This window comes from Panicum virgatum, chromosome 3K (genome assembly GCF_016808335.1).
Source record: "Panicum virgatum strain AP13 chromosome 3K, P.virgatum_v5, whole genome shotgun sequence".
Lineage (NCBI taxonomy): Eukaryota > Viridiplantae > Streptophyta > Magnoliopsida > Poales > Poaceae > Panicum > Panicum virgatum.
In genome coordinates, this window is record NC_053138.1 from 59,211,533 (window position 1) to 59,283,621 (window position 72,089).

Sequence of the window (72,089 nt, forward strand, 5' to 3'; positions counted from 1 at the left end):
TCATGATTTGCAACAGGGATGCTACAGTAACCATCCGCTAATTATGGATTAATTAGCATCATTAGATTGGTCTCGCGATTTACAACTCATCTATGCAAAAAGTTTTGTAAATAGACTTAATTTAGTACTTCAAATTAACAAGATTCCATCGTAAATTTTTTTTGCGTTGGAACTAAACACGGATTATTTTATTTACTTTTGTACAACCTTACGTTCAATTACTGCTTCGACTTTGCCTTTTATTGCAAGACAAGACGCCGTACGTTATCGTTTAAAACTAGAGTATCTTTTCGCAAAAAAAAAAGACAAACTAGGCATGTACAATCATGTAGACATAGCCATACGGCTCTTGTCTACCATATCATATAGTACTTGTCTACCATATCATATGGGTCTAGTATTTGGTGTCTAGTACTAACACAGACACCTTATACTTGAGCTGGTGTCTAGTATTTGGTTGGTTGTGTGCAAACTGTCTAATGTATTCATGATCAAGTATATATAAATAAGAAAGTTGTATGTTATTTTGTTACAGACTCAAAGAAATATATATGGCAAGTTGGCAACACATAACATCAACTCATGGGTCGGATCAACTCATAATAATTTGATAAACACTCAGTTTCACACATGACCTGCTGTAACTAAAAATGATCAACTCAATTTTACATAAATATGTAGATGATGATCTGTATCCTATCATTGTCACGGTCTGAACAAGCAAACCCAAATGGCCTTTTCTCAACGTATAGCAGTTGGAAAATACTAGCCGGTTGGCTTTGCTTAAAGAGTACGAGTATGAGCTAGGTAGCAGCTTTTTTTAACAAAAGAAAAATTATTCTAGCTAGCAGCGTTTTGCTTCTTCTATGATTTTTCACCAGTGAGCTAGATAGGCAAGGTCACCCAGTTTGTGGACCACAGTACAGCGGTTCTTAAAAAAAACATGAGTCACTAGAATTTAGTCAAACGTATATATGGTACCATCATTACTGTTTTGGTTGGCACTAGAATTTACCTACCACATTGATAAAGAATTACTTTGGGTCTAGAGTAATTGGATTTTTTTTTACCAAGCCACCTAAGATAGACTCCGTTGTTCACCTACTACATTCCATTGCATGATGCAATCTCATCTTCGGTCGATCCATCAATAAAAAGCATGTCAGCAGCAATAGATCACTCTTTATTTTTTTCTTCAAAAAATATAAATAAATTATAGCTTATTCCCTTAACTAACAAACCGTCTTGCAAAGGTGCAAACACACGCTCACACGCCCGAAAGAAAGAGAAAAACCATCGAAGAGAAAACACCTTAAGAGCTCAAGCAAAAAGGTTAGCGCAAGTAAAACAAGTAGCAAGAAAAACCAGAAAAACATCTAACTAGCCCTAACACAAATTAACCAATTTTTATTTTGTTTTTCCTTTTTACTTAGGCCTAACAAGAGCTAATTAACACAAAGAGCTAAAAAGCAAAACTAACTATCTCTACTACTAAAAAGAAGTTAAAGGTGACGTTTTTTCGTCTACATCTTCCTTTGGTTAAGCCTCCGACGTCACAGATCGCTCGCCGTGCGATCTGAGCGGTCCAGACCCTCCCCCGACTCGCCTCCCACCCAGGGTTCACCAAACTGGTGGGAACCGATCCGGTTTGACTGGTTACCGGTTGTCGGGTACCACGATTAGGGACACCCTAATCGGGGTACTAAGATCGCTCCAAAAAACGCAAACACATGTTAAGCGACTGAGCCCACGAAGGCCCACGGCCTGCTTCCCATCCGGAAGAAAGTAAAGGACTCAAAGAAGCCCAGCGTGCGGCCCATTCGCATCCCCCTCGAACCCGCGGGACGATCTCCGCCTCGCTCGAGGGTCCCCGTCGAGACCCCTCGACTGCGCCCGCATCTCCGCCTCGCTCGAGGGTAGCAAACCTACCCTCGAGGGAGTAATTCATCTCCGCCTCGCTCGAGGCCATCTCTCGGCATAAGGGACAAGCGGCCTTGCCGCTCACCGGCCCGTCGTACGAAGGCATTAAAGGCCAGCCACTCCGCCACGGCACCCAGGACAAGCGGCGTCGGGCCGCCATTCCTACAGTGGATGTGACCGGGGTCCCATCCGCTGACTCCGGTCGCCGCTCTGCCATCCCGGATGCTGTAGCAGCACTGTGGGACCTGCGACGCAGGATAAGATAGGCTCAGCACTGCTCCCGTTACTATTCTGCCGACACCGACCAACCGGACCCGCCTCCCGCTGGGGAAGGGGTCCGGCGACGTCACGTATCCTTCAGAGAGGGGCGCCCAGCACACACGGACGAAGTCCCGGACCTCCTCCCTTCAGGAGTCCGGGACCTCCACGTGTCCCCCGGACCTCCCAGTGTGCATGCCCGCACTCCGACCAGGGGGTCCGGGGCCGCCGCGCGCCCCGCTACCGCTACCGCCACCGCTGCCGCTGGTGCATGCAAGACCCTAGTCCGCAGGGCCCACAGAACGCCACCGCGCCGTATATAGAAGACCATACACCAGCGACGACCACGCCACCTGCAGGGGCTGGCAGGACTACCGGCGCGATCTTCGCGGACCAAAGATGATATCCAGGACGACTGCGACGCCTGCCGCCATGCCCCACAGTGTACTTCCTACAGTGTCTGACCACTGTACCCCCGCAATTCGGGGGAAACGACGACTTCTATGCCCCACTCATGTACGCCGCCCCTCCTTGTAACTATAAAAGGAGGAGGCGGGCTTCCTTTAGACGGACTCTCTCTCGGGCTCTCGCTCTCTCTCTGAGAACGCTCGGACGCTTCCAGACGTGATCCATCATCACTTACGCTCCGGCATCTCTATTCGCCACGTTCAACCCATCTTCTAGCAGGGACTTGGGAGCCTTCCTCCCTCTCTCGCCTCGCTTGTACCCCCTACTACAAGCACATCGGGTGCAAGATAATACAGTGCACTCGCACACCTCCTTTGCTGGACGTACGGTCCCGCGGCCGGAACCAGGATAAACTGTGCGTTACTGTGTTGCCTCTTGCATCATCATCTGGGACGAGGAATCACACAACATTCACTAGTTGGGATCCGAACCTCCGGGTCGGGACACCGACACCGGTCAAACCGGTCCGGCCCGGTTCCGATTTGGACCGGTACCAAACTGGCCCAAATTCAAAATTTAAATTTAAATTAAAAAATGAAAAATTCTCAAAAATTCCTGAACCCTTATACCGGTGCCGGAGCGCGCCAGTTTGGCCGGACCGGTCTGCTCCCACCCCGCTCTCCCTCTCCCTGCTACAGCCCGCCGCCGTTCCCCTCGCTCCGCCCTCCACTCTCCCCTCTCCCCTCTCCACGCCCCAGCCGCCACGACGCCCAATCCCTACCGATGCGGCTGCCGTGTTGGTCCGCCCTGTCCCTCTCCGTCCATCCGTGTCGCCTCAACGATGGCGTCGGCGGCGGCTGCCCGTCCCTGACCCCGAGTCTTCCCCCTGAGGTAGGTCAAGACCTCAGCTGCCTCCGCCTCGCCAACCCCCCGCCCCCGCTTCTCCACGCCGGCGTGCGACGCCCCGCCGCGTCGGCCGCCCTCCCCGCCGCGGACCGCCCACACGCGGTGCGTGCCTTGCCGCGGCGGCCACCATCTCCGCCGTGGATCCCTCACGCGCGGTGCGTGCCCTCCGCGGCGGCCGCCCTCCACCTCAAGATGGACCGCTGGCCTCCCTGAGCCCTCCCCCTCGCGACGGACCGCCAGGATCCCCTCATGATGGACCACCGGCCTCTCCCTCCCCACGGATTCCCCATCGCGCCGTCACGCCACCATCCCCTTCGACCGCTGCAGCTGCAGGGGCCGACAGAGCCAAAGGAGATCGAGCTAGCGTGTGGGTGGCACAACAGAGATGTGCAGGGACAGCGGAATTGATCTGGCAACATGCATGAATCCCCTCTATTCAGATCCATTTATATATGTAAGATTATCCAATCCAATCTGTCATGCTACAATCTAAACAAATGGTCATTCACACTTCACATATGCCGAATTTGCCTTGTGAAGTCGATTTTTTTTTACAGATTCATATTTCCTCATGTCTGGTGGACGGAGAACTGCAGCATTCCTGCATTCATTCAGGTACCTTGTTCTTTGTTCTATCTTTGACTGTTGATTAGACTTCACTGGCATCAACTTAGTAGGGGATTTGTTTGCTTTGCCAATTGATTCCAACTTAACCTATGACCCGAGTACAAACCATAGTCACAAAGTTCCTGGGTCGACCGGGTCGAGGAACGGGGTCGAGGGTCGAGGGTCGTCACTTTATAAATTTGTGGTACGAAGGGGTATACCTCTGTGGAACGATAAATTATTATGTGGAACGTGACCCTGATTCATCCGGGTCGATATTTTCGGGTCGATGCGTCTTTAAAAAGATAAAAACTATATATGTGCTACTAATAAAGAAACTAATTTGCACAAGCATATAAGAAATGTATAAAAAGAGTACATTTAGACCATAGTACACGTACTTGGCTCATTATCTAACAAAAACCACACCCTTAACCTTCTTATCCCAATTAAATCTGCTAGTAATGGGGCTGCGACCCCTCTCAAACCGGGACGCGATCCAATCTTGAATGGGACACTGACCCTTTTTGACCCCGACCCTCGAATCGGAACGGCGTTCCCGGGTCATGGGACGAGGCATCGACCTCGAATCCTGTGACTGGTACAAACTAGAGGAAACATCATCTTGCATTTGATGGTTACTCAATCAGCCAAGAAACTGTTGGACAGCTAATGCCATGCATGTATGTGGATTAAAAATTCAGGCCTTGTTCGTAGGACATAATTGGCATCTAAAAGTAGTGCCATGATGCAGCATTAAAGAAAATTCTTTTGTTTCATACAGTGATCTACAGTTAGCGTGAAAAGATACAAGAGTAACTATGAAGCAAGGTAAATGTGATGTGAAGCTTGGAATTGAAACCATGTGTCTTGCGTTTAACCAATGGAAATGTATCATGCATCATTCTAGCTCTTTCCACAGTAATCACTAATTTAATTCGCATGGTAAGGACGATATTAATGGAGCGAAGTTTTGGATGGAAGCTTTGGAAAAATGTTCTAGAAGTAGGCACAGGAGGCATCTACATGATTTTTTCTTGTGGAATTTTTATAGCATATTATTGTAACATCTAAACAATGATACTTTATATATAGTAACTTTCTTTCTTGAAAAAAGGTGGCCTAACCGGTGAATGAACTGCGTGCTGGGCTTAGTTAGACTAGAGAACTTCAGTTTTGTTTGCATGAATGTTTTACCTTGACATATGGAATGTTGATGTGATGCACGGTCATATAAGCTTGATATGTATGATTGAGATTATGATCGATGTTTAATAGTTCCATCTTGCCTGTGTAGGAGAATAGTGAACAGTAGAAAGTTGTGGAGTCCTAAACAGGATCAAGCCTGGGTCCATGACAGATTTGGTGAGATGGATGCGCATGATATTCATGGTGAAAATGTAAAGTTGTGGAGTCCTAAACAGGATCAAGCCTGGGTCCATGACAGATTTGGTGAGATGGATGCGCATGATATTCATGGTGAAAATGTAAGTGTTATGGCTTCTTTTGTATTTATGCATGCATCTTTTCTTAACAAGTTGTTTCTTCAACTGTGCTTTCAGCCAAAAAGAAATCAGGGAGGTCACTTTAGAGGACGAGGTGGTGGACCTGGTGGGTAGAACTCGTTGTATTAGTCATGGTAACTTCAGAGGCAACAGATCTCGAACATACTATCATGATAGTAGCAAGAACTACAGCTATGTTCCAAAGGATTCTCATTCTTACCATGAGAACACCAAGAATGCTCAACATGCTTTGTACGATAATGGGAAGTTCCAAAACCATATCGTGCTCCCTATGATAATGTCAGAAATGACATTGTTCCCAAAGAATCTCGCACTTACTATGGTGATGCTAAAAGTCAAAAGAATACACCAGGAGTAGCTCGAGGAAGAGGCTCCAAGCATTATCAACCACGTTTGAGAAGTACGACTTATACTTCTTCAATGCAAAATAATAGGTGAGTCATCTTTTTTGAGCGGTCAATCTTATCACCTATTCATATTCTATATATAGGACAAAGGAATATTGGAGCAAATGAATTTTGTAAACAACTACAACTGTTGTCATGTGTGAAATCTTGGGGCATAGTGACACAGCTTACATGCCCATCTTTTTCCTTGTTCTGTGATGGAACACATGAACAAGTCCATATTTTAGGAGAAAAAACAGACTGAACTCATGACTGTTCTTTTACTGGTCAATTTTGTTGTTCCTTAACATGCACTTACATGGCTGTGGTCTATCTTCATCATGGCCAAATGTGGTTGATAAGATTTAGTTGTTCTAAGGAGCCTTTTAAGATTTTTATATACCAAATGAAATATATTATTTATGAAATATGTCTTCTGATTATTTTTTTAATTTGGAAAAGATCTGGTATAGTGCTTATGTTATTGCTCATAGCAGTGTAATTTCCCATTGTCACATTGGGGCATCTGGCATACCTAAATCTCATCTAATTTGAGAATGTATTTGGCGTTTGGCGTAGATGGATTTTAGTGGAACTCAACAGTTTCTTCCCTTTGGTGGCTGAATGCATGTATGCCTAATAGTATGTGATCGTTATCATTTTTCAAGTCCCATGCTAAAAATACTAGAAAATATTGTAGTTCTCTTTTGTCAGGTCAACTAAATCATCGCAAGCCAATAAGTTTTCTGGTGGGGATTCAACTAGAGAAGATATCAATTCATGAAGACGTATTCAAATAAAGGTATGTGTAAACGAGTAGCTATATTTTCAAATAAGCTACGCATTCTTACATTGAATGTAATTGTTACTGTGTGAATGTATTCACCATGGATATTGCTATGATAAACATATTATGGTTTTGTTCGCATAAGATGCCAAGTATAAATTCTAAAGTATGCAAGTATAGTTGGTGCTTATGAGATTCTTTGTGCGGCTCAAAACATGTTAAAATCAACACATATTTTCCATATGCTTGATGTATTGCGTTGAAATTCTTTTTAGTTTTCGTAGCAACGCACGGGCATACACCTAGTATCAAGAAAAGGGAACTACTAACAGGGCACAAACACAAGCTAGTCTAAACACTAAACAAGATTAAACACTAACAAAAATGCTGACTTTGGTGGAGAAAAACCTTGTGTGGCATTACTATGAACATTCGGTGGGCGTTGTTGAATTATCCAATCACCAAGCCAGCTTTCCACCCTTTAATTTCCTACTCACGCGTAGCTTGCTGCCGCCGGCCGCTTGCTCAGCCTGCAGCGCTGCGCCAAATGCCGATCTGCTTCACGCGGGGAGGAGAGCACCAGCTGCCCTGCTTCGTGTCTAGTGCCGGGCCGCCTGCCCATCCTGCGAGCCGACGCTGCTGCCTCCGGCTGCCTGCGCCTGCGTGCACAGCGCATGCCTGCTGGCCGCTGCTGGAGACGCACGCACAGCTCGCAGCTGGCCGCCACTGCGGCGCTCCGCCACCTGCCGCGACGCGCGCACGACCTGCACACAAACAGAAAGGGAACCCCAAAATTCCAACAAAAACAAGATGAAAGAGACACGAATTAGTTCGAACCAAAATCTCAGAGGGCAACAGGAGGATACGGCCTCCATTATTCCTCGATGATTCACAATACAAAATCTCAAATATTCATCTCTTAATCCCTAACTCTAGGTGGAAGAAAGAAGAAGGGAAAGAAGTGAGGAAGAGAGGGAGCATGGGATGGCAGCCCCTCTTCTCTTATTTTCTGTCAAAAGACAGTTTTGCCCCTACACTACTAACTATGTCTATTACACGTTTGGGTGCCTTTTCGTCCATCTTTTTCTCGGAGTATTGGACGGGCACGCCGCCTTCACGATTTTGCTTCGTCTCGATGCAAGCTTCGCGATAGCGCCATGTGCCCTCCACCTCGGCAATCCGACCACACCGGACGCGCCTCCGGTTTTGAGGCCCAAACTGAAAAACTTGCCTGCACGGTGGTTTTGAGGCCCAAACCACCCAAACCGTCCATTTCCGCTTGGCCGCCACGCAACCTTCTCGATGTTGACACGTGTCCGGTCTCCGCCAAGCCTCCGGCACCTCCGTCCCGCTTGACTCGATCGATGCCGTCTTCATCTGCAGGGGCGGATCCAGCGGTGGGTCAGGGGGGCTTGAGCCCCCCTGACCCCCCCTACGGCCACCGGAGCCATGGAGCCCCCTTGGAGCCCCTCCATGGATTTTTAGTCCAAGGTGCAAGCAGCAGGGGAGGCTGGAGATCTGTCTGGAGGTAGAAGACGATAGACGGGGCGTCGGGCTGCTTAGTGCTCACAGCTCACGAGTTAGCCCCGGCCCACTAAAAATTCCAGGCACTTAAGCCCAAGTGTGGAGTGCCTAGTTGCTGAACTGCCCAAGGCCCAAGGCCCAAACGCACAAACACAAGGCATGGGTTAGAGCAAGCAAACCATATCCATCCAACTGCATCCATCCGGCCAGGGCCATCGAGCGGAGGCGGCGGGCAGCGGGCGACGGCCAGGCAGGGGCGGCGCACTGCGGTCTGCGGGCGATGGCAGGGGCAGGCGGTCAGCCGGCCAGGGCCAGGCGCGGCGAGCGGCCCGCGGCCCGCGCCCCGCGGCCAGGCGCGGCGAGCGGCAGGCCTCGGCGAGCAGCAGGCGGCCCGCGGCCCACACCCCGCGGCCGGGCGCGACGCGCGGCACGGCAGGTCGGCAGCGGTGCTGCAGCAGGGCCTACAGCTGCACCGAGGCACCAAGCAACGGCAGGGCCTACAGCTGCGCCGCGTGGCAGGAAAGAAAACAAAAGGGAAACACGGCTGGAGTTTGGAGAGGCAGAGGCAAGAAATTAGGCACTGGCGCACTGTTGAAACTAGGTGAACAACTTCAGTTAAATCCTTGTTTAGTTTTTTTGTCTCATTGTCCGTGAATCTGTGATTCAATTTCTATTTTCATTTTTCAATGATTCAATATTTGATTGGTATGACAGATTTCAGAATGTCAAAAAGAACTTTACAATCATACTTTTCAAGTTCAAGTGCTTCAACTCCACACACTAATGAGAGCACATCTGAACCAAAGAAATCTAGAGTGGAGCTTAGTCATTCAGATTTAATTGGGGATCCTGGAAAGCGCAAACCAATTGATGATTATCAGCCTGAAATTAGAGATCAAGTAAAGAGGGCATATGCTTTGAATGGACCAACTCAACCTCGTGATATCATATTTCCTCGTAAATGGATGAGTGGTGAATTTAGATCTTTTCAGAAGACTTGGTTTGATGAATTTGATTGGCTAGAGTATAGTGAGTACAAAGGTGCAGCTTATTGCTTGTATTGCTATCTCTTCTTTAATTCGTCAAAGCCTGAAAAATTTGGTAGTTCAGTCTTTGCACATCAAGGTTATGTGAATTGGAAGAAAGCTAAGGATACTTTTAATAAGCACAATGTTTGCAAGACTCATGTAGAAGCTAGGCAAAAGTGTGAAGACTTTATGAACCAAAGGACAAATGTGGGTAGAAAATTAGTTCAAGTGGGTAAGGAGGAAGAAAAACGCTATGAGATTCGTTTGACAACTTCTTTAGATGTTGCAAGATTTCTCATAATGCAAGGGGATGCTTTCCGTGGACATGATGAGTCTTCTACTTCGCTTAACAAGGGTACATTTAGAGAAATGGTTGATTGGTACAAAGATAAGGTTGAGATAGTGAAGACGGCATATGAAAAAGGTTACAAAAATTGCCAAATGTTATCTCCTTATGTGCAGAAAGATCTTACAAAAGCTTGTGCAGAGGAAGTCATGAGTGTCATTATGGATGAGATTCGTGGTAGAAAATTCTTAGTGCTTATTGATGAGTCTCGAGATGTATCAATAAAGGAGCAAATGGCAGTGATTCTAAGGTTAGTAGTTGCATTTTCTTGCTTACATTATTACCTCTATTTCTATAGTTTTACTAACACACGATGAAATATGGCATGCAGGTTTGTGAATGATGAAGGGAAAGTGATGGAGAGATTTCTTGGACTTCAGCATGTTGAGAGTTGTACAGCTATTGCATTGAAAGAAGCTTTGGTCCGTATGCTTTCAAGTCGTAAGTTATCAATCTCTGTGCTTCGTGGGCAAGGGTATGATGGAGCTTCTAATATGAGAGGTGAATTTAATGGGGGTGCAGAAATTGATTCGTGATGAGAATCCTTATGCTTTCTATGTGCATTGTTTTGTCCATCAATTGCAACTAGTGGTTGTTTCTATCTCTACTTCTAGTGCAGATATTGCAGATTTCTTTAACTATGTTCCTTTAATAGTCAACACTGTGGGTGCATCTTGTATGAGAAAGGATGTTTTGCTTGCAAAGCATCATGATATGTTGCTAGAAAAGATTGAGAATGGTGAGATTATGACCGGAAGAGGTTTAAACCAGGAAAGTGGTCTAGCTAGACCTGGAGACACCAGACGGGGTTCACATCTTAAAACTTTGCTTCCCATTTTGGTGATGTGGGAGGCTATCATAGATGTCCTTGAGATAGTCAAGAAAGATTCTGTTAAACCAGCATGTACTAGAGGAGCTTTAGGTTTGATTGGAAAAATGGAGAGCTTTGATTTTGTGTTCATCATGCATTTGATGATAGAATTGTTGGGCATGACAGATATTTTGTCACGTGCTTTGCAAAGGAAAGACCAAGACATAGTTGAAGCTATGCATTTGATAACGGATGTGAAAGATAGCTTGCAGGATATAAGAGAAAATGGATGGGAGCCATTACTCAAAAAAGTGAAAACTTTCTGTGAGAAGAATGAGATTGAAGTGCCGGATATGGATGAGGAAATAAATATCAGAGGGACATCTAGACGTAGGAAGCAAAAGGTAACAAACATGCATTACTATCATGTTGAGATTTTTCTTGTCGCCATTGATGCCATCTTGACTGAGTTGAACCATCGATTTAGTGAAATCAGTTCAGAGTTATTAGTATGTATGGCTTGTTTTAACCCAAGGAACTCCTTCTCTAATTTCAATGTGGATAAACTTATGAGACTTGCTGAAATTTATGCTGAGGATTTTGATATTGGTGAGCTTGCTCTTTTGCCAAATCATCTTAAATCCTTCGTCAACCGTGCTAGAAGAACTCAAGAGTTCCTTGGATGTTCTGAACTTGGAAAAGTTGCTGAAATTATGGTCAAGACTACGATGAACACATCTTATCAATTGGTTTATCGTCTCATTGAGCTAACCTTGATACTACCAATGGCAACTGCTTCAGTAGAGAGGATATTTTCAGCCATGTCCTTTATAAAGACAGATTTGCGTAGTAAAATGGGTGATGAATGGTTCAATGACTTGATGATATGCTATAATGAGAAGGAGATATTTAGAAAAATTGAAAATGAAAAGATCAAAAAGAGGTTTGAAGAGATGAAAAACCGTCGTATGTTAATGCCTAAAAAATTGATGGTACGCTCTGTTCTATTCTAAATTCATAATTTGAAGGTTCATATGTGTTTGACTAATCAATTGTATCTATTTCTGTAGATTGCTTCTTCGGATGAATAATGGGTGTCACCGTCACGCCCGTCGTCTATTAGTCTCGTACTTTGGCTTTTCGGTATGGATAAACTGCATTTTTATTTTTTCATAATGTATTTTTAAATTTTCATCCGTCATTGATGTTTCAATATCATATTACTTCAAACTATTATATTTCTCTTTTGTGGGGGTGTCTTAATGGAGCTACAAGTTGTTGTAGCGTGTTTTTCAACCCTTCCTAAAAATTTTTCTGGATCCGCCACTGTTCATCCGTCCATGTACTCTTTCTCTTCAATGCACCACATGGATCGCCGGTGACTCTGCACGGACTCCTCTACTAGATTTTAGGCCTATTGCCACATAAATCTTTGCAACTACACTGAATTAGTTGCATTAGATAGGTGGTATTGCATCGATTTTGTAATTTGGTTGCAAAACATTGATGCTCTCGCCACCATCACAAATCTGGTTGTGAGATGATGATCTTTTTACCACAGTTAAGTTGTTGTTGTCATAAAGTTTGTTTTCGTTGCAATATATAAGTGTTTTTGGCACAAAACTTAGAGTTATTGCGATTGGTAAATAATATTGCCACCAGTATGTTGTGTTGCAAAACTAGTGGTTATATTGCAACTAAATACAGAAGCGGTTGCAAGAAAGAATATGGTATTGCCACGAAATATTTTTGTTGCTGTATGGTTGATTCGGTTGTTGCAATAAATGTGGCGCACATTGAAGAATAACTGGAAATGAGAGAAAAAAATCTACATGGATCTTGAACCGTGGTCTCAAGGAGCAAATTTAGAAGCATTACCACTGCAATACACAAATGTATTTGCTTATGTTTGGCATTAATTTATTTATGCATAGTATGTTGGCCAAGAGAAAATAAATATTGGACAAGAAAAAATAGTTTCGCTTAGAAATCTGGAGAAACAGGAGTTGATCCCGCGACCTCACCCTCAAGGAAAGCATGTCTTACCACCACATCATCACAACTCATCTGTGATTACTGGCGGCATTACAACCTATATGTGAACTAATCCATGATACGTACATTATTAGATCCAATTAACCAACTAGTGGGCCCAAGAAAAAAACAGATGCCATCATGATTGGATCGACAGGGATCGCGAGGCGCGACCCTGCTGCCGCGGTTTGCCCGACGATCACGCGCTAGGCGCAACCTGCTGCCACGCCATGCCCGACGATCGCGAGGTTTGATCGCGATCACAAGCTAGGGCGCGCAGGACAACGAACAGGCCGCCGGGCAAGGGGCAGCAGATCGTGGGACTTCCTCCTAGCGCTATCGATCGGACTCTCGTCTCAGCCGGCGGCTGCCTCGATCTCTTGAAGAACAAAGCCGCGCGCGGACTCGTTGTCGTCACGGCCGGCGGCTGCCTCTGCATGCTGGCGTGCGGCTCAACACACGGCCACCAGCACACGTATATATATAGGTTAATGAGGGCTCCATGATCTTGTTTATTTTTGCTATTAATTCAAGGCTCATGGTTAATGATTTGTACAAACTAGTTGTGCAATTGCGGTAGGAGTAAGACTAATTAATCTGAGGGCTGGGGCTCGGCATGGCTTTGATGAAAATCTGGACCAAAGATTATTATTGAGCTTCGATTGTAATTGTAGGCAATCTGCATCAAATAGGAAGTAAAATTAGTTTGTGAATCAAGTACTTAACTATGAGATGGCATGAACATCTACCATTTATATTCACACTAGATTTTCGATTCGAGCAAGAAAACTTGGTTCCACGAAGCCACCAAAGGACCAGAACACAGAAAGTACAGAGTAAGAGGTGAGATTTCAGCAAGCAAATAGAGGGTATGGCAAGCATTGACCTTCTTGACCTTGGTGGCGGAGGCTCCCTTTCCTTTGTACTTGCTAGGGCCGACGCCTCCTTTGATGCCTGTTGCAGGCACATCAGGTGCGGGCCAGCGCCTCCTTTGTGTATCATGTGAAATGTCAACTTCTTTATTTTGAGTCATAACATATGGGAGCTAAGACAACATCTTGGAACAAAGGGGTGAATGAGGCGTTAATGTAAATATTTATTTTCAAAGTTAGGCTCATTAGCGAAGTTGAGTACTTGGAAGAATATATGCATATTTATTCGTACATATGTATTAGTTCAGATCATGATGGAGGTAAGACAGTGTTGTCGAGCAGATAATTAGCCATGTTGATGTGTTCGATGATGATCTCTACACATATGTGATCATGTCATGTGGGAGCTAAGACAACATCTTCAAACAAATGGGTCAATGAGGGCTAAAAATAAATTTTTTATCTTCAAACATGTTGGAGCTAAGACAATGCTTTCGAGCAGATTTGTATGTGTCACACCCGGTTTATGAAGGCAAACCGAATGCATCTCATATGTGCGCCAGGATCAGTTTACACACATATGATTAAACATAAAGTGAATATCACAACTAGTGCAAACGTAAAGAGAGTATTAAAGACTTTATTACAAAACCGAATGTCTTAAACGAATAATTAAACGTCTATAGAGTAGCAGCAGAAACTTCTTCAGCACAGGCAGATGACTGGGAGACATACGCCTAGAAAACCTCGAAGTCTTCTGGAAACTCCGGGCAGTTGTTATTACGGTCTGAGCAGCAAGTATGCAAGGGTGAGTACACTTATGGTTGGTACTCAACAAGTGGTAGGGAAACAACTATAATATATGCAAGGCTATTTCAAGGAATAGCTGACATGGTTTAACTGCACTCAGCAATTTTAGTTGGTCATATTTTATTAGCAAGCATTAACTAGATATAAATATATACCATTAAACCCATAAGATAAGCATATATGAAGATATACATCATAATCATAAGTAAAAGCATCGATTTAGATCAACTTCAAGTTCAATTATCATGTGAGGGTCCAAGCCGCTCTTGACCGTGAGCACAGCTAACCGGTTAGTTTTACACTCTGCAGAGGTTGTACACTTTCACCACAATTCGCGTAAAAGCTCCGAAGAACTTTAAACCCAACCATGCAAGTGCGGGCCAAGCACCATATCACACTTCCTTAGGTATGACTGCATAGGGACGCTACGAGGCCTTTACAAAGATTCCCTAACCTATGACAACCCGCTAAGGTTTCAAGTCAAAGCGGTCATAACACTGTCCTAATGAGGTGGTACCTTACCAAAGGACCATCAAACAATACCAATTGCCCCAAGAGGACCGAGCTATACCCCGTCGATGCATCCCCTCTTGCCCTTTCGGTAAGATTGTCACAAGCTAGAGTTTCTAATTAATCAGCCAAGACCAGAGCCATATAGTAATTGTGGTTGTACTGTTTTCTTGGGTGGTTCTCCATGTTCCATTTAACACATATGATCTTGATTAACAATATTAAACCATCATGAACTTGAAGTAAACAAGTACAACATTTGTAAAATTATCCATCCATAACCAAGGTAAAGCGACTAGCATAGCTACCCCAACATGAAATTAAACCCAAGTTGATCAAGGAATAAGGTATACAATACTAGGCATGTCCTTAACTCGGTTCCCATCATATTATAGACACATGCATGAACATAAAAGTAAATGTGATAGTTTTGGTAATTTCATGGGTCAAAAATATGGTCAAGGATCCACTTGCCTTCCTCAAACTGCTGCTGGTCCGGTCCTCCGAAGTCTTGATCTTGCTGCTCCTCCTCGAACTGCGGACCGTCTATCGCACCAAACACGCACATGCAAGCAAACAAGTACAAACAATAAGAAACAGTACACCAGACAATAAAAACAGTACAAAAAGAGGTTACTAAACTATTCTACTCGATGCAACGATCGCGTGAGCGCAAAGATCATCGAAAACGGATCTAAAACGAGAAAGTTATGGCTAAAACAAGATCTAAGGACTAATTCGTAATTAAACCTTATACGCAGGGGCTAGATCATAAAAACAGGGGCTGATTTGTAAATATTTTTCAACAGAAGAGGACGGCGGGTTAATTTTGGAAAAACAGAGGGGCTTTAGTGCAAAAAGACCATGGTTGACCGTTTTCCGGCTGGGTTGACTTCGATCCGATCTAATCCGAGCCGTGCGTTTTAGATCTGACGGCTAGGGTTCTTTGGGGCGGGCTGGCGGCGGCGGAAGCGGCCGGCGGTGAGCTAGGCGGCGGCGCGCGGCGGCGGGACGGCCGGAGTAGGCCAAAACGGCCATCTGGGCTCCTATTGGCTCGGTTCTTGGACTGGGAGCACGCGCGCGAGCACGCGAACTCGATTAGGGGGTTTGTGCGGGACATAAGCGAGCGGAGCGGCCGTGCGGCGGCGCATGGCGGAGCGGCGGCGCCGGCGAGCTAAAGCGAACGAAACGGAGCAAGAAGGAGAAGAAAAACAGGCCGATGAGCCTCACTACCTCGGTGCGAATCTCCTGGAGGGCTTGAAGTCGACGGGGACGCGTTGGAACGGCGGCGTCGCGAAGAACCCCGAGCTCCAACAATGGTGGCGGTTTTGGGAGCTAGGATTAGCGAGGGCTAGGGCGGCGGCTGCGGGTTTGGCGAGGGCTAGGAGGGTGTCCCGGGTTCCTTTTATAGGGGCGGGCGCTGGCCTTGGCGTGCGGGCCCGAGGGGAACACGGCGGCGCGCGCGTGGCCGGGTCGGACTCGAGCCAGAGTCCGGCTCGGACGGGGGAGGGAGACGCTCCCGACAGGCGGGACCCCCTTGGCAGAGAGACAGGGAGGGGGGAGGGGGCGCTAGGCCGGAACGGGCCGGGAGCGGGGAAACGGGCCGGCGGGGAACGGGCTGGCGAGAAGTTTTATGGGCTGCGGAGAGAGAAAAAAGAAAGGGAGAATGGGCTGGGCTGAAAGAGAGGGGGAAAAGAAAGCCTTTTCATTTTTCTGAAATGAAACAAACTCTTTCAATTTAAATTCAAACTCAAAGATTTGAATTTAAGTTGAACAACAAGCAAATAAAAATGCAAACCAGCATGAAATGCACACACCTATTTTCCTTATATTTATTTTATGGCTAAATATTTTATTTGATTCCCGACAAATGCTCTAAATTCAAGATAAATTAAATGAAACCTTATCGAGCCTACAATAAACCTAATCAAATTTACTTAGGTTCCTAATTTGAAAAATACGGGTGTTACAGTATGTAAACGAGGTGTAAAATTAACATGTTATTTTGAAACTATAATGCTCATGTGCATGTTCAAAAAATAGGTTCCATCTCATAAAAAGTATGAAAACAAAAAAAAAAGGAAAGTTCACTAAAACATTTTGTGGCACAGAATCGAACTGGTGACCTCATGGACTACACCAACATACTAAACCATTGGGCCACTCACGTTTTGGTGATATTTAACCATTTATATATTATTAGAATGCCAAATCCGTTGCCCTTCCATCCCAAATTTTCCACACTAATCACAACGCTTCCCTCCCAATTTTCCACTAGTCCCTCCACCCCGCGAAACCCCCTCGTCATATTCCTAGAAAGACCGCCACCTCTAACCCTAATCCTCGCAAATCCCATCGATACATGGCCTGGTGAGAAGGGGGCAACAAGAATGCTGGCGGTCGTTCCTAGTGATCGAGATATGGTGGCGACTCCTCCCTTGATCGAGATATGGCGGCGACTCCTCCCTCCAACACTGCTGGCGACCACGGAGGTCCTGCGCTCATGGAGATGTCGGAGACCAAAGGTTCATGAAGCCCCATCATCGTCCTGCTCATCCCCAAGGGCTCACTGATGACTACGAGTTGCCGTTTCAACCTACTGAACCCAGCTGGTATGCTACACTCCTTGCTATTTCGCATCTATTGTCGCCTAGGGTTTGCCTAAATTCTTTTAGGGAACTCCTATGATGAAGTCCATCTCGTGAGCATTTCAATCTTGACTGAGAACGCCTACGGTTTGTAATAGAAATCACCTATAGGGTTATTCTGAACTCTCTTAGGAAAACCCTGATCACGAATTCCATCTCCCAATCTTTTAATTCTTGTCTGAGTTCACCTATACGGTTCGTCTATGAAATCAGCAAGGGTTTGTATGAAATCAGCAAGGGTTTGTATGAATTATCTTAGGGACAATATATTTATGAAGATGAAATCTATCTGGTGACCATCGACTTTGAGTCTGTTTTAACCTAGCATTTGTATGTCAATTTGAGTATGAAATATGTTAAATCATACTATATATTTATGACTGAAATTTTGGTCATATTTCACCTAGTTATTTTCTACTACACTGAACATATTTATCTCAGCATTGCAGATTTATTGTTCAATCATGGACTGCATAAAATTAGATTTTGTTGCTGTAGACTCACTGGTGAGACGTGGACTGTAATTGTCCATCGCCATGGAGCACCAGTGGATACAGAAATCGTCGAGCTAGTCTGTGATAGGTCCTATATCACATTTTCCAACTTAGTTTTACTAAAAACAAAGCTGGGGTACAGTGTGCGGGACTTCTTGTACTATCTCAAGCGATGTGGCAATGACTCCGCAAGTCTCATCTTGCTTGATTATGACCACCAAATAGAACCTATTCTTGCTGCTAATGAGGGAGAGATGAAACTCAGACTTTTGCTAGCAACAGAGCAACCGTCCGAATTAATGAAGTCCATAACACCCATGAAGCGACCAAGGGATACAAATAAAGGAAATTATATAAATGTACCTACTGCAAAAGAACCACTTGATGCATACAAGGAATGGCTTGAAAACCTGCAACAAGATCAACCAAACATAGATAACTTAAAATCCTCCCCACGTCAAAGATTATTTTTTATATAAGTGATGATATCATTATTTACACTATATGTTGATATGCAGAATTTAGAGATGATTTCAGGGATGAAACCATCAAGACATATAAAGAATGGTTGAGGCCTAAAGGCTTTCTTAAGACATTTGTAAAATCTACTCTTTTGCTTTACTATTAATATATATATTCCCTGGCATATGTGCAAACCATAAATTTTACATATTGATCGTTCCATTTACTGTAGTGTCATATATACAAGATGATGATGATACTGATGATGGTAGAGTTGCTGCTGATGTACACCGCACTCGTAGCCCATCACCACAAAAAGAGTGGCCATCTCATGCGAGGCGTAGAACAAGAAAAGAGAAAGGTGTGTACTGCATACAACAATTTCTTACAACATCTTCCATCCTTAACTTGACTCGTCATTCCGAACATATTGTTTCTTAACAGGTTCAATTGGAGGTCCTAATAAAGCTGGACGTGGTACCCTGAAGGGTTTATCAGCAGCCATAAAGAGAATAAAGAGTGACTCCCAGAAACTAAAAATTGATTTTTCACCGAGACTGGGAGGTCCCATAGGCGATAACTATCGTGCATTTATAGATGAAGTGGTACTGTTTATGAGAAAAAGGGCTCCACTTATTGGAGTCAAATTCTGGAAACACATAGATCAAGATGTCAAAAATTCTATAGCACTCGATGTTATGGTATGCACACTTATTTATTTTGTTCACTAACAGCAATATCATGTCATACAGGCAAACTCTTCACATTCTAAATGATTTTGAAATATACAGAATCGGTGGGACCTTCAAAACACTGAGGATGGTAAGGAAAAAATATGGGCCATAGCCAAGGAGCGGTACAAATGATGGCGTTCAACGTTTAGTGCTACTTACAAAGTATACGACACTTATGATGAAAGAATGAGGAACAAGCCTGAAGACTTGGACCTTGTTGAGTGGCATTATTTGATTTTGTATTTTGGAGGTCAAGATTTCCAAGTATGCTAACATTTCATTCCTTCTCTTTTCAAATACACATACCAGCTATATATGTTCATTGAACTACTAATTTATTTTGTTACTTCAGTATTTTTGCAGAAGGTAAGCAACAGGAACTCTAAAAACCGTGAGAAAAAAGACCAATCATTGCATGGGTTCCAAATCATTCTCCAAACTTAGCGATGAGAAGGTAAAGCTTAGACATACTTTTTTGTATCTTCTAAAATGACATTCTGTATATTTTCTCTTCCACAAGTTTGAACTAATGCAATATATTCTTGGCATCCTAGAAAGATCCCGAAATAGGTGTAGAACCAGGTGATTTGAACTTTGGAGGAGTACACACATGAGGAATGGGAGATGGTCAGATGAAGCTTCTCAGGCTGTCTATGTGAGTAATGCAGTTAGTTCTATACTGCGCATCATGATTCATAACATTATTTGAATTTTTATATGGAATACTAACTCCATTGTTGTTGTGTCAATTAGGATGAAGCACTTTTCAATGTTGCAGAGACATGTATTGACAAAGAGGCTGTAGTAATATCAGATTTAGAGGAAAATATTATTTTCCAGTGTATCTACAAGAAAACCACAGGATGCAAAATCTCCACTGTTCATGGTCATGGGTATATGTCTACACGTCCAACAGAGAGGGAATCAATGAAGGCTCAACTCGAAGAACAAGCCCGTGCTACAGATGCAGCCAATCAGAAAAATATAGAGCTACAAGAAGAGACTGAGAAGTTAAATGATAAACTTAAAAACCAAGAAGCTGAAAGTGAAAGGAAATTGGAAGAAAAATTGAAGCAGTTCAAAGAGGAAGAGAGTAGGAAAATCCAAGCACTCAGGGATGAATTCATGTCTGCACTTCAAGGAAATAGACAGACCCCGTTAGCTCCGGTAAAAGATATTTGAATATTAATTTCTAACAGCAAACATTAAGTAAGGTTCATAACTGTTTAAGAAATAGGATGATTTGTTTCATGTGCAGGCTGCCCCAAATAGTTTAGACATCCAAGGGAAAGCTACACCGCCACCAGTTGATAAAAGTGCTGTCAATATTCCAGATTCTAATGCCAATGAAACCACATCAGTCCAGGTACAAAATTATACATGTTTATCACACCATTGATAATATTGGAACATGACCTAAGTTACTTGCTTCCTTTTTTCCCTCTGCAGAGTACCCTTAAAATTGCAGACATCCCAGGGTCTGATAGGCCACCAGTATGCAAAATTCCTGCCAATATTCCAATAGTGGGGACAGTTGCAAGCAAAACACCATCCTCTAAGGCCAAGCGAAGCCTTTCTCAAACCAACAAGCAATTTATTTCTCCACATAACTTGATGAACGCTAGAGTTAAACGTATACGGACTAGAAGCCAACAGCTATGATATGTAAATCTGATTTGTATTTGATTTTTGCAAGTTTTATACTCAAACTCGATGAATGCTGCTGCGAATGACTTCTAGTTTACTCCTGAACAAGAGAAAATTGTCTTGTTGCATATACAATTACTTGTCAATTGACATGCATTTGTTTATTTTATTGATATGCAAACTCTGATGAGATGAGGCTACACATGAGACTTTAATTCCATTATGTTTCAATTTCTAAATGGACCATGACATTAGCTTACAACCAATGCTTTGATGGCGCTATATGTGCCAACAGCTATGAAATGTAAATCTGATTACAACTCAATTTGAACTTTGCTGATGCATACATGTACTTGTTTTTCCTTCGATAGGGTATTTGAAATTTCAGAATGGATCAATCAGACTACGATGCCTTCCATGATCAACAAAAAGATAGTCTGCAATGTCAAACAATCTTCGCTGCATCCTACATAAGATAGATGTTGGTTTGTTGTTGACCCAACACTAGCTAGCTACCTACCTATGAACTATTCTCCATTTATAAATTGTACTGCTATTGAGCACTTGACATATTGTTATCTAATCATTGGAAGAGTTAATGATGGATTTGTTTAAGTTCCATGATGATTTGTACCGTCATTGTGGGTTTCTTAAGAAAATATTTGATCCAAATTATAAAATGCTATATCCATTACGACAGGGTTATGCTTGTTGCAATAAATTGTAATTCAACAGTGGTTCTTCGATGCTATAAGTAATTGAAACAACTGTTTTAGTCTCTATACAATCTTGCCACCTGTAATGATTGTTGCTAAAATAGTTAATAACCTCGAACTATACCTTGCGGCAACATCACTTGTTGCCCACAATTATTTTCTGTTGCAACACTTATTTTTGGCACCACTATTTACTGATGCAATAATAGTTACTAACCTTGAACAATGTCTTGATGCGATTTCACCTCTTGCTCCCACATTTTATGTTGCAGCACTTATTGTTGCAACCAATTGGTACTGATGCTACAATCTCGACTAACCACGAACACTACCTTGTTGGGATATCATTTCTCGCTTCAAAATAATTTCCGTTGCACAACTTATTGTTGCCACCAACAAATTTTGTGGCTACATTCTCTATTGCCACGATGTTGGTCATGGCCAAAAACACTGTTGCCACAATGTTAGTGCATTGCATGTATACATTATAGCAACGCGTAGTGGCGTGGCAATACATGCTAATGCCACGATATCAACCGTTGCCACACCACTCTAAAGTATTGGTTCATTGCATGGCAATAACTAGTATTGCAACATGACCAAAAAGTAGTTGCAAAGCACCTATTACCACAAAAGTACTTGCAACGGCTTGCAACAAAACTGATTTAGTTGCATGTTCAACCTATCGCATCTATTTTAGGCCTATTGCTACTATTTTGCGACCATTGCCATAGGCCTAAAATCTAGTAGTGTGGCCCCTCAGTTCAAGCCTACTCGCGTTGGCTCTTCACCGCCCTTGGTTCATCGGCATGAACCTTTCGCTTGACCTTCACCGCATCCATCGACCGCCACATCGCATCCTGCGCCTGCACATCACGAGCCAAGAGACATCAAATTCACACCACGTTATCAATCACTCATCATCCAGAGTTGACCAACATTGATCCTCAGATTCTCACTCAACCATTGATGCAACGCACGTACAAAACCTCTGGGCAGGCCAGAAATCGTACGATGATGGATTCTGAATAATAAATTAATAAAGATACAAGTGACGAGAGATTTCTAAGTTCGGGGTGACGGGGTCACTGTCATGTGGGGCTATCTATAGTGTCTTTGCTAACCATCGCTTATGATTAACCGAAAGATCAGCGGGCTTAATTAGGTTGATTCTATATGCATCTCGTTGTTGTGCCTGGTGTGCGCGTTCAGTTAGCCAAATCTAATTATGCAAAAAGTAGAGCCCTAACATGAACTGATGATACTAAATGTACTCCAGTTCTCTGACTTTATGATTCCTGGACATATAATTGTCCTCAAGAATAATATGATTGGATGGTTCGACGTACATGAAGTGGTAGGTGCTGGAAATTAGATAGGTAGTACATATTCATATGTACACGGTATATATTATGCTATGGAGCATGTACGTTGGTGTAGGAGGTACCAGGAGCTCCTGCATTACGAGCGTGATAGCTTCTGGTGAATAGGCCAGACCTTTGTCGAAACAAACCTTGTGCACTGGTGTTGCAGTCTGTTAGCTTGACGGTTGCAGAGTTTGTCTCCTGTTTTAGTTAAGCAACAAGAGTCTGAAAAGCCGCGTGCTGCCGCGTTGCAGAGCACAACTTGTGTGCGTGTTCAACCAGAGCTAGCTATCGCGATTTTCTCTAGCCACCTCGGACAACTTTTGTGTGTTCCTTGTCATTTTTCATTCCTTTTCTTTTTGCGTTGAAGCGGCCTATTAAATTATCCTTCTCTAACAATGTAGATGCGCTATGCATGGTTAACAATTGTTGTATCTTCCGGCATCTTGTACGTACTCTGCAATCCAGAGACATTAGGGATTCAATGATGAAAAGTGTGGCGGAGCCAGCAGAGAAGGTATAGGGCTATCGGCCGGTCCATGATACGTACAACCTGGTAGGTGGTGCACCATTCTGCTCCATGAACTGTTCGTGGAGGCCAGTAGTGGCTGGATAGCTACAGTTATAGGCTTGAGTAATTATTATACGAGTTATTTTTTTGATCAATATTATACGAGTTATTGTAGTCTCTTTCTCTCGGTCTATATATAAAAGAGGAGGAGAACTTGAAGAAGCTATGACTTCTGGAAGTTGAGAGATGAATCAGCTAAAAACTATCCATGGAAGAGGCTCCGCACGCCTCCATTAGCTTTTCTGTGGCACATAGGCCCACTGGGACAATCTCTTGCATTACTGCTAGAATGAGGACTGGTACAATTGTTAAGCAGTTTTGGCCTCACTTATTCTACCTGATGCTGGTGTACATTTAGTCTCGTACTCTTTGGACGATATCATCATCAATATGCTTGTGTAGGTGAAGTTCGAGAAAACGCAGTAGATGTGTACTCACCAATGCCTGTAACTTGCAGCAAGACAAATGGTTCGAGGACCAATGGTGGTCACCCTTGGATGATGAGTGATTGACAACATCGTGTGGATTTGATGTATCTCTTGGCTCGTGATGTGTAGGTGTATGATGCGGCATGGCGGTCGACGGCGCGTGGTGAAGTTCAGGCGAAAACTTCATGCTAAAGGACCGTGGTGAAGGATGGACGCGAGTAGGCTCGGAGAAGCGAAAGGTTCATGCCGAGAGACCAAGATGGTGAAGTGTGAATACGAGTAGGCCTGGACCGAGGGACCCGAGGAGGCCGTGCGGACCCATGGGCGGTTCACATGGTGCACGGAAGAGCGAGAGTACATGGTGATGAAGACGGCGTTGGCCAAGTCGGCGAGGACGATGGCGAGTCAAGTAGGCGGCCCGCGCGGCGGGCGTGCGCGAACAACTTGAAGGTGTCAAGGTTCAACGGGAGGTCGGACACGCGTCGACATCGGCGGTTTGACCGGTTTGACCTCAGAACCGGGGAGTCAGTCACGTCGTGCGGCGGCGTGCGAGAGGGTTTGACCGGTTTGGCCTCAAAACCAGGGGAGACGGGTTTGACCGGTTTTGGCCTCAAAATCGGAGGCGGACTTGGCGCGGTCAAGGTCCGGGCAGAGGGCACGTGACGCCATCGCAAAGCTTGCGTCGAGGCGAAGCGAAGTCGTGAAGGCGGCGTGTCCGTCCGTGGCTCGTATAAAAATATGGACGAATTTGCCCCTGCGTGGGCGGTTATTGTAACAAGTAGCGTAGGGGTATTTTTGTCTTTCGGTAGGACTATATATATAGATAGCCATGACTAGAGGAGAGGCTAGCACTTGGAACCCTATTCATTTGCTCCTCTAATTGTTATTATTTTCGGATTAGAGTTTGTTGGAGATTTTGTTGGGAAAGGAGACCCAAACCTCCTTTGCCCTCCGGCGTTTAAGATTTGAGTGATTTTGGAGTTCATCCGATTCCGATTGTTCTTGATGTTTTTCTTTTTCTGCGATTTCCGGAGGTATTTTCGTGCGATTTTCGATTCGCGAGCTATACTCTGCCGTTTCACGAATTTCCTTTTGGATCTGTTAATCCTTGAGATCGCGCATCTATTGCTTGAGTTTCGTTTGGATCCATGGAGTCTTGAGCGAGTAATTTGCGCTTCAATTTTCGGCGTCGTTCTTGGCTCTCCCTTTGTTCTTCCCTCTACTTTTGCTCGGGGAGAGAAGTTGGCGAGCGAGCAACCCAAGGCTGGTGCAGCAGCGCGCGAGCGGCGGTGCGCGCTTCTCACGGCGAGCGGCGCAGCGGCAGCGCGCAGGCTCAGCTGCCGTCGGCGGCGGCGCGAGCGTCTGCTCGTGGCCAGGCTCGCACGGGAGCGTGCAGCTTGTGGGCCGCCGGCTCCGCCTCTGTGCTACTGGGTCGGCCCAGCAGGCCGAACGCGGACGCGGCCCAGGCAAGGGCGTGCGGCCCAGCTTGCAGCCCAACTCGTGGTCCACTGCTGGATCGACCCAGCAGGCCACACGGTGCTGCCATCTGCGCCCAGGTAGTGGCAGGCCGGCGCCAGCGGCAAGCAGTAGCACGAGGCCGCTTTTTGTTAAGCTTTGCTTTCGCTTATTTTGAGCTGTGCTAATAGTTGATAAATCATTGCTTGCTTAGCTAAGTGAAAAGCTTTTTTCGGCACTGTGATAAATCGTTGCTTCCGCTTTATGTTGTGCTTTGCCTGAGCCGATTGCTTTTCGCGTGTTTCCGCTTTGCGCCGAGCTTTTCCTGACCGTTCCTCGGGTGAGCTCGTCACGTGTTGGCTTGTGTCACCTTGGCGGTTAGAAGAGAGGTTCGTCGGATTGAATTCGGGACATAGGTCTTATTCTCATCGAGGAGAATTTTTTAAAGGCTTCTATTCACTTTCCCTCTGGTCGCCTGTCCGGTCCTTCACGGTTAGATCGACACAGAATTTGAGGTCAAAGATTGGATAGAAGGTCTACATGCACGTACGGGTGGCTCGTGAAGGAGGAGAAGCAGGCTTGCAAAGGACAGAATAGAGAACCCATGAGCTTTGTGCGTAAGGTAGGGGATGATCGATAAATGGTACTAATTGATTCATTGATGTAACAGCTTGATTATTTAACTAAGCCGATCATTATGCGATCTTCATGGCTTCTTAAGCAATCGCTATCGATATTCAAAACTTCTATTTTTTCCGAAACATAACCAGAGGTTATGCACAAGTTAATTCAAACAGACGAGATCGATACAAGGGTAGTACTGCCAGATCTGAATCATCCCAGCAATTATTTATTTAATATTTTTTCCTAACAAGATCGCATAAATAAAACACGTACCACTGAAAGTTACAGTTGCACAGATGGATTAAACATTGCATGTCTACGCCGTGTGGTAGTAGGTCCATTTTAAGGAACAGATGGAGGCAGAGAAGCTGGTGCTATAGCTGAGAGATGAAGGAACTACTCACAGAGGCTGCCGCTGGCCGCTCTAGTAGCTTTGAGTTTGATGTGACACCTAGGCCTCAGAGGCATCAGGAGAGTGCCAGCAGCCACCATCGCGCATTGCTGCAGGCATCCCCTGCACACCATTCTTTTCTCTTTCAGCTTTATGTGGCTAGTGAGAAGTAAGAACAGAGTATTGCTTTTGTATTCATGTACGGATGTATTTGAAGTAATGTGATATATGAAAAGGGGCTCTTTTCTGGATGCACTCCACTTTATGAAATCTCATCCAAGGTCCTATATTTGGTATTTCGTTTTGTGGTCCTGTCATTAGTTCTTCCTACTTGCAATTTTCTTGCAAAAATGATGCGTGATCAGTGGGCACACTACCAGTTACCGGCCAGTTGGCCATGAATGAAACGACGACTTGGGGCCACCCTCGTCGTTTGCCTCTGCTAGCTTATCTGCTGCTCTGCGGAGTTCAAAGTTTGATCATCGGATACCATGATCGCAGCTCATGGAGACAAACCCAGTGTGTTGTTCTGTACCACAGCAAAATGCACAATTTTAGATTGGACATATATCTAGCAAATCGTAGTCTCTTGAACTCGGTCTATAAATACAAAAATGCTCACAGAGGTCATGGATCCATGGCGTGATTGGTGACCCCTGTTTCAAACAGCCAATAAAATTGGCTTGAGAGGCAGCAGGTGTGCTGCGCTCCTACTGAAGAAAAAGGTTGACGCACCAAAATGTGTCCTACTAGCGATGTAAATGGTACGAATATTTTTCAACCGTTTTCGAATTTGATCCAATTTGGAAGGGTTTTTATCCATTCGTATCCGCTTCGGAGTATTCAGTATCCGTAACCGATCCGTATCCGAACACTCAAAAGTTATATTTTTATGATGTCGATATCTATTACAATTTTATCTAGCAAAAACTAACACTATCCATATCTAACTCTATATTCGAACACAAATATGAAACCAAATACGATATCACTAATATCCGTCTGTATCCGATCAATTTACATCCCTATGTCCTACAGACATGAGCCATGCAAAGCGGATGCAACGGGAGATGTTACAACACCACATCATCCAGCAGCTTTAATTTCGATCATAGTAATAATGCACCGTACAAATCGTTATTACTCCACATGTGAGAAAGCATGGATGCCTTGAAAAATGGACCATCTTTTTTATTTGTGATGCTATATATATTACAAAAATTAGTTGCACGGAAATGGAGCACAAAATTTGGTGACTATAGAATATACTACTCCTGAAGTAGCACCAGATTCCTTGTATAAAAGAGCAGCTCGTGGAGAAGTATAACTAGCTAGCGCAGGAAGAAGTTATGAGAGATGAACGAACTAGCAAGCTAGTTCATGACGACGACCACTCCAGTAGCTCCGTGGAAGCAAGCTGGAGGCCTAGGACTAGGAGGCCAAGTGGTAAGGCAGGGGACTGCAATCCTTTACCCCCAGTTTAAATCTGGGTGCCGCCTGATCAATAAAATACTTAGGATTACAGTAATGATCAAACCTTATAAATTCCTACCTCTATAAGTTGGGGCACGAGAGTAACTAGGTCTGGCGATACTGGATTTTTAGAATTCATACCGTAGTTCTATCCTCAAACTAGGTTTTGTTTTATCGGCAGCTGTGTTCCTCCTACCGCATAGCGATCAGGATCATCTCCAGATTATGGCCGTGTGCGTCAAGCTGCCGTTGCAACAAAAGAATTCCTTTGCGGCCATGTTCAGCTCACTATAGCTATCCCACGCCTTGCACACCTCGTGCAAGCTGTCCAGCCATCTGGAGGCAGGTGAGACTTCATCCTCCAAGATGCGATCGTTGCCTTAGTATGCCCAACATGTTTAAGTTGACAGGTTTTTATCTAAAAATTTCAAAGGGTTACATGATCGAGCATTCGAGCTGGGTATGCAGGACTACAGTAGGAGCCACATACATCGCATTTACCATGTGACACAAGAGCTCCCACTGCCTCACAGGCCTATAGAAAAGAGGAGAATTGTTAGTTCATCCCTCCCCTACCTTTGCAGAAGCACTACTCTTTCACCTGCTCTTTTGTAGAACAAAATTGAGGATGTATTAGCAAACAGTAGGTTTCTCTATTGCTAAGTTTTATAGGGGTCATCTAACCGCGATATATAGATTATTTTTCGAGACGAATCTAATGAGTCAAGTTCCACCATGATTGGCTACAGTGATGCTACGGTAACCGGCCCTTTCTTTTTCTAATCATGCGGTCAAAGATACTATAGTACCATAATTGTAAAGGTTGTTTTGTAATTAGACTTCATTTAATATCTCTAATTAGTAGTTAAAGAGGCGAAATTTCACCTTTAACCAAACATGGCCGTATCGTGACACAATCAACAATCCGAATAACTTTTACAGCTCGTCTTCAATGGCTAGCGACATCGCCAGTTAAATTAATATTTTACTCGATGAATGAACAGTGCAAAAACAGTGCGCTAGCGCGAAGCGAAGCGCCCAGTATCGTATGTTTCCCGATGCCCTTCCGAAGCACCTGCCGACACGTGTGCCTATTCCCCCCACTCCAGTCTCCAGGACCGCTGGCAATGTTGCTGCCCCGTTGGAGAAGGCGGCAGCTCCAACGTGGTTACCAAGGTGGTACCAAGAAGAGAGAGAAAAAGAAAAGTTAATGTACCATATATTGGAGTGGGGATGCTATACTAGCCCCTCCTGACACCGTTGCTAAAGGAGAGAGAGGAGAGGAACTGGGAAGAGGGGAGAGGAGAGAGCAAAGTAAGAAATAGCGGGCTAAGATATTTAGCGGAAGCGCTTCCAAAAAGCTAAAACAGCTATAGCGAAAACTATAACGGAAGCTAAATCATTTAGCGGAATAATAAAATAATCAATAATTATATATAAAATTAGAAGCATTATTGGTCTAACACTCTAAACTAGACTCAACACGTCTCTTGACAGCCCAACTATATCCGTGCTGCTTTGTCTATGGTTCACCCTAGTTATATTGATTCTTTATTTCTTTTGACTACATCTTTAGCGGACATTCATTACCACTATTCTCTGTAAAACCCCATTTAGCGGACATAGCGGAGAAATATTGTATAGTGTAGTGGTAGAACTCCTAAAAAGCTAATAGCGGTCTATAGCGGGCTATTTTGTACATTGTGTTGGCGCCAACCTAGGGCCAACACACGAACGCGCTTGATCGCGCAGCGAGCGACGGCACAATTTGCAGCGCCGATGCTCAGACCGGTCAGACCGGTCGGGGTAACCGGTCAGACCGGTTCGCCGGTGCAGAACGGCGAAATCCGACGAACGCTCGCCCGGGAGGGATCCCGTCAGGGCAAACGCGCGTAGGGTTGTTCTAGGATCGGCAGACCACCTAGAATGTCTTCAGACATCGCGGAGACGAAGGAAGAATAGCAAAAAAGGGTTGGAAGAAGCTAGGGTTTAGAGACAAAAGTAAAGGCAATAAACATAAAGAAAAGTAATGTATTGATGTATTTTTATCGATTGGATGTCTCAATCGGCCGTGGCCCTTTATATTTATAGGGTGGGTGGACTTATCCCGCAAGAAATCCTATTATAAGATCTAAACCTATGAAAATCTCTAGTTGTACTCGGACTCTGCTTGAACCGGTCAGACCGGTCAGACCTACCGGTCAGACCGGTCGGCTCCTGCCGAATCGGCTACATCGTCAAAGACCGGTCAGACCGCCTGGAGCGACCGGTGAGACCGGTTGGTCTAGTCCGCTGTCAATTTTGGTCGTCAACATATGCCCCCCCTGTTCTTTGGCAAAGCTTGCGTGCCAAAGAACACTCTTCTGGACCAAAATTATCTAAAGGCGATGATCAATGATACATCGGCCATTTTTTGTGCTAAGGGCGATAAAAAAAAATATCGGCCATGTCTTGCTTTCCTTCAAATTGATGATGAATCAATTTGCTTCGGTCTCCAAACTTTCTTCATGACTATTGGCTTTGTTGGCTTGACCTCCACTTCTTGCCCCATCGCTTCTTGCTTGCGTAAACGTTGCAATCTTCGCTTTTGAGTGTGAGATAAACCGGAGGGACACCACCTCGGCTGTAAGTATTTTGAATCTTTCTTCACGTCCTTCTCACCCTCTTTGCTGCAATTAAGCTCTTTTTCAACCAGATTATTGCTAATCGGTCTTTGTGGAATACAATTTGGATATATAGAAGGATATTGAATATAATAGGGCTGCATATACATCCTACTATAATCCAAAGGTGTATAATAACAATGATACGACCAGAACCATGGAGCGATCGGCTCAAAATTTGGCATAACAACACAATTACCTTGATGTATGCGAGAATCCGATTGCTCACTGGATGTTGATGTTGACTTGGTACCCTTGGCTTCATCTGGCCGTTTCTTGTGCCTCTGAACAATTCCATCTTTCTCATACTTGGCCAGGAGCTTTTTGAAGCTCGACCTTGTTCTAAATTTGGTCGAGGAGGAATTTCCAGAATCACTGGGAGTACCGGTCAGACCGGTCTGGGGACCGGTCAGACCGCCCTGTGGACCGGTTGGACCGCCCTGTGGACCGGTCAGACCGTTCGACGCGCCGGTCTGACCGGTTAGATTGCTGCCGGTCTTATTTTCTTTGCGTTGCCCCCCGAGTGTTGATGTCCTCATTGAAGCTCGAGGAGTCTTGCTCTGCAGCACCCTTTTCTCATGCCTTTCCTCACCAACCACCACATTTTTCCCTTTAGTCGATTCGGCTTGATGCGGCCGAATCAATACTTTTGGATTTGACAACTCAAGTGTATGAACAGGAAAAGGATTTTGATCAATTTGCATCGCAGAAATAACCAATCATCCTTCATTTATAGCCGATTGTATTTGTCTACGAAGAACATTGCAATCATTAGTGGCATGAGAAAAAGTATTGTGTAACTTACAATATGCACGCCGCTTCAATTCCTCTGCTGATGAAATAGTGTGAGCGAACTTAATCTTCCCAAGCTTTGCCAATTCATCAAAAATTCTATCACACTTTGTCACATCAAATGTGAATTTAATCTCATCTTGCCGATTTTTAGAAATCGGCTTTAAAGAAGTACAAGTGCTGGGCTTATCACTAGATGACCATACAAATTCAGCAGCATATACTTCATTACCCTCATCGTCTGAAGATTCTCCTCGTAGCATATGCATACTAAGACAATCGGGTTTAAACTTAGACTCTTTGCTTCGGCTTTCTTGAGCCAAAGCCCTCTGCAACACTTGATTAACAGTTAGAAACTCATATCCTTCTAATTTTTCTTTAATATGAGACCTCAAACCATTAAGAGCTAATTCGGCAAGATCCTTTTCAGAAATAACCAAACTATAACATCGGTTTTTTGTATCTCTAAATCTTCTAATAAATTCAGCAACAGACTCATCATGCTTTTGCTTAACCGATGTTAAATGACATAGCCTCAACTCATTTTCACCATTATAAAAATGATCATGAAATTTATGCTCTAATTGAGACCATGTTTGCACAGAATTAGGAGCTAATACCGAAAACCATGAAAAAGCAGTGCCAGATAAAGACAGAGGGAACATTCTAATTTTCAAATGATCAAGACTCCCATAAATTCCCATTTATGCATTAAACTGACTAACATGCTCCCATGTAGTTCTACTATCCTCCCCAGTAAATTTAATAAATTCTGGTACTCTAAAATTCTGAGGATAAGGAATAGAATCAAAACTCTCAGGATACGGCTTTTGACAGACTAGAGTTTTGTCCTTCAATTCTACGCCGAAAGTTTCTTTGAACATAACAGCCAAATCTTTCTTATGCTTCTCAAGTATTTGATTAAAATAAGAATCATTTGGCCTTTGAAAATTGGTATTAGAGCTATTCGGCACATGCGGTATATGATTCGGTTGTATATATGGTATTTGCTGCAAATGTCTATTATTTGGCATTGCACCATATGAATAACCGGAACCCTGAGGAGGCATAGTGTATGAATTATTCATTCGGCTAAAGCCAGCCGAAACATAAGGTACACTAGTAATTGGTTCAGGAGACGATGGATATGCAACTAAAGCTCCAGAACCGGTCGGACCGATTGGAACCAGTCCTCCATGACCGGTCTGACCGGTCTGCGAGACCGGTCCGACCGCTCCATGCGTGTGATGCTGCTCTGGAGTTTTCTGACCATAAAAATTCATCGGCATGCCGTATTGGGGTGCATGTGCTGCCGATGATTCAAAATGCATAGTATTATGATAAAAAGTGCCATCAACATTAGGTCTAGGAGTACCACTATCATCAATCAAAGGTTGCTTGCCTAATGATTTATCAATCATATTTTGAACAGTAGTAAGAATCTTTTCTTGACCATTAACCACCAATTGAGTAATTTGCTCTAAAGTAGGCGGTGTTGTAGCACTTACAGTAGCACTTGATTTGGCTTGCTCATCTTCATCCGAAAGAATGACCACCTCCTTGTCTTTAGAGATATCACCCTTCCGATTCTTGGAAAAGTGAGACAAGAACCACGGACGTTTTTCTTCAAGTTCTTTTTCCTTGCGCCGCTTGTTCTCCTCTTCACACTCCTTTATGAAGGCTTCATAAGTTTGACGATCCTCGGGCGGCAATTCATCAACAGACGGTCTACTGATGTTATCGGGATCGATCTCACCAGGATTCGACAGCTTCACCATGGTAGTAGATGGAGTAGATTAGATCGGTTTTACGACCAAGATATTTCTCCCCAGCGGAGTCGCCAAAATATGTTGGCGCCAATCTAGGGCCAACACACGAACGCGCTTGATCGCGCAGCGAGCGATGGCACAATTTGCAACGCCAATGCTCAGACCGGTCAGACCGGTCGGGGTAACCGGTCAGACTGGTTCGCCGGTGCAGAACGGCGAAATCCGACGAACGCTCGCCCGGGAGGGATCCCGTCAGGGCAAACGCGCGTAGGGTTGTTCTAGGATCGGCAGGCCACCTAGAATGCCTTCAGACGTCGCGGAGACGAAGGAAGAACAGCAGAAAAGGGTTGGAAGAAGCTAGGGTTTAGAGACAAAAGTAAAGGCAATAAACATAAAGAAAAGTAATGTATTGATGTATTTTTATCGATTGGATGTCTCAATCGGCCGTGGCCCTTTATATTTATAGGGTGGGTGGACTTGTCCCGCAAGAAATCCTATTACAAGATCTAAATCTATAAAAATCTCTAGTTGTACTCGGACTCTGCTTGAATCGGTCAGACCGGTCGGCTCCTGCCGAATCGGCTACATCGTCAAAGACCGGTCAGATCGCCTGGAGCGACCGGTCAAACCGGTTGGTCTAGTCCGCTGCCAATTTTGGTCGTCAACACATTGAGAGGGAGGGATGGAAAAGCTGCTCTTGTGGGCCCCACCTCAATCCATGGTGAGGTGCAAAGTGGTGCAATACATTGAACCGAATTTGGCTAAACTAGCAACTATGACATGGTCTGATCATGACACCACCTCAGGTTCCATACACAGTGGATGCCCTAATAATGTTATCATGTGAGGGCTGGCAAGATGTATCTATCAAAATCTATCTTGACCTTTATGCATTGGGTTATCAGGAACGAATTTATTCTTAGTGGTGCAGGCCTTATGCATTGGGTTACATAAATGAATTTATTCTTAGTCAGTCAGGGATTGTATGCTTTATGCTTTTTTTGGGCAGCCTTAATTAGCTAATTAGAACTATTAATTTGTAGCCGGCTATAGAATAGCTAATTCTATATTCTATAGCCGGGTCCAAACCAGCGAACCGATGCACCAGATCAAAATAGTGGCCGCTTGCCCCGCCTACGCAAGCTTAGGCTATTCCCAGTGTTTAGTTGCATTGTTTCTAAGAATGCCATGTCATCTAACTAGATTTGAGTGCATGAACCAAACAATATCACCCAATGCAAAATTTTCTCTCATGATTCCATAGGCGCGCTATAGCATTTAATTGTCAAGCATGGGATTGGACACAATTGAATGAAATGAAACTGTCGAACCCCAATGCAAGTTTCCAAGAGTATGAAACCTGTTGAAACTTGCATTGGAGGTTAGAGAGTTTCATTTCAATTAATTATGTCCAATCCCATGCTTGACAATTTAAATGCTATAGCGCGTCTATGAAATGTGAGAGAAAATTTTTGCATTGGGTGACATTGTTTCGTTCATGCACTCCAATCTAGTCAGATGGCATGGCATTTTTGAAAACAATGTAATGAAATACTGCACTGGGAATAGCCTAAGTGTGCGTAGGTGGGGCAAGCGGGCCACTATTTTGGTCTAGTGCATCAGTTCGCTGGTTTGGACCCGGCTATAGAATTAGCTATTCTATAGCTGGCTACAAAGTAATAGTTCTAATTAGCTACTCCTTCGTACCCATAAAACTTGACGTTTAGGACAGCGACACGGTCTCCAAAACATAACTTTGACTTTTTGTTTTTATAAAAATATTTATGCAAAAGTGATATATATATATATACTTTTATGAAAATATTTTTTAAGATAAATCTATTCATATAATTTTTACATTTGCAAACTCAACAACTTAAAAGTTATTGATGATTTATATTTCCAATGTTTGACCCAAACGTTGTCCAAAACGTCAAGTTTTATGAATATGGAGGGAGTAACTAATGCAGCTCAAAAAAACATAAAGGAATGCCAATACAATCCCTGATTGACTGAGAATAAATTCATTTGTGATAATCCAATGCATAAAAGGTCTACACGGCTAAGAATAAATTCATTTGTGATAACCCAATGCATAAAAGGTCTACACGGCTAAGAATAAATTCATTTGTGATAACCCAATGCATAAAGATCAAGATAGGTTTCGATAGGACTACCAACTACCACAAGATACATCTTGCCGGCCCACACATGATGACATTATTAGGTCTTCTCCAACAGGGCGGCAACATTGCCAGCGGTCCTGGAGGGGGGAGAATAGGCACACGTGTAGGCGCGTGCTTCAAGAAACGTGCAGTGAGCGAGAGAGAGGCATCGGGAAACAAGTGAGGCCTAGTTTTCGCAAAAAAAATTTGAGTTTCGATACGGTAACATTTTCGTTGTTATTTGACAAATAATATCTAATTATAGACTAATTAGATTTAAAATATTTATTTCGTGCTAATCAGTTAGACTGTGTAATTAATTATTTTTAACTACATTTAATGCTCCATACATATGCCCAAACATCTAATGTGACGGATAATTAATTTGTTTTTATCGCAGCACACTCTAAAACTATGGTTATGGTAATTTGGTGTAAGACACTACATCTATTATTATATTTATTTTTAATAAGAAGCCATGCAAAATGATGATTATACCCTCTGTCTCTCTGACATACCAAACTTCTCCACCGTGGCCTCTGGAGTCCAGACCACCCGACGCCTCCTCTCTTGCCGGCGAGCCATGCCCGGCGGCCGCAGGGGGGCTCGCCGCCGGGGGCTGCGCCACAGGGGTCCGCGCCACAGGGCGCATCGGGGGCGCGCCGCAGGGCACGGGGACCTCGCCAAAAGGGGCGCTCGACACAGGGGCGGCCGCGCCGCAGCTGCGCTCGGCCTGTGCGCCGGGGTGGCCCAAATCGCTGACTCCCTGCTGCACCTGCACCCCGGCGTCCAACCCTGCTCCGGCGACCCCCGGCGGCCGGCCATATCCCACTCTGCCCGCCCCTGCGTCCGCCCCTGCTCCGGCGACCCCCGGCGGCCTCCCGCCCGCGCGTTCGCCCCTGCTCCGGCCGCCCCTGCACACGGATGCAGGTGGAGCGGATCCCCGAGGAAGACCCCTTCATCGGCGCTCTCCTTCAACTATCCCTGATCCCGCTGCCCTCCTCGTCCATGCCTCGCTAGCCGCGGCCTCGGCGGCGCTCGCTCCTCGGCTTCAACTAGCTGGTGGCGTCCATGATGCAACGAACTCGAGCAACGTTGGCCTTGCTTGTTCGTTGTTGCCGAGCAATGATTGTTCTCCTCTTTTGCAGATCATATTTTTTTTCATTTGCAAAATCACAGGGTTATAATGTCCAACAGCAAACTACCACTGAATTGCAGTGTATTGTGACCAAGACATATTTTTTTAGTGGCTGGAGACAAAAGCCAACTTTTTTATCCATTTTGCCAATAATAAAAAAGGCAAAAGAAGATCCGTGCTACGGCAATAGCATCCCTCCGCAATGAACAAATCGATTCATGATCCATTTAAATAAATCCAATCATTCTCATCTATATGAATGAACATTCGGTACTAACCAGAAAAGAAAAAAAAGAGGAGGAAAACACAAGAGCCTTCGCCGGGTAGCGTCCGCGCTAGAGCTTTGGCTAGCACGAGCAGATTCATGGAAGATACAGCACAAAGCAGAGAGAAGGCAGAGCCAACTAGGCACCCACATATCACATAGCGGAGCCATTTCTGAATCACGAGCCACAATCAACAATCACCTGGAGGCCTTTGCTCGAATTCGTACAGAATTAGAATCAAGAAACGAAGTCAGAGCACGGAGACAAAAAGAAGCCAAAGATGAAGAGAAAATTGGCATCTAAAAGTAGTGCCATGATGCAGCATTAAAGAAAATTCTTTTGTTTCATACAGTGATCTACAGTTAGCGTGAAAAGATACAAGAGTAACTATGAAGCAAGGTAAATGTGATGTGAAGCTTGGAATTGAAACCATGTGTCTTGCGTTTAACCAATGGAAATGTATCATGCATCATTCTAGCTCTTTCCACAGTAATCACTAATTTAATTCGCATGGAAAGGATGATATTAATGGAGCGAAGTTTTGGATGGGAACTTTGGAAAAATGTTCTAGAAGTAGGCACAGGAGGCATCTACATGATTTTTTCTTGTGGAATTTTTATAGCATATTATTGTAACATCTAAACAATGATACTTTATATATAGTAACTTTCTTTCTTGAAAAAAAGGTGGCCTAACCGGTGAATGAACTGCGTGCTGGGCTTAGTTAGACTAGAGAACTTCAGTTTTGTTTGCATGAATGTTTTACCTTGACATATGGAATGTTGATGTGATGCACGGTCATATAAGCTTGATATGTATGATTGAGATTATGATCGATGTTTAATAGTTCCATCTTGCCTGTGTAGGAGAATAGTGAACAGTAGAAAGTTGTGGAGTCCTAAACAGGATCAAGCCTGGGTCCATGACAGATTTGGTGAGATGGATGCGCGTGATATTCATGGTGAAAATGTAAGTGTTATGGCTTCTTTTGTATTTATGCATGCATCTTTTCTTAACAAGTTGTTTCTTCAACTGTGCTTTCAGCCAAAAAGAAATCAGGGAGGTCACTTTAGAGGACGTGGTGGTGGACCTGGTGGGTAGAACTCGTTGTATTAGTCATGGTAACTTCAGAGGCAACAGATCTCGAACATACTATCATGATAGTAGCAAGAACTACAGCTATGTTCCAAAGGATTCTCATTCTTACCATGAGAACACCAAGAATGCTCAACATGCTTTGTACGATAATGGGAAGTTCCAAAACCATATCGTGCTCCCTATGATAATGTCAGAAATGACATTGTTCCCAAAGAATCTCGCACTTACTATGGTGATGCTAAAAGTCAAAAGAATACACCAGGAGTAGCTCGAGGAAGAGGCTCCAAGCATTATCAACCACGTTTGAGAAGTACGACTTATACTTCTTCAATGCAAAATAATAGGTGAGTCGTCTTTTTTGAGCGGTCAATCTTATCACCTATTCATATTCTATATATAGGACAAAGGAATATTGGAGCAAATGAATTTTGTAAACAACTACAACTGTTGTCATGTGTGAAATCTTGGGGCATAGTGACACAGCTTACATGCCCATCTTTTTCCTTGTTCTGTGATGGAACACATGAACAAGTCCATATTTTAGGAGAAAAAACAGACTGAACTCATGACTGTTCTTTTACTGGCCAATTTTGTTGTTCCTTAACATGCATTTACATGGCTGTGGTCTATCTTCATCATGGCCAAATGTGGTTGATAAGATTTAGTTGTTCTAAGGAGCCTTTTAAGATTTTTATATACCAAATGAAATATATTATTTATGAAATATGCCTTCTGATTATTTTTTTAATTTGGAAAGATCTGGTATAGTGCTTATGTTATTGCTCATAGCAGTGTAATTTCCCATTGTCACATTGGGGCATTTGGCATACCTAAATCTCATCTAATTTGAGAATGTATTTGGCGTTTGGCGTAGATGGATTTTAAGGGAACTCAACAGTTTCTTCCCTTTGGTGGCTGAATGCATGTATGCCTAATAGTATGTGATCGTTATCATTTTTCAAGTTCCATGCTAAAAATACTAGAAAATATTGTAGTTCTCTTTTGTCAGGTCAACTAAATCATCGCAAGCCAATAAGTTTTCTGGTGGGGATTCAACTAGAGAAGATATCAATTCATGAAGACGTATTCAAATAAAGGTATGTGTAAACGAGTAGCTATATTTTCAAATAAGCTACGCATTCTTACATTGAATGTAATTGTTACTGTGTGAATGTATTCACCATGGATATTGCTATGATAAACATATTATGGTTTTGTTCGCATAAGATGCCAAGTATAAATTCTAAAGTATGCAAGTATAGTTGGTGCTTATGAGATTCTCTGTGCGGCTCAAAACATGTTAAAATCAACACATATTTTCCATATGCTTCATGTATTGCGTTAAAATTCTTTTTAGTTTCCGTAGCAATGCACGGGCATACACCTAGTATCAAGAAAAGGGAACTACTAACAGGGCACAAACACAAGCTAGTCTAAACACTAAACAAGATTAAACACTAACAAAAATGCTGACTTTGGTGGAGAAAAACCTTGTGTGGCATTCCTATGAACATTCGGTGGGCGTTGTTGAATTATCCAATCACCAAGCCAGCTTTCCACCCTTTAATTTCCTACTCACGCGTAGCTTGCTGCCGCCGGCCGCTTGCTCAGCCGGCAGCGCTGCGCCAAATGCCGATCTGCTTCACGCGGGGAGGAGAGCACCAGCTGCCCTGCTTCGTGTCTAGTGCCGGGCCGCCTGCCCATCCTGCGAGCCGACGCTGCTGCCTCCGGCTGCCTGCGCCTGCGTGCACAGCGCATGCCTGCTGGCCGCTGCTGGAGACGCACGCACAGCTCGCAGCTGGCCGCCACTGCGGCGCTCCGCCACCTGCCGCGACGCGCGCACGACCTGCACACAAACAGAAAGGGAACCCCAAAATTCCAACAAAAACAAGATGAAAGAGACGCGAATTAGTTCGAACCAAAATCTCGGAGGGCAACAGGATGATACGGCCTCCATTATTCCTCGATGATTCACAATACAAAATCTCAAATATTCATCTCTTAATCCCTAACTCTAGGTGGAAGAAAGGAGAAGGGAAAGAAGTGAGGAAGAGAGGGAGCATGGGATGGCAGCCCCTCTTCTCTTATTTTCTGTCAAAAGACAGTTTTGCCCCTACACTACTAACTATGCCTATTACATGTTTGGGTGCGTTTTCGTCCATCTTTTTCTCGGAGTATTGGACGGGCACGCCGCCTTCACGATTTTGTTTTGTCTCGATGCAAGCTTTGCGATAGCGCCATGTGCCCTCCACCTCGGCAATTCGACCACACCGGACGCGCCTCCGGTTTTGAGGCCCAAACCGAAAAACTTGCCTACACGGTGGTTTTGAGGCCCAATCCACCAAAACCGTCCATTTCCGCTTGGCCGCCACGCAACCTTCTCGACGTTGACGCGTGTCCGGTCTCCGCCAAGCCTCCGACGCCTCCGTCCCGCTTGACTCGATCGATGCTGTCTTCATCCGTCCATGTACTCTTTCTCTTCAGTGCACCACATGGATCGCCCGTGACTCTGCACGGACTCCTCTACTAGATTTTAGGCCTATTGCCACAGAAATATTTGCAACTACACCGAATTAGTTGCATTAGATAGGTGGTATTGCATCGATTTTGTAATTTGGTTGCAAAACATTGATGCTCTCGCCACCATCACAAATCTGGTTGTGAGATGATGATCTTTTTGCCACAGTTAAGTTGTTGTTGTCATAAAGTTTGTTTTCGTTGCAATATATAAGTGTTTTTGGCACAAAACTTAGAGTTATTGCGATTGGTAAATAATATTGCCACCAGTATGTTGTGTTGCAAAACTAGTGGTTATATTGCAACTAAATACAGAAGCGGTTGCAAGAAAGAATATGGTATTGCCACGAAATATTTTTGTTGCTGTATGGTTGATTCGGTTGTTGCAATAAATGTGGCGCACATTGAAGAATAACTGGAAATGAGAGAAAAAAATCTACATGGATCTTGAACCGTGGTCTCAAGGAGCAAATTTAGAAGCATTACCACTGCAATACACAAATGTATTTGCTTATGTTTGGCATTAATTTATTTATACATAGTATGTTGGCCAAGAGAAAATAAATATTGGACAAGAAAAAAATAATTTCGCTTAGAAATCTGGAGAAACAGGAGTTGATCCCGCGACCTCACCCTCAAGGAAAGCATGTCTTACCACCACATCATCACAACTCATCTGTGATTACTTGCGGCATTACAACCTATATGTGAACTAATCCATGATACGTACATTATTAGATCCAATTAACCAACTAGTGGGCCCAAGAAAAAAACAGATGCCATCATGATTGGATCGACAGGGATCGCGAGGCGCGACCCTGCTGCCGCGGTTTGCCCGACGATCACGCGCTAGGCGCAACCTGCTGCCACGCCATGCCCGACGATCGCGAGGTTTGATCGCGATCACAAGCTAGGGCTCGCAGGACAACGAACAGGCCGCCGGGCAAGGGGCAGCAGATCGTGGGACTTCCTCCTAGCGCTATCGATCGGACTCTCGTCTCAGCCGGCGGCTGCCTCGATCTCTTGAAGAACAAAGCCGCGCGCGGACTCGTTGTCGTCACGGCCGGCGGCTGCCTCTGCATGCTGGCGTGCGGCTCAACACACGGCCACCAGCACACGTATATATATATAGGTTAATGAGGGCTCCATTATCTTGTTTATTTTTGCTATTAATTCAAGGCTCATGGTTAATGATTTGTACAAACTAGTTGTGCAATTGCGGTAGGAGTAAGACTAATTAATCTGAGGGCTGGGGCTCGGCATGGCTTTGATGAAAATCTGGACCAAAGATTATTATTGAGCTTCGATTGTAATTGTAGGCAATCTGCATCAAATAGGAAGTAAAATTAACATGCAGCAAATGTAGTAAAATTTGTGTGCGTGTGTTAATAAATGAAGTTTCTGTTTTCCAATTGAATTGGGATGTACGTACTACATGTAATCAGCATTGATGATCCAATTGGGAATTTATGAGCACATATTTGCATAGATATTATATATGTACACTCATCTGTTGTGCAGATCATTAATTCCATTATGTGCCTTTTTCATTGTCATTTATGCAGGCCATCTTGATCTCTTTAATTAGTGTGTGATTTTAATTGAAGAGATTGGGGAGCATGTCTTTGGGCAATGATAGGTCTTGGATGCGCTTGCCGCAACAAGCAGAGGAGTGACAAAAAGGATTCAAGAAATTTATAGATCATATATTTGCTGGAACATTGAAAGGAGAAACGGCACCCTGTCCATGCACTAGATGTCGCTCAATGTCCTACAAAACAATTAAAGAAGTTAGATCTCATTTGATTCATAGAGGCTTTTATGAAAGTTTTATCCAAGGGGAAGGAGAAGAAAAATATTCATTTGGAGGCATCAGTGAAGGGGTTGGCAATGAAGGTGGAACCGGTGACTGTGATTCTGTAAAGGATATGATGGAGTCACTAATCCGTGGTTCGATACATGGAGAGATCATGGATGCTGAATCTGAAGAGCCGAATGAAAGTGCCAAGACATTCTTTAAATTATTAACAGAGGCAAAGAGGGAACTTTATCCAGGTTGCAAGGAGGCTACTAAGGTATCTTTCATTGTCAGGCTATTTCTGATTAAGTGCATGTTCGGTCTTAGTAATAGTGCATTAGAGACTATTATTCGGCTGTTCTCGCTTTCACAAAATCAGGTTTTAATCTCGGGAGAATTTTTAACACTAATAATTAGAGCTAACAACTAACTCTCCACGAGACTGAAATTGACCACAATTAACTAGATATTACAAGTTTGGTTGCAACAATGTATCACTAAATTAGTTTGTGAATCAAGTACTTAACTATGAGATGGCATGAACATCTACCATTTATATTCACGCTGGATTTTCAATTCGAGCAAGAAAACTTGGTTCCACGAAGCCACCAAATGACCAGAACACAGAAAGTACAGAGTAAGAGGTGAGATTTCAGCAAGCAAATAGAGGGTATGGCGAGCATTGACCTTCTTGACCTTGGTGGCAGAGGCTCCCTTTCCTTTGTACTTGCTAGGGCTGGCGCCTCCTTTGATGCCTGTTGCAGGCACATCAGGTGCGGGCGGCGTTTCCGAGTAGGTGCCGCGGCTCGGGTGCGTGGTGGAGTAGGGGTGGCGGGATGACGACGACGACGGGCGGCGGGATGTCGATGGCCGTGAGGTGGGCGAGCGGATCCCGGTCGGACATGGCCCCTTGGTAGAAGGAGAGGACGAGAATCGCCCTAACTTGCGGCGCGGATGGCCGGACTTGGGCGAAGAGAGGGGAAGTGGGAGGAGATGGCGGCGCGGATGACGCCGTGCGGAGATGGAGAGACGGAAGCCGCGAGGTGAGACACCGTGTTTATGTCCAAGGGACTTACACGTGGGACCCACAGATCAGAAAAAAGGGTTGGGGCTGACATCAGGGTCCTGCAAGTCGGCGAGGTGTATCTTTTATTGTGTTCCCCTCAAGGATGATTATTTTTCTACTTTCTCGGATTTTTTAACACGTGGGACCCAATGATGATTTTGTTTCTACTTTCTTGTTTTTTTTTGGTCGACACGAAATTATTTCCATAATGTTATTTCACCACATGTACTCACATTTTTTGGAATTTATCCACTATTTACTAAATACATCATGAATTGACATCCTTTCCCATGTTTGAAATACACATGTTTGAATCTCAAATGTTCCAATAAACCCTTATAGCCAACCTAATTAGCCAAGTTGAGTTCTTGGAAGATGATCTCAACACATATGTGATCATGTAGTTAGCCATGAGTGTATCATGTGAAATGTCAACTTCTTTATTTTGAGTCATAACATATGGGAGCTAAGACAACATCTTGGAACAAAGGGGTGAATGAGGCGTTAATGTAAATATTTATTTTCAAAGTTAGGCTCATTAGCGAAGTTGAGTACTTGGAAGAATATATGCATATTTATTCGTGCATATTTATTAGTTCAGATCATGATGGAGGTAAGACAGTGTTGTCGAGCAGATAATTAGCCATGTTGATGTGTTCGATGATGATCTCTACACATATGTGATCATGTCATGTGGGAGCTAAGACAACATCTTCAAACAAATGGGTCAATGAGGGCTAAAAATAAAATTTTTATCTTCAAACATGTTGGAGCTAAGACAATGCTTTCGAGCAGATGTGTATGTAAACGAGGTGTAAAATTAACATGTTATTTTGAAACTATAATGCTCATGTGCATGTTCAAAAAATAGGTTCCATCTCATAAAAAGTATGAAAAAAAAAGGAAAGTTCACTAAAACATTTTGTGGCACAGAATCGAAATGGTGACCTCATGGACTACACCAACATACTAAACCATTGGGCCACTCACGTTTTGGTGATATTTAACCATTTATATATTATTAGAATGCCAAATCCGTTGCCCTTCCATCCCAAATTTTCCACACTAATCACAACGCTTCCCTCCCAATTTTCCACTAATCCCTCCACCCCGCGAAACCCCCTCGTCATATTCCTAGAAAGACCGCCACCTCTAACCCTAATCCTCACAAATCCCATCGATACATGGCCTGGTGAGAAGGGGGCGACAAGAATGCTGGCGGTCGTTCCTGGTGATCGAGATATGGTGGCGACTCCTCCCTTGATCGAGATATGGCGGCGACTCCTCCCTCCAATACTGCTGGCGACCACGGAGGTCCTGCGCTCATGGAGATGCCGGCGACCAAAGGTTCAAGAAGCCCCATCGTCGTCCTGCTCATCCCCAAGGGCTCACTGATGACTATGAGTTGCCGTTTCAACCTACTGAACCCAGCTGGTATGCTATGCTCCTTGCTATTTCCCATCTATTGTCGCCTAGGATTTGCCTAAATTCTTTTAGGGAACTCCTATGATGAAGTCCATCTCATGAGCATTTCAATCTTGACTGAGAACGCCTACAGTTTGTAATAGAAATCACCTATAGGGTTATTCTGAACTCTCTTAGGAAAACCCTGATCACGAATTCCATCTCCCAATCTTTTAATTCTTGTCTGAGTTCACCTATACGGTTCGTCTATGAAATCAGCAAGGGTTTGTATGAATTATCTTAGGGACAATATATTTATGAAGATGAAATCTATCTGGTGACCATCGACTTTGTGTTTGTTTTAACCTAGCATTTGTATGCCAATTTGACTATGAAATATGTTAAATCATACTATATATTTATGACTGAAATTTTGATCATATTTCACCTAGTTATTTTCTACTACACTGAACATATTTATCTCAGCATTGCAGATTTATTGTTCAATCATGGACTGCACTAAAATTAGATTTTGTTGCTGTAGACTCACTGGTGAGACGTGGACTGTAATAGTCCATCGCCATGGAGCACCAGTGGATACAGAAATCATCGAGCTAGTCTGTGATAGGTCCTATATCACATTTTCCAACTTAGTTTTACTAAAAACAAAGCTGGGGTACAGTGTGCGGGACTTCTTGTACTATCTCAAGTGATGTGGCAATGACTCCGCAAGTCTCATCTTGCTTGATTATGACCACCAAATAGAACCTATGCTTGCTGCTAATGAGGGGGAGATGAAACTTAGACTTTTGCTAGCAACAGAGCAACCGTCCGAATTAATGAAGTCCATAACACCCATGAAGCGACCAAGGGATACAAATAAAGGAAATTATATAGATGTACCTACTGCAAAAGAATCACTTGATGCAAACAAGGAATGGCTTGAAAACCTGCAACAAGATCAACCAGACATAGATAACTTAAAATCCTCCCCACGTCAAAGATTATTTTTATATAAGTGATAATATCATTATTTACACTATATGTTGATATGCAGAATTTAGAGATGATTTCAGGGATGAAACCATCAAGACATATAAAGAATGGTTGAGGCTTAAAGGCTTTCTTAAGGACATTTGTAAAATCTACTCTTTTGCTTTACTATTAATATATATATTCCCTGGCATATGTGCAAACCATAAATTTTACATACTGGTCGTTCCATTTACTGTAGTGTCATATATACAAGATGATGATGATACTGATGATGGTAGAGTTGGTGCTGATGTACACCGCACTCGTAGCCCATCACCACAAAAAGAGTGGCCATCTCATGCGAGGTGTAGAACTGGAAAAGAGAAAGGTGTGTACTGCATACAACAGTTTCTTACAACATCTTCCATCCTTAATTTGACTCGTCATTCCGAACATATTGTTTCTTAACAGGTTCAATTGGAGGTCCTAATAAAGCTGGGCGTGGTACCCTGAAGGGTTTATCAGCAGCCATAAAGAGAATAAAGAGTGGCTCCCAGAAACTAAAAATTGATTTTTCACCGAGACTGGGAGGTCCCATAGGCGATAACTATCGTGCATTTGTGGATGAAGTGGTACTATTTATGAGAAAAAGGGCTCCACTTATTGGAGTCAAATTCTGGAAACACATAGATCAAGATGTCAAAAATTCTATAGCACTCGATGTTATGGTATGCACACCTATTTATTTTGTTCGCTAACAGCAATATCATGTCATACAGGCAAACTCTTCACATTCTAAATGACTTTGAAATATACAGAATCGGTGGGACCTTCAAAACACTGAGGATGGTAAGGAAAAAATATGGGCCATAGCCAAGGAGCGGTACAAAGGATGGCGTTCAACGTTCAGTGCTACTTACAAAGCATACGACACTTATGATGAAAGAATGAGGAACAAGCCTGAAGACTTGGACCTTGTTGAGTGGCATTATTTGATTTTATATTTTGGAGGTCAAGATTTCCAAGTATGCTATCATTTCATTCCTTCTCTTTTCAAATACACATACCAGCTATATATGTTCATTGAACTACTAATTTATTTTGTTACTTCAATATTTTTGCAGAAGGTAAGCAACATGAACTCTAAAAACCGTGAGAAAAAAAGGACCAATCATTGCATGGGTTCCAAATCATTCTCCAAACTTAGTGATGAGAAGGTAAAGCTTAGACATACTTTTTCATATCTTCTAAAATGGCATTCTGTATATTTTCTCTTCCACAAGTTTGAACTAATGCAATATATTCTTGGCATCCTAGAAAGATCCCGAAACAGGTGTAGAACCAGGTGATTTGAACTTTGGAGGAGTACACACATGAGGAATGGGAAATGGTCAGATGAAGCTTCTCAGGCTGTCTATGTGAGTAATGCAGTTAGTTCTGTACTGCGCATCATGATTCATAACATTATTTGAATTTTTATATGGAATACTAACTCCATTGTTGTTGTGTCAATTAGGATGAAGCACTTTTCAATGTTGCAGAGACATGTATTGACAAAGAGGCTGTAGTAATATTAGATTTAGAGGAAAATATTATTTTCTAGTGTATCTACAAGAAAACCACATGATGCAAAACCTCCACTGTTCATGGTCATGGGTATATGTCTACACGTCCAATAGAGAGGGAATCAATGAAGGCTCAACTCGAAGAACATGCCCGTGCTACAGATGCAGCCAACCAGAAAAATATAGAGCTACAAGAAGAGATTGAGAAGTTAAACGATAAACTTAAAAACCAAGAAGCTGAAAGTGAAAGGAAATTGGAAGAAAAATTGAAGCAGTTCAAAGAGGAAGAGAGTAGGAAAATCCAAGCACTCAGGGATGAATTCATGGCTGCACTTCAAGGAAATAGACAGACCCGTTAGCTCCGGTAAAAGATATTTGAATATTAATTTCTAACAGCAAACATTAAGTAAGGTTCATAACTATTTAAGAAATATGATGATTTGTTTCATGTGCAGACTGCCCCAAACAGTTCAGACATCCAAGGGAAAGCTACACCGCCACCAGTTGATAAAAGTGCTGTCAATATTCCAGATTCTAATGCCAATGAAACCACATCAGTCCAGGTACAAAATTATACATGTTTATCACACCATTGATAATATTAGAACATGACCTAAGTTACTTGCTTCCTTTTTTCCCTCTGCAGATTACCCCTAAAATTACAGACATCCCAGGGTCTGATAGGCCACCAGTATGCAAAATTCCTGCCAATATTCCAATAGTGGGGACAGTTGCAAGCAAAACACCATCCTCTAAGGCCAAGTGAAGCCTTTCTCAAACCAACAAGCAATTTATTTCTCCACATAACTTGATGAACGCTAGAGTTAAACGTATACGGACTAGAAGCCAACAGCTATGATATGTAAATCTGATTTGTATTCGATTTTTGCAAGTTTTATACTCAAACTCGATGAATGCTGCTGCGAATGACTTCTAGTTTACTCCTGAACAAGAGAAAATTGTCTTGTTGCATATACAATTACCTGTCAATTGACATGCATTTGTTTATTTTATTGATATGCAAACTCTGATGAGATGAGGCTACACATGAGACTTTAATTCCATTATGTTTCAATTTCTAAATGGAACATGGCATTAGCTTACAACCAATGCTTTGATGGCCCTATATGTGCCAACAGCTATGAAATGTAAATCTGATTACAACTCAAATTGAACTTTGCTGATGCATATATGTACTTGTTTTTCCTTCGATAGGATATTTGAAATTTCAGAATGGATCAATCAGACTACGATGCCTTCCATGATCAACAAAAAGATAGTTTGCAATGTCAAACAATCTTCGCTGCATCCTACATAAGATAGATGTTGGTTGTGTTGTTGACCCAACACTAGCTAGCTAGCTACCTATGAACTATTCTCCATTTATAAATTGTACTGCTACTGAGCACTTGACATATTGTTATCTAATCATTGGAAGAGTTAATGATGGATTTGTTTCAGTTCCATGATGATTTGTACCGTCATTTTGGGTTTCTTAAGAAAATATTTGATCCAAATTATAAAATGCTATATCCATTGCGACAGGGTTATGCTTGTTGCAATAAATTGTAATTCAACAGTGGTTCTTCGATGCTATAAGTAATTGCAACAACTGTTTTAGTCTCTATACAATCTTGCCACCTATAATGATTGTTGCTAAAATAGTTAATAACCTCGAACTATACCTTGCGGCAACATCACTTGTTGCCCACAATTATTTTCTGTTGCAACACTTATTTTTGGCACCACTATTTACTGATGCAATAATAGTTACTAACCTTGAACAATGTCTTGATGCGATTTCACCTCTTGCTCCCACATATTTTATGTTGCAGCACTTATTGTTGCAACCAATTGGTACTGATGCTACAATCTCGACTAACCACGAACACTACCTTGTTGCGATATCATTTCTCGCTTCAAAATAATTTCCGTTCCACAACTTATTGTTGCCACCAACAAATTTTGTGGCTACATTCTCTATTGCCACGATGTTGGTCATGGCCAAAAACACTGTTGCCACAATGTTAGTGCATTGCATGTATACATTATAGCAACGCGTAGTGGCGGGGCAATACATGCTAATGCCACGATATCAACCGTTGCCACACCTCTCTAAAGTATTGGTTCATTGCATGGCAATAACTAGTATTGCAACATGACCAAAAAGTAGTTGCAAAGCACCTATTACCACAAAGGTACTTGCAACGGCTTGCAACAAAACTAATTTAGTTGCATGTTCAACCTATCGCATCTATTTTGGGCCTATTGCTACTATTTTGCGACCATTGCCATAGGCCTAAAATCTAGTAGTGTGGCCCCTCAGTTCAAGCCTACTCGCGTTGGCCCTTCACCGCCCTTGGTTCATCGGCACGAACCTTTCGCTTGACCTTCACCGCATCCGTCGACCGCCACATCGCATCCTGCGCCTGCACATCATGAGCCAAGAGACATCAAATTCACACCACGTTGTCAATCACTCATCATCCAGAGTTGACCAACATTGATCCTCAGATTCTCACTCAACCATTGATGCAACGCACGTACAAAACCTCCGGGCAGGCCAGAAATCGTACGATGATGGATTCTGAATAATAAATTAATAAAGATACAAGTGACGAGAGATTTCTAAGTTCGGGGTGACGGGGTCACTGTCATGTGGGGCTATCTATAGTGTCTTTGCTAACCATCGCTTATGATTAACCGAAAGATCAGCGGGCTTAATTAGGTTGATTCTATATGCATCTCGTTGTTGTGCCTGGTGTGCGCGTTCAGTTAGCCAAATCTAATTATGCAAAAAGTAGAGCCCTAACATGAACTGATGATACTAAATGTACTCCAGTTCTCTGACTTTATGATTCCTGGACATATAATTGTCCTCAAGAATAATATGATTGGATGGTTCGACGTACATGAAGTGGTAGGTGCTGGAAATTAGATAGGTAGTACATATTCATATGTACACGGTATATATAAAAGCAAGAGGAACTGAGGTAGCAGCAGTTGCTAGTGCTACAAACCAAGGGATGATGATTCTGGTCGTGGAGGCCGCTTCGAATTCGGTGCTTATGCTATGGAGTATGTACGTTGGTGTAGGAGGTACCAGGAGCTCCTGCATTACGTGCCTGATAGCTTCTGGTGAATAGGCCAGACCTTTGTCGAAACAAACCTTGTGCACTGGTGTTGCAGTCTGTTAGCTTGACGGTTGCCCCGTTCAGAAAAGCACTAGCAAGAAGTCTTGGTTGAAGTGCGTGTTTCGCATGGACCACGGAGCATGTCTTTGGGAGTCAAGTGCAGTATGCCCCAGCGATGTGGGATGGCGCAGTTCGATCATGAACGCCCATGCATGAGTCGGCAAGATTTAGTTTGTCTCCTGTTTTAGTTAAGCAACAAGAGGCTGAAAAGCCGCGTGCTGCCGCGTTGCAGAGCACAACTTGTGTGCGTGTTCAACCAGAGCTAGCTATCGCGATTTTCTCTAGCCACCTCGGACAACTTTTGTGTGTTCCTTGTCATTTTTCATTCCTTTTCTTTTTGCGTTGAAGCGGCCTATTAAATTATCCTTCTCTAACAATGTAGATGCGCTATGCATGGTTAACAATTGTTGTATCTTCCGGCATCTTGTACGTACTCTGCAATCCAGAGACATTAGGGATTCAATGATGAAAAGTGTGGCGGAGCCAGCAGAGAAGGTATAGGGCTATCGGCCGGTCCATGATACGTACAACCTGGTAGGTGGTGCACCATTCTGCTCCATGAACTGTTCGTGGAGGCCAGTAGTGGCTGGATAGCTACAGTTATAGGCTTGAGTAATTATTATACGAGTTATTTTTTTGATCAATATTATACGAGTTATTGTAGTCTCTTTCTCTCGGTCTATATATAAAAGAGGAGGAGAACTTGAAGAAGCTATGACTTCTGGAAGTTGAGAGATGAATCAGCTAAAAACTATCCATGGAAGAGGCTCCGCACGCCTCCATTAGCTTTTCTGTGGCACATAGGCCTGGGAGGCACTGGGACAATCTCTTGCATTACTGCTAGAATGAGGACTGGTACAATTGTTAAGCAGTTTTGGCCTCACTTATTCTACCTGATGCTGGTGTACATTTAGTCTCGTACTCTTTGGACGATATCATCATCAATATGCTTGTGTAGGTGAAGTTCGAGAAAACGCAGTAGATGTGTACTCACCAATGCCTGTAACTTGCAGCAAGACAAATGGTTTGAGGACTAATGGTGGTCACCCTTGGATGATGAGTGATTGACAACATCGTGTGGATTTGATGTATCTCTTGGCTCGTGATGTGTAGGTGTAGGATGCGGCATGGCGGTCGACGGCGCGTGGTGAAGTTCAGGCGAAAACTTCATGCTAAAGGACCGTGGTGAAGGATGGACGCGAGTAGGCTCGGAGAAGCGAAAGGTTCATGCCGAGAGACCAAGATGGTGAAGTGTGAATGCGAGTAGGCCTGGACCGAGAGACCCGAGGAGGCCGTGCGGACCCATGGGCGGTTCACATGGTGCACGGAAGAGCGAGAGTACATGGTGATGAAGACGGCGTTGGCCAAGTCGGCGAGGACGATGGCGAGTCAAGTAGGCGGCCCGTGCGGCGGGCGTGCGCGAACAACTTGAAGGTGTCAAGGTTCGACGGGAGGTCGGACACGCGTCGACATCGGCGGTTTGACCGGTTTGACCTCAGAACCGGGGAGTCAGTCACGTCGTGCGGTGGCGTGCGAGAGGGTTTGACCGGTTTGGCCTCAAAACCAGGGGAGACGGGTTTGACCGGTTTTGGCCTCAAAATCGGAGGCGGACTTGGCGCGGTCAAGGTCCGGGCAGAGGGCACGTGACGCCATCGCAAAGCTTGCGTCGAGGCGAAGCGAAGTCGTGAAGGCGGCGTGTCCGTCCGTGACTCGTATAAAAATATGGACGAATTTGCCCCTGCGTCGGCGGTTATTGTAACAAGTAGCGTAGGGGTATTTTTGTCTTTCGGTAGGACTATATATATAGATAGCCATGACTAGAGGAGAGGCTAGCACTTGGAACCCTATTCATTTGCTCCTCTAATTGTTATTATTTTCGGATTAGAGTTTGTTGGAGATTTTGTTGGGAAAGGAGACCCAAACCTCCTTGTGCCCTCCTCCTCCGGGCGTTAACATTTGAGGGATTTTGGAGTTCATCCGATTGTTCTTGATGTTTTGTTTTTTGCGATTTTCGATTCGCGAGCTATACTCTGCCGTTTCACGAAATTCCATTTGGATCTGTTAATCCTTGAGATCGCGCATCTATTGCTTGAGTTTCGTTTGGATCCATGGAGTCTTGAGCGAGTAATTTGCGCTTCAATTTTCGGCGTCGTTCTTGGCTCTCCCTTTGTTCTTCCCTCTACTTTTGCTCAGGGAGAGAAGTTGGCGAGCGAGCAACCCAAGGCTGGTGCAGCAGCGCGCGAGCGGCGGTGCGCGCTTCTCACGGCGAGCGGCGCAGCGGCAGCGCGCAGGCTCAGCTGCCGTCGGCGGCGGCGCGAGCGTCTGCTCGTGGCCAGGCTCGCACGGGAGCGTGCAGCTTGTGGGCCGCCGGCTCCGCCTCTGTGCTACTGGGTCGGCCCAGCAGGCCGAACGCGGACGCGGCCCAGGCAAGGGCGTGCGGCCCAGCTTGCAGCCCAACTCGTGGTCCACTGCTGGATCGACCCAGCAGGCCACACGGTGCTGCCATCTGCGCCCAGGTAGTGGCAGGCCGGCGCCAGCGGCAAGCAGTAGCACGAGGCCGCTTTTTGTTAAGCTTTGCTTTCGCTTATTTTGAGCTGTGCTAATAGTTGATAAATCATTGCTTGCTTAGCTAAGTGAAAAGCTTTTTTCGGCACTGTGATAAATCGTTGCTTCCGCTTTATGTTGTGCTTTGCCTGAGCCGATTGCTTTTCGCGTGTTTCCGCTTTGCGCCGAGCTTTTCCTGACCGTTCCTCGGGTGAGCTCGTCACGTGTTGGCTTGTGTCACCTTGGCGGTTAGAAGAGAGGTTCGTCGGATTGAATTCGGGACATAGGTCTTATTCTCATCGAGGAGAATTTTTTAAAGACTTCCATTCACTCTCCCTCTGGTCGCTTGTCCGGTCCTTCACGGTTAGATCGACACAGAATTTGAGGTCAAAGATTGGATAGAAGGTCTACATGCACGTACGGGTGGCTCGTGAAGGAGGAGAAGCAGGCTTGCAAAGGACAGAATAGAGAACCCATGAGCTTTGTGCGTAAGGTACGGGATGATCGATACATGGTACTAATTGATTCATTGATGTAACAGCTTGATTATTTAACTAAGCCGATCATTATGCGATCTTCATGGCTTCTTAAGCAATCGCTATCGATATTCAAAACTTCTATTTTTTCCGAAACATAACCAGAGGTTATGCACAAGTTAATTCAAACAGACGAGATCGATACATGAGTAGTACTGCCAGATCTGAATCATCCCAGCAATTATTTATTTAATATTTTTTTCCTAACAAGATCGCATAAATAAAACACGTACCACTGAAAGTTACAGTTGCACAGATGGATTAAACATTGCAAGTCTACGCCGTGTGGTAGTAGGTCCATTTTAAGGAACAGATGGAGGCAGAGAAGCTGGTGCTATAGCTGAGAGATGAAGGAACTACTCACAGAGGCTGCCGCTGGCCGCTCCAGTAGCTTTGAGTTTGATGTGACACCTAGGCCTCAGAGGCATCAGGAGAGTGCCAGCAGCCACCATCGCGCATTGCTGCAGGCATCCCCTGCACACCATTCTTTTCTCTTTCAGCTTTATGTGGCTAGTGACAAGTAAGAACAGATTATTGCTTTTGTATTCATGTACGGATGTATTTGAAGTAATGTGATATATGAAAAGGGGCTCTTTTCTGGATGCACTCCACTTTATGAAATCTCATCCAAGGTCCTATATTTGGTATTTCGTTTTGTGGTCCTGTCTCCTACTTGCAATTTTCTTGCAAAAATGATGCGTGATCAGTGGGCACACTACCAGTTACCGGCCAGTTGGCCATGAATGAAACGACGACTTGGGGCCTCCCTCGTCGTTTGCCTCTGCTAGCTTATCTGCTGCTCTGCGGAGTTCAAAGTTTGATCATCGGATACCATGATCGCAGCTCATGGAGACAAACCCAGTGTGTTGTTCTGTACCACAGCAAAATGCACAATTTTAGATTGGACATATATCTAGCAAATCGTAGTCTCTTGAACTCGGTCTATAAATACAAAAATGCTCACAGAGGTCATGGATCCATGGCGTGATTGGTGACCCCCAGCGGCGGATCTAGCAGGGGGGCTAGGGGGGCTCCAGCCCCCCTAAGCTCCCCTAATTACACATAAAACACTGTAGCAAAAGCATTAAATCACCATTAAATTTTCACACAAATCAACATCTCCATTGTTTCAGCCCCCCTTGCCTCTCATCCTGCATCCGCCACTGGTGACCCCTGTTTCAAACAGCCAATAAAATTGGCTTGAGAGGCAGCAGGTGTGCTGCGCTCCTACTGAAGAAAAAGGTTGACGCACCAAAATGTGTCCTACTAGCAATGTAAATGGTACGAATATTTTTCGACCGTTTTCGAATTTGATCCAATTTGGAAGGGGTTTTATCTGTTCGTATCCGCTTCGGAGTATTCAGTATCCGTAACCGATCCGTATCCGAACGCTCAAAAGTTACATTTTTATGATGTCGATAGCTATTACAATCTTATCTAGCAAAAACTAACACTATCCGTATCCAACTCTGTATTCGAACACAAATATGAAACCAAATACGATATCACTAATATCCGTCCGTATCCGATCAGTTTACATCCCTATGTCCTACAGACATGAGCCGTGCAAAGCGGATGCAACGGGAGATGTTACAACACCACATCATCCAGCAGCTTTAATTTCGATCATAGTAATAATGCACCGTACAAATCGTTATTACTCCACATGTGAGAAAGCATGGATGCCTTGAAAAATGGACCATCTTTTTTATTTGTGATGCTATATATATTACAAAAATTAGTTGCACGGAAATGGAGCACAAAATAATGTCATTTAGAAGATGCCCAAAGTTCAGCTGTTTCGGCGATAGATACCATTTCTTTCGATCTTGTCCAGGAAGTGAGACAAATTAATGAAAGGAAAAACCAGTGCTATTGTTTTTTTTAAAAAAGTCTAGCCTAGTGGTTAGAATAATAAACCCGGGAGCGAATTTACGGGGCTGGGGCTAGTTTTTTATGAGGCTGGTGTGTGCTCCAGTCCATCATGAGCCCATGAACAACATCATCCAAAGCTCAAGGCGTTCTTGCACACTGTTGTTGTGTTGTCCATGACGTGTGTCGGTGGTCGTGCACTCTGGAGAGATGGTTGAACATTTGGCGTGTCTAAATTCTCACTTGCAACACATAACACTAATTGCCACAAAAGCATGGAAACGACCAGAGCACAGGAGGAGAACATTATGTATAGGCTAAATCGTCGTTATTGTAGATAACACGACTTGACCTTTTTTTAGCTTGTGCCGAGCCAGGGTCCTTGGTTGTTCTGCCATCCTGCACTTCATCATCATCTTCTTCTTCTTTTCTGTTCGAGGCATAAGATTAATCAAGGTATCCAAAACGTGGTGGATACATGTTGTATTGTAAGTTTGTAACCAGTTCTTGCGTATTGCAGCCTCACACCAGTAGCAAGCATACAGGAGCTGAGTTTGAGTACGTTAAGTTTTTTGAATTTTGTTGCATCTCAGGCAGCCAGCAAAAATGCAAGAGTCAAATTATAGCAGCTTCTCTGGTAGGCTTTGGAGAATTCCAGCTCCTGTACTTCGTTGAGGACCTTCATAAGAATCATGCTGCTTTGGCAGTGTATGTCTCGAGAGTTAGCCTCTACAAACTTCTTCTTTGTCAAATAGAATATATATAGGTAACTCCCTTATCGATTGGTTTTTCAAAAAATATATAATTATGTAATTTGCTCATCTTTGCAGGTTTTGACCAGAACATGGTGGGTTTATTTTGATAATGACCATGTGTGGAACAAGGAAGGAAAGAGATTATTTCGAAAATTTCCAAAATCTTTCATATGCTATCAATGTCATCTGTATTATGGAGAAAGACGATAGAGATGGCAAATTGGTCCAAGAATGTTACACCACTGAAGCCATCTCCATCGCTCCCAGGTCCAAATAAATCCGTCTTCACCTCCAGTTCGGGATGCGTTGGATCAAGATCGTGATAGGTAGGGCATCACTGCCGGTCCACGAACCAGGGTGAAACTTGGTTATCACTGTCGGTTTGAGCCAAAAATTTATAGCCAAACAGCTGGTGCACGATCAACCTTCTCAACAATGCAAAATGTGCATCCACCGTGATTTGAATCCGCAACCTCATGGCTCCTATAACCCCTCCATACCATTAAGCTGTATAGTCCCTTACTTGTTGGGGAATTGTCCTCTTTTGATCATGATGATAATAATTAATTAATAAGCAAGTTAAAGAGGCTACTAGATCAATTTATCAGCTAAAGGCATGCACCGGAAGGTTTGGCCATCTACTCCTAATATTAATTAATATGTTGATGAACTGAGGAGTTAATGAGCATGCAGTGGTGGGTGCCCATTTAACTAAGCTACAAGTACTTGAAAGTGATCGGGTGCTCTAGCCTAAGAGGGGGAGGGGGTGAATTAGGCACTAATAAAAACTTTGACCTATGGCTCCAACTAGTTTGCACAAAACTTAAACTTAAAACAAGCTATCTAGATGTGCAACTAGGTTGTTCTAGTGTAAAACCCCTATCCCAAAAGAGTTTAGCAACCTATAGCCTTTCCTATCAAGAAACCACTCTATGAAAGTAAAGGCATACAAATTGCTAGTATGAAATGCGGAAGCTTAAAGAGCGGGATAGGAGATAGCAAACTCTTGACGCGGGTGTTTATCCCGTGGTTCGGTTAGCCACAAAGGCACACCTACATCCACGTTGTTGTAGCACTCACTAAGAGTATTGCTACTCGGCCACCAAGTCTCTTCCGTGAACACAATCACGGTCACCTGGCCCCGGGTTCCACTAAGGAGCTTCTCCACAAAGGATGGGGGTCTCCACGTCCCCCGCACAAAGTGTCGTCGCCGCTCCACACCAAGTCGGAGGGTCGATGACGTTGCCGGCGAGCTTCACGCTCCAAGGTGCCGGCGCACCAAGCTCTTGTTTTGGTTCACCAGAGAACCACAGCACAAAGGCTCAAGGCCTTGCAATCACACTCACTAAGAGCTAATCTAGCACTCACACTTTACAAAGCTAGTGCTATAAGCTAAGGATATGATCTATGAGCTCTTGTATGGCTTGGAGATGTTCTTGGATGTGTATGAGGTGTCTTGGGACTCCAGCCATCTTCAAATGGCCGGGGTGAGGCGTATATATAGGCCACCAAGTCTTGTAGCCGTTGCTCCAACGGTCAGCTGAAAATCTGCGTATCACCGGAAGAACCGATGCCTCTGGCAGGGGTAGCGTCGGTTCTTCCGGTCACTCATAAACCGAAGTAGCCGTTGAAGTCCTGACAGCTGATGCAGTGACCACCGGTTGAACCGATGCTTTGTTCCGATGCATCACCGGTTCATCCGGTGCTTAAGAATCTTCTCCTGACAGCTGACGTCATTACACCGATGGTATGCACCGATGCTTCACCGGTTCAACCGGTGCTGAAGAATCTTCTCCTGGGGTCTTGACATCGTCTCTGGAACATACGACGCCCAATGCACCGATGCCCCCTTTTAGACCCGTCGGTTCAACCGGTGCCTATAGGCTGACTTGGCTTCAATTCCTTTCTGCACCAAACATCAAGGCGTCGATTCTTCCGACAAGCGGAACCCCCGTAGGGGCGGGCCTTCGGTCCTTGCTACGCCTATATTTTCTTTCTCTTTGTCATCACTTGAACCTAAAAACCTGAGAATGATCATCTTAACAATCATATTAGTCCAAGTGTTGTGTTATCATTCGATCACCAAAATCACTCGAAATGACATAAATGGTGCCATGTTCGTTACAGTACTCAATAATGGAGTGAAACATTTACATCCGTCATGTAAATAGGTACACACCTTTTTAGGTCCATATAAAGAGCAAGGGAGAAACACTGGCTGCATCCTGTTCAAGATAGATGAGCAAGTTGAGAAATGTTGAGTACTCTATCCTACTTGTGATGAGTGAATTGTCAACCGTGCGGTGTGATCGTGCGCTTGGTCCATGGATTGCAGGTACACGGGCGTCAAGTGTCGACGGAGAGCTGCCGTGGAGGTGCTGTGGCCGATGGACCGTGCGGTGGACGGCGGTGAAGGGCAGCCGGAACCGGAGCTCGTGCCGGGTGGTAGCTGTGGCGTCCACTCCTGGATCGAGGGCGCAAGCGGCGACGGAAGGCGGGTTTCTTTGTTTGCGCCACAAAACCAAGGAGGCGGACGGCGGTTGAAGACGCCAAGTCGTGGAGGCACGGGCGTCTGTCTCGGGACTGACGGAGGCGACGGGCGTCGATGGCGTCTAGGGCCTCACTGCGGGCGAGGAGGTGACGGGCGTCGGGCGGCGTCTAGGGCCGTCAGAAGGCTGAGGCAGGAACGGCGTCTAGGGCCACGGCGTGGAGGCAGGAATCTTCCCGCGCGTGGAGTTTTGGCGGTTTTCTCAAAACCGGCCATCTACCCGGGTTTCGCGGACCCTCCAAAACTGCGGACCGGATCTTCATCCACACGGCGGCATCGTGGAGAAGACTTCGACTCGAAGAAAGAACCTCGACCGTCGGATGAGTCCTTGTATCTTTTTCCGGTTTTGCCCCTACGGGCTTTCTAGTGTCTAATTGAGTCTAGGGGTAGTTTAGCCTTTTGGGTTGAGAGTTGTTGGGGTTAAAAACCCCCTCACCCCCTCTCCCTCTCTTCCTCTCCTTTTGCCTGGACAGCACGCCACCCTCCTCCCTGGCGCCTCTCTTCCTCCTCCCTTCTCCTCTCTAGGGGTTAGGATTTTAGCCATGGATTTGTGAAGACTTTGTATGTGAATTGATCGGGAAAGGAGGCCCTTCCCTCCTTGTGCCCTCCGGGGTTTTGATCTCGTCTCAATCCTTTTCGTTTCGTGCCTTGTTTGGTTGAATTTCGATTTTCGTTATCGATTCTTGTGCACGAGGTGAGGAGTTGGTTCTTGTTGGTTTTGTGACTCCTTGGGGTGTTCCTAATCCTTCTAACCTAGTGCTAAAACCTTGGGATTCACGAGCTCCTTCGAATTGACGTTTTTGAGTTCTAGAGAAAACCCCGTTCTTGCTCGGGAATTCCTCGATTCCTCCCAAACTATGGAGTGATTCGTCGATTCCTTCCGTGGACATGTTCACAAGTCCTTTGTGACCATGCCTGCAAAATTTGAGCTCCTTTGGACTTGATTTGATCTTCCATTCATCGAAGTTTCCAAAGGTCGCGGGTTGGGAAAACGTTTCTGGACTCTGTTTTTCCTATCACTGGATGAACCGACGCTTTGAAGCTGTATGCGTTGGATCAACCGGTGAGTAGAATTCTCATCTGTTAGGGTTTTCTACTGGTCACGTATTGCACCGGTGCTTTAGCTCTTTACGGGCATCGGATCAACCGGTGAGTGAAATTCGGCTGTTAGGGTTTTGGGGTTTGGATCGTTGCACCGGTGTATAGGATTTGTTGAACGTCGGATCAACCGGTGTTCAGCAGATTTGTTTTTGAGGACGCTCTGGACAATTGCACCGATGCAAATGTTTTGATCTCATCGGTTTAACCGGTGTTCACTAGTCCATTTTGAGATCTCTCTGGACAACTACACCGGTGTTCGTTTTGGATTTTGTCGGTTTATCCGGTGCACTATCGTCGGTTGAACCGACACTGTTTGAACCGTAGCGTCGGTTTAACCGATGAGTGCTTTTTCTCTGCTGCCGGCTCTGTGACGTCGGTTGAACCGGTGGAGTACTTCTTCACACGTCGGTTTAACCGGTGTTAGCATACCGTGCTGTTTCTCGCGCCTGCTTTTCGGTGTTTGCTTCCGCGTTGGATCTTGTTTGTTCCTATGGCTTTCTTGTGTTGTTGTAGTTCCTCCATAACTACACCACACTGTGCCTAGGACTCTAGGGTTGGATGTGAACTTGGGATCATAGGCCGAGCTTCAGATTGCGATAAATTTTTTAATCGGCTCTCATTCACCCCCCCTCTGGTCGCACTTTTGGTCCCTCACAAGTCTTCTTGAAACAGGGACATTATCTGTTCATGGAGGCCACTCCACTCTGTTCTACAGTAAGCATGGGATGCATCAGGAGCTCTCTCCTAATGCAGAGCTGTTTCTGCATTGATGAACATTGGCTTCTTTGAGGACGGCAATATGTAGAGGCTAAGGACTGCGATGGGGGTCGGGATGCTGCAAAATGGGAGACAAATGCTTTTGAGCTCATCTCCACAGCCTCCTCTAAAGCTTGGTAGTCAGGAACGAAGTCTATGTATGAGATGTGCATGCATATTGCGTGAGTTTTTGATAGATCCATACTGAAACATCATTTGTGAAAAGTTTTAGCCTAACTTGATGGCGCTCTGGTTGCCTTGAGAGATTTCAGAGTGCCACTGTGGCTGGTCGGTGGAGAGAAATGCAGCAGAGTTCAAAGCTTCATCCTTCAGTTGCCACCGCCGGTTCATGCGCCCAGCCGAAAACAGAGGGGCTTTGTGGCCACTGTTCTTGTACTACGTGAAGATTCTAGCTCCTTGGCACAAATGAAGCCACTGGGATGTACGAACTGATCGATTAACCAGCTCTTCACAATTTCTTCATTGACTAATTAAACATTACAAGCATGATACGGTTTCTGATTGCGCAAATCACAATTTCTTCGTTGAATAAGGTATTACACGCCCTTGATAAGTGCAGGTGTTCAGATGGTCCATTCTCATCCATTATCATGGGGTTGTGTGGGACCGGAATGGCCCCTAGGGGGTGAATGGGGGAGCCTTCAAATAATCTTCAAAAATTAAGCTGCCTTCAATTCAGCGCCCGAAACCTCTCTTCGAAGCGTCAGACACAAGTCAACTGGTGACATGTCCATCGTAGAAACATTAGAAATCCTTGACACAGAGCAGAAGCAACACGAAAAAACACGGCAAAAGAAACTTGCACATATATAGAGAAGCAAAATTATCCCCAAGAGACCCTAACTAGGCATGCATAAATTAATTAGAAATAGCAAGAACGAAACACTATATAAGACTAGGTAACTAAGCATGCAAATATTATCAAGTGTTAAAGACACAGAGATATTAATTAATTAATTAAACTAAGTATGAAATTAACAAGAAAGACATGCGCAGAAAAAATAAACAAGAGAGGAAAGAAATTAGCTCACTGTGCTTTGGGCTGCTGCTCCGCCAGGCCCGTCTGCCTCGCTGGGCTGCAAGCGGTGCGTGCCCCACCTGGGCCGCTCGTCCAGCCTCGTTCTTGGGCTGCCTCGCCGACTTGGGCCGCGCGCGCCCCTCGGCCCGTTACAGCTGCAGCCTCTCCTGGGCCTCCAAGCCAAGATGGGCTGCGGGCCTGAATCGCCGCCAAGCTGGGCCGCTTGGGCCGCACGCTCGCACACCGCCTGGGCACTCCTCGCTAGCGAGGGGTGGTAATGGGCCATGACTCTAGTGGCCTCTTCATAGCCCAACAATGCCCTTAAATTATTTAGTTCAAAACTGTATAAGATTAGAGCCAGGCTCTTTTAGGGCCCGGCCCTTAGATTTTCTAGTTTAAAATCTTGGACCCTTTACCACCCCTACTCCTCGCTGGGCTTGCTGGCTGGCTCTCGAGCACCTCAGCCGCCGGCGCCGGCCGACGAGGCTGTCGCTGCTCCCTTGCAGCGCGCCAGGGATGATGGATTCAATGGATCGCCTGTGACTCCGTCTTGACTTCTTGGTTCCTCGGTGCAAGCCTACTCGCGTCTATCTTTTCCTAATCTTGGTCCACTGGTATGAACCTTTCGCTTGATCGTTATCACATCCATCGACCACCACGTCGCATCCTGCGTCTGCACAAAGTCAAAAGACATCAAATTCACACAAAAGTTGTTAATCACTCATCATCCGAAGATGGCCACCTTTGATTCTCGGGTTGCCTTAGTTCCATCTATAAAGAGGTATCAAGTGATAGTGTTGCTAGCTGAGATAAATTCACAATTCAATGAGACCTCTCCATTGGCTTTGCTACGGCACGTGTAGGCCTAGGCTAGGAGGCATCGGGAGCTCTCGCATTGCAGCACGACAGGATCAATCGGTAAGCAGCTCTGTCCGTGTTAGTTCTACTTTTGCAAGTTTCAGCTAAAATTAAATCAAACAAAAACACAGTTGATGTGTCATGGTGAAGCGAGAGAGAGAGAGAGAGAGAGAGAGAGAGAGAGAGAGAGAGAGAGAGAGAGAGAGAGAGAGAGAGAGTAGCTTTGATCTGTGTCAATGGATTTCCAAAAGCTATCGCTCACTTATTTCTTTGAATACATCAGCGGAAAATGCGAAGCCTTGGGACAAAAAGGGCACGTGCTTGCACATATCATCTGTGACAAAGCTGAAGCAAAGATCAGATCAGAGTTCTGAGGTGAACTCATCATCAGTAAATTCCTGGAGCGAAGCCTCAGAAACGGTGCTGCGAGTGAAGGCAATCAGCAAAGAAGGAACCTGAACATGGACGACCACATAGATGCTGGAAGAATGAGAGACCAATTACTATATCAATTGCAGATCGTTGATGTTTGGTTTCTTTTAAGTCACCTACTTATAAGCTTAAAAATAAAATAAGTAACTTATTTTATTTGCCAAACAACACAAGCTTATTAAGTCATATGACTTATAAGCCATAAGTTGGTACAACCCTACTTAAAACTTATAAGTCACCATCTTTTCCCCTTTTCTATCTGGGACCTATACTTAAAGCAATAAGGGAAGAAGGGGAAGTGGGGTAAGACAAGATCTTTAATGAGCTTATAAATCACCTACAACCAAACATGCATGACTTATAAGTTACTATTTTTTAGTCATCTGACTTAATAAGTCACATGACTTATGAAATCAAACAGAGCCTAATCAAACTTCAAACATAGTGCAAACTAATGCACTAGACACTGAAAGCAGAGTGGTGTCTAAATGATAGGTGTGGGAGAAAGATGATTGGTGGAATAATAGTTTCATTGAGTGTAGTGTATTAGTTTCTAGGCATGGAACTAGTGCAGAGATAATTGAGTGACTAGATAGATGTGTTTACATTTGGAATAATAGTTTCTAGACTAGTTCATGGCATGCAAATTACTTGGCAGTTTCTAGGTTATGATTGCCTTGCTTGCTTTTGGAATGTTAAGGACATTTTTTTTTCAGAAACTACTCTCTTTTCGCTTGTCGAGAATTCAGAATCTTTAAGATTTTCTTCATGAAGAATTCATCAGTGATAAATGTTTAATCTTAGCAATTGTAGGTAGCTCATGAAACGGCACTACTAGGGCCTAGGGAGTAATAAATGTTTAGTTGGTGCTGATGTAGTGATGTTGTAAATTTGTAATGCATGCTGAACAACCAGCTTGTATTCATGAGTCGGTGACCAGCGTGAAAGGATCATCCGCTTAATGGAATCGAAGTACACCCTTCCTTTCCAAAAAAAAAAGAATAGCTAAAAGTATCAATAAACTATAGGCAAGGACATCTGATGTGAACAGTTTGAAATAGTTATCTACAATTTGAATGCTAAAAACTTCAATGGATCTTATTTTCTATGTAATGAAAATTTAGGATGGGCATCTCCTCCTGACGACTTCCTCAAGAAAAAATAATAGCCTCGGTAGCATCTGAGGTTTTGGATTCGACTCCCTATGAGAGCGAATATTCTAGGTTAACGGCGTTGTGCAGTCAATGGTAGGCGACGTCCCCATCGACAGCGAGGCATCTTTGGTGACTTCGTTAATCTCGAGGATTTGCCGGTTCAGTCTTCAAAGATGCTCATGGAGTAAGATTTGCGTACGTGTGTTCATAGGGTGTGAGTGTGCGTGCGTTGTGAGTATCCGCATTGTACTGTGTAATTTCAAAAAAAATAGTACATCCAAATTATCTTTTATAATGAATGCGGGATATGGTAGTCTTTTGCTCTATAAATAAAATACAACATATGCTCAACACGGACAATGGTGTGTGTTTCATGTGGATGTGATATTCTAGCCTGGTATGGTAGGATTGGAGGGTATTGGGGCATATGGGGGGTTCTGTTCCTTCCACATTGTGGTAGACTGACGATGCTCCACGGTGCATCCTGTAGTGCTGAGTACTGATAAACATGAGGCTTGGGTGAATCCAGGATCCAGCTACCTTCGTTTCTAGGAGAACCGCAATCCAGGTTCCATGAGGTCACTTGAACGTGATACTCCAGCATGTAATGTTGAGAGACTAAGCTATGCGAAACACGTCACTGAAATGGCACATTCCATTAATCATGAAATTTCAATTACAGCTCTGTGAAACGCATCACTGAAATGATACATTCCAACAAGATCTTGAGTAGGAAAAAAAAATCCTCCGTTCAATTTCCATGTGCCATCTCAACCCTGCCAATGTGGTCGGTGCAGGAAAACGTTGGCCTGCGCCCTTGCGTTGCAGCATGTATGGCTGCAGCAGAGTTCAAAGCTTCATCGTTTAGCTGCCACTGCCGGTTTGTACTACCAGCTGAAAACAGAGGAGCTTGGGGTCACTGTTCTTGTACTTCAATTCCTGAGGCAGTCATTCGTCGTGACTCGTGAGGCTGTTTTGATCCGGTTGTTGCTACCTCTGCAGTTCATACGGCCTGCCAAAAACAGAGGAGCCAGTGGCCACGGTTCTTGTATGTGAAGATTGAAGCTCCTCCTTGGCACAAATCAAGCGACTGGATGTAAGAACTATAGGGCTGTTTGGATTGCAGCCATAACTCGCCGCGCCACGAGTACGGAGGCCACACCTACCAAGGCTGTGCTGTTTGGCTCGCTATTAGCATTTGGTTACCACAGTTTTTTCACGTTGTGGCTCTCGCCCAATTGTGGCAGCCGATTCGTTGGCCATAGCTCGCCACAACTCCGGTGGCCGCGCCACAGCTTGTGTGGCAGGCGTTTGGCTGCAATCCAAACAGCCCCTAATTCATTGAGATTCTAAGACCCTGTTTGGTTCCTTTAGTTCTAGGACTACATTTAGTCCCTGGACTAAAAACTTTAGTCCCTTTCTATTTGGAACTAGAGATTAGAGCTCATTAAATGAACTGTACAAAAGACTATGTTACACCTGGACTCTACCGCTACCCTTGGGAGAAGAAACCCTCGCCGTTGCCAGCCATGGAGGATGCGCGGGTCGCAACGGCTGGTAGAGCGGGTCGAGGCGGCGGCTTGCGCGGGTGGAGAGAGGTGGAGTAGGGCGGTGGCGGGGCCTTGTGCGGGCGGCGGCAGGGGCTTGCGCGTGCAGTGGCGAGGGCTGGCACGGGCGGTGGCGCCAAGGGTTCGACAGGTGGAGAGAGGGGTAGGTCCGGGCAGAGACGAGAACGAGCGCGGGTGTAAGGGCGGTGGTAGCGTGTGGAAAGGCATATTTTAGTCCCAATAAGACCCTCCAAGATAATAGATTTTAGTCCCATTTGATCCCTCCTGATTGGTTTGTTAGGGACTAAAGCGCATGGACTGGTTGTTTTGTCTCATGAACCAAACAGAGCCTAAAGTTGCTTAAAACTGCACTATAGTTTATGGAGATTGATGCTTTATTATATTAGGAAGAACAAAATAGGCACCCGAATTTGTGTTTTTTAGAGACTCTTAGAGCACCAGTTTTTTTTAACAAATGTAAATAAAAGTTATATGTATGTATTGACCATTTTGCCTCTGAATATTCAGATAATGTAGTAGTTGGATACTTGGATTGAACTGAATTGTAATTGTATTCAACTTGTCGATTCATCTCCTATATAAATATGCTATGCGTATGTAATGACCATTTTGCCCCTGAATATTCTGATAATGTAGTAGTTGGATTGAACTGAATTGTAATTGTATTGAACTTGTCGATTTGTCTTCTATATAAATATGATAGTACTAAAATTGAAGAATAGTTTGTCCTATGTTAGAAATTTCAAGCGAAGATCCCAAGGATCAAAAACTACAGAGACACTGAGAAAAACATCAGCCAATTCTATAGAGGGATGATTCAAATGAATAGACATTCACAATCAATGAATTGAATCCTCAATTCCTCATGCACTACTATTGTAGTCGTCTGTTTTAACTTGGCCTACAAAACAGCAGGGAAAAGAAACATCTACTGGCATTCCAAACTTATATAAACTAGCTACAATAATGGTGGTCGCTCCAGTGGTTTTGGTACGTCACTTATGCGTTGGTACTCCTAGGACTTTTTTTTGCGAGGACTAGGTGTAGGAGGCATCAGGATCGCCGGCATTACCATGAAAGTGATTGAGGGCCATGCTAGTAGGTCTTGTTAGCTGTGTATGGGGTATCTTCCCGCCATCTCTCTGTCGTCTCGTCCATCCAAATGCATGTTCCCATGGTCAACCAACTTACAGACGGTCTGCGTAAAGCTCGAGCTCCTCTCCTACAAGACCGACCCTCTGTGCGCCCTAACGACCCAGCTTAATTGTTGGGTTCAAGACGAGTACACCATCTGGAGTGACTCTTCAGCTCTGTCTACTTTGACTATAAAACATGGTACTTGATGCACCATTTGAATGGAAATGCCTGCATATGTTATATTTTTGCACTGATCTTCCACTGTATGTAATGATCACATGATTTGTTGTGAGCTTTCCCCATTCATGATCGAGTTGTTTTGAATGTACATGTACACCTCCAATGTTGGGACTGATCAAGCCGATCAGCCTCTCACTCACAAACTCTCTGCACTAATGCAAGGAAGCACTCCTTGCTAGCTTCTCTCGGTGGAACACAGGGACACACAAGAAGAATTTTGCCGCACTGCACACCAGTGCTTTTCTCTTTTTTTCACCACACTTAACACAATGATTACAGAGGTTTAAATAGCACTCTCACACACACACCACGTCCGGCCACACGACTCGGCCAGGCACTCTGTGATTTCACCACTACCTACATGCAAGCCACTATTTGCATGCCGATCACCACTAACACATGCAGGCAGCCATTAGCTAGTTGATCCACTTTTCACGCCACTTGCATGTTCACTTGACTTGGCCGCACCTCCAAGCCACCATGCACCAGCATGCAGTCACTAACATGAAGATCGCGGCCTCGCTAACCAAACTAACTCATGCATGCACCTGCTAACACACTAACACGACACGACTAATGACTCACAAAAGGATAAACATCAAGATTATCTCTAACATCCAAGTCTGATTCCACTACAAAATGCAGAAGTACCTAGTAATTACTGGTTCATAACTGTACCAGTATCACTGTCTATAGATTTGTCAATTGGCAATGTTACTATCAATATTTGCTTATAGCTAGCAATGGGGTGTCTTTTTTAGGACTTTTACAGCGCACAATACTACCATTTGCTTCTGGCCCGTTTTGCCCGTTTGTTCTATCAGATAGTACATTTCACATGTGAGTCCGTCCCCTGGTTACTTCCATAAAAGAACAGCTAAAGGAGCACACAACATCAGTGCTGCAATCTGAGGCTGAGAGCAAGGGATGAATGTTTGTTTATCTTTGATCATGGAAACAAAGATTAGCTATTATTCATGGAGGACACCCCGATGGTTTGCTGTGGTTGTAGGCTTGGGAGACAACAGGAACTCTTGAATTACTGAGTATATCATCCATACGGAAACATGACATCTCATCACGTACACTGTTCACTAGCTCATAGCTTTTGAACGGCCGTGATGGACAATGTGAATGTGGCCGAGCTCTGAAAAACTCAGAGCCCGTTGAACATCCCAGAGAAGCACTCTGCCACCTTCCTCTTTCTGTGTAGCTGGAACATCTGGAAGCACTGGTATGATGTGATCTTCCGAGCCACTGCTCCTTCCTTGAGACGCCTACGTGCCTCATGCAAGATGGACGCCCAACTTTGGAGATTCCGCCGCCTACCTAGTACCTATTGAAGATCGCCATATTGCTGACTCTTGGTGTAAGTGTGTAACCTCTTTTCCAATATGTAATCTGTTAACTCAACTCAATCAACTGTAAAACTATATATCTTCAGTCTGGTATGCATGTTTTATTTTTATTTTTATTTTTGACAGAATAGGAGGGGGGAGAACTCCCCTACTGGTTATATATTAAAAAAATGAAAGCAGAAAGTTACAAGAGGTTACAAAGGGAGTAACAAAACAAAGAAAAAAGCAAACAAAACTAGAGTTACAACACTGATCCTAGCCATGAAACTATTTCTTGGAAGTACATCTGCTTAGCACCTTAGCCCGATGAAGCAACAAAGCAAACTCCTTCCTGAACACTGCTTTGCACCCATTTAAACTTGCTACCTGACTATCAAAAATCTGCATGTTCCGAACTGTCCGGATACTCGAAGACATTAGGATTATAACTTCCATGAAAAAAGTTTGCCTAATTTGCCTTCGTAAAGCTTCAAGATTTTCGTAGCTTGTCAACTTCTCATATGTTTGCAGATTAATTCGTTCTCAGCACTGTTTGGAAAACGGATAGTGGAGAAACAAATCCAATAGTGATTCTTCCACATTCAGATTGGACAGAACACAATTATAACTCTGCACTGCAGTTCCATATTTTTCCTCCTTAACAGTTGTCTTGTGCTTAATCTGTCGTCCTTTAGAAGGAACCAATAAAATATTTTGTGCTTCATCTGACATGAGCTTTGCCAGAGCCGTGAATAAGCAGCATGGGTATCTCTGTTCTTTCAGAGATTTATAGGCTTTGCTTGAGCTGAATTGGGCATTCCCCCAAATATATGTCCAGAGATCATCTTGGCCATGGAACTGGATAGAATTTATTTCTAGCCTTGGTATGTTGTACTGTTCTAAAAGGATCTTGGCCATGAAACTGCATAGAGTTTATTTCTAGCCTTAGTATGTTGTACTGTTCTAAAAGGATTAGTATACACTAGTATATCTTTGTTAATTACTTTTGCGAGTGATACTGATGAACTTTTTGTATTTGATGCATTGGTCTATTTTAACTAAATGGTAAGGCTTTTTCCACTTGATTTGTCACTTGATCAAAAATATATTAAAATTCAAAGACAAGTATAATTTTGCATTGTGCTCATCTTACCCAAACTAGATCAATTTATCACCTGAAAGCTTGGCCATCAACCTCCTAACTTGAAGACACTGGACAGTTTATGGACGTGCAGTGGTAGGTGCCAGATTAACTGACCTGCAAGTACTCAACAATGGAGTCAGACATTACATCCTTTGTTTGATGCAAATATCCTTATAAATATTGCATTCTGAGGGTATGAGCGCCCCTTCAGTTTTATTCTTTTGGTTAAGGGGTAGATGAACGGTTATTATTCTTCAAAGAGGGAGATGATCGTCCATGGACACCACTCCACTATTTTTCTGTAGTAAGCTTCGGATGCGTCAGGAGCTCTCCTAGTACAGACCTATTATATGAATTTGAAAATGGTTGATTCAACTTACAAAAGAGGAGAGAATGTCGCAACAAGTACTTAAAAAGAAATACTTCAACAACAAACCTCTAACACAGATAGTTAAAAAACCTGGAGATTCACATTTCTGATCTGGCCTAATGGAAGTGAAAGAATTTCTGCTGGATAGAGCCATATAAAAGCTCTATGGTGGTTTAATTATTGGGTATTGTAGTAGGTAGACCCCAAATGAAATTATGTGAAATAAAACCATTATATTAGAGGGCATGCATGTTTAGAGGTTGTCTGCTCTGAATCTCTGAAATATTTTAGTACAAAAGTTCAGCCCAACTTGATTCAACAAGGTACAAGTTCTATTATTTACACGATCTCCAGAGTGAAATTTTCCAATCAAAACTGATTCAGCATTCAATGTCCGAATTGCATTTTCAAAGGATGGGTACACTCGTCGATGCAGTGGCAGGTGCACAAAATCAGATAACCATATATATGTCCTAAACAATTAACTTTAACTTGTTTATAAAGAGCATACGAGGGAGCAGAAGCCAGCGTTGCATGTTGATAGATAAAGTAGCTAACTAAAGATGCACCGGTGCCTAGCTATGTCACGTACCTTCCTATATTACCATTTCTTCACATGGTGCAAGTAGTTCCCACCTCTGGCTCGCTCTTTTTCATCCTGCCTAGCTCGTGGTTTTCATCTTTCTAAGTTACAGCAAAAACTAAGTCGACCTGAACATGACGAATGTGTTGTTGCGTGATCAACGCAGGATGGTTTTGAATGCATTAGGTTCTGATCTGCCTTGATGGCCATAGAACCTTCAGGGCCGGTCCGAAGATTTTGGGTGCCCTGCTAGTGCTAATGTGATATATCAAAAAAAAACGCAACGTGCATATAAAAGTCAATTAATAATATGTAATCAACCAATTATCAATGAACACACGATCTAATTGTAAATCAGAAATCAAGCTTGAAATATCGATCTAATGATCATATTTTGGAGCAAGATGCTCTTTCTGAAACTTATGTAATAGAATGCTGAATCTGAAAGTCATTTGGAATTGCAATCGTGCCTGCCTGGCTGCCTGCACAGTTACACTGGTGCAGGTCGATGAGCTGGAAGAGTTTGTGAGATGGCATCCGGCGACTCACGCTCATGCAGAAGCAGTGGACAAGAATCACGCTGCCTGCCCCAGTGGCGGATGCAGGATTGGAGAGAAGGGGGGGCTGAAACAATAGAAATGTTGATTTGTGTAAAGATTTAATGGTGATTTGGAGGTCTTGCTACAGTGTTTTACGTGTAATTAGGGGAGCTTAGGGGGGCTGGAGCCCCCCTAGCCCCCCTCGTGGATCCGCCCCTGGCCTGCCCGCCTCGGATCTACATCAATCGCGCCGAAAAAGAAGAGAAAATGAGCATACAAGCTGGTAGGATTTAGCAGAAGAGGAGATGTAACGGAATGTAAATAAAAGGTGGGCATATGTAATGACCATTTTGCCCCCTGAATACTCACATAATGTATTAGTTGGGTTGAATGGAATTGTGATTGTACAACTTGTTGATTAAACTCCCTATAAATATGATGTTAGAAGCGACGGCGAACAAAACGATGAAAAATAGAAAGATCAAACCGTAGAAAGACACGAGGATTTAACGTGGAAAACCCCTCCAATGCGAAGGGTAAAAACCACGGGCGCCAGCCAGCAAGAACTTCACTATATCGGGTGTTTGTGTACAACGCCTAGCGGCGGCTTACAAGAGGAATAATAGGATTGATATTCTCCGGTGAAGCCTATGAGTTAGGTATATAGGAGAGTCACGTGGTCTCCTCAACTTCTACTAGTAATGTGAGATTAAAAGTTTGCACCACATGGGCCTTAATGGGCCAAGTCCAAATTCCAACAATCTCCCATCAGAATTTGGATCACAATATAACATACTCCACCTTGAGACAAATTTCTTCTTGTAGCATATCAAAATCATCACTGAACACAACAAAGAACAGAACTTCTGGCGCCAAATAGCCTCTTGGGCTAAACTGTCAAACCAACTAAGCTTAAGCAAAGCTCAAACTTAGCTACAGGAACTGGTTTAGTCATCATATCAGCTGGATTATCATGAGTACTGATCTTGCATACCTTCAATTTACCTTTTGAAATAATATCACGAATATAATGGTACTTGACATCAATATGCTTTGTCCTTTCATGAAACATCTGATCTTTAGTGAGGCAAATAGCACTTTGACTGTCACAGAATAGATCAATGCAAGAATCAACTCCACACAGCTCAGCAAACAAACCTTTCAGCCAAACTGACTCCTTGCATGCTTCAGCAATAGTCATATATTCTGCTTCTGTGGTAGACATAGCAACAACAGGCTGCAAAGTAGCCTTCCAACTCACAGCACAACTGCTAACAGTGAACACATAACCTGTGAGTGACCTGCGCCTATCCAAATCAGCAGCATAATCTGAATCCACATAACTAATGAGTCCCTGATCAGTTCTCCCAAACTTCAAACAAGAATCTGCTGTTCCTCCGAGGTACCTGAAAATCCACTGAACTGCC

The 72,089-nt window shown here is 44.0% G+C and overlaps 2 protein-coding genes and 1 long non-coding RNA gene across 5 annotated transcripts in view; 2 read left to right on the top strand and 1 right to left on the bottom strand.

Annotated features, from left to right (window-relative positions):
- LOC120699940 (protein LEAD-SENSITIVE 1-like) overlaps window positions 1-568 on the top strand; it is a 1,659-nt gene extending 1,091 nt beyond the window's left edge. Inside the window, exon 2 of the mRNA XM_039984055.1 lies at window positions 1-568. This exon is cut by the window's left edge and continues 630 nt beyond it. The gene's annotated coding sequence lies outside the window, so the exon portion shown is untranslated.
- A 2,607-nt stretch (window positions 569-3,175) lies between these two features.
- Window positions 3,176-47,891, top strand: LOC120699941 (zinc finger MYM-type protein 1-like). 3 transcript variants are annotated; one of them, XR_005685738.1, is made up of 17 exons: window positions 3,220-3,946; window positions 4,050-4,107; window positions 5,396-5,585; window positions 5,661-6,812; window positions 9,036-9,945; window positions 10,027-10,196; window positions 10,315-10,910; window positions 11,577-11,649; window positions 41,713-42,222; window positions 45,650-45,778; window positions 45,862-46,118; window positions 46,209-46,415; window positions 46,515-46,607; window positions 46,708-46,808; window positions 46,907-47,319; window positions 47,411-47,518; window positions 47,602-47,891. XR_005685738.1 is itself a non-coding variant. In XM_039984056.1 (8 exons), the coding sequence occupies exons 4-8, from the start codon at window positions 6,791-6,793 to the stop codon at window positions 11,595-11,597; spliced, it is 1,719 nt and encodes a 572-aa protein (XP_039839990.1). In that variant the 5' UTR covers window positions 3,220-3,946; window positions 4,050-4,107; window positions 5,396-5,585; window positions 5,661-6,790; the 3' UTR covers window positions 11,598-12,124. The 3 variants fall into 3 exon arrangements, 1 of the variants encoding a protein (XP_039839990.1); XR_005685739.1 differs by lacking the exons at window positions 9,036-9,945; window positions 10,027-10,196; window positions 10,315-10,910; ... (8 more) ...; window positions 47,411-47,518; window positions 47,602-47,891 and adding exons at window positions 18,569-18,697; window positions 18,781-19,037; window positions 19,128-19,334; ... (3 more) ...; window positions 20,329-20,436; window positions 20,520-20,808 and having other exon boundaries at window positions 3,176-3,946; XM_039984056.1 differs by lacking the exons at window positions 41,713-42,222; window positions 45,650-45,778; window positions 45,862-46,118; ... (4 more) ...; window positions 47,411-47,518; window positions 47,602-47,891 and having other exon boundaries at window positions 11,577-12,124.
- LOC120699942 lies at window positions 41,719-43,164 on the bottom strand. The gene is made up of 2 exons (XR_005685740.1): window positions 42,633-43,164; window positions 41,719-41,918 (listed from the first exon to the last, which is right to left on the bottom strand). It is a non-coding gene; the product is annotated as an uncharacterized LOC120699942 (long non-coding RNA).
- Window positions 47,892-72,089: the final 24,198 nt, after the last annotated feature.

Coding starts and splice junctions, on each gene's coding strand:
- LOC120699941 (XM_039984056.1), top strand. CDS start 6,791: ATGAAGACGTATTCAAATAAAG. Junction 10,197..10,314: donor TGGAGCTTCTAATATGAGAG/GTGAATTTAATG, acceptor CTTCTAGTGCAG/ATATTGCAGATTTCTTTAAC. Junction 10,911..11,576: donor CTAGACGTAGGAAGCAAAAG/GTAACAAACATG, acceptor CTATTTCTGTAG/ATTGCTTCTTCGGATGAATA.